General features: G+C 40.8%; 3 protein-coding genes across 9 annotated transcripts in view; 2 read left to right on the top strand and 1 right to left on the bottom strand.

Annotated features, from left to right (window-relative positions):
* Positions 1 to 9,300, top strand: part of LOC309690664 (uncharacterized protein) — a 24,539-nt gene extending 15,239 nt beyond the window's left edge. For all 5 annotated transcript variants that reach the window (XM_082507881.1, XM_082507882.1, XM_082507883.1 and 2 more), the window contains 3 exons: positions 1 to 423; positions 533 to 597; positions 4,651 to 9,300. The exon at positions 1 to 423 is cut by the window's left edge and continues 133 nt beyond it. In XM_082507881.1, coding sequence (XP_082364007.1) covers positions 1 to 423; positions 533 to 597; positions 4,651 to 7,920 — 3,758 coding nt within the window. In that variant the 3' untranslated portion in view covers positions 7,921 to 9,300. The remainder of the gene's footprint in view (positions 424 to 532; positions 598 to 4,650) is intronic.
* Positions 9,301 to 14,298: 4,998 nt separating this feature from the next.
* On the top strand, positions 14,299 to 33,755 carry srpx (sushi-repeat containing protein X-linked). The gene is made up of 10 exons (XM_082508267.1): positions 14,299 to 14,488; positions 21,624 to 21,680; positions 25,338 to 25,526; positions 26,474 to 26,650; positions 27,235 to 27,361; positions 27,452 to 27,573; positions 28,458 to 28,637; positions 30,638 to 30,771; positions 32,909 to 33,030; positions 33,121 to 33,755. The coding sequence occupies exons 1-10, from the start codon at positions 14,428 to 14,430 to the stop codon at positions 33,302 to 33,304; spliced, it is 1,353 nt and encodes a 450-aa protein (XP_082364393.1). The 5' UTR covers positions 14,299 to 14,427; the 3' UTR covers positions 33,305 to 33,755.
* Positions 33,756 to 38,252: 4,497 nt separating this feature from the next.
* sytl5 (synaptotagmin-like 5) lies at positions 38,253 to 58,791 on the bottom strand. 3 transcript variants are annotated; one of them, XM_082508199.1, is made up of 16 exons: positions 58,668 to 58,791; positions 58,362 to 58,577; positions 56,425 to 56,537; positions 56,203 to 56,299; positions 55,510 to 55,606; positions 55,284 to 55,377; positions 52,500 to 52,600; positions 51,795 to 51,884; positions 48,683 to 48,748; positions 47,248 to 47,426; positions 47,066 to 47,168; positions 46,778 to 46,939; positions 46,573 to 46,681; positions 42,792 to 42,930; positions 42,066 to 42,274; positions 38,253 to 41,435 (listed from the first exon to the last, which is right to left on the bottom strand). In XM_082508199.1, the coding sequence occupies exons 1-16, from the start codon at positions 58,784 to 58,786 to the stop codon at positions 41,293 to 41,295; spliced, it is 2,037 nt and encodes a 678-aa protein (XP_082364325.1). In that variant the 5' UTR covers positions 58,787 to 58,791; the 3' UTR covers positions 38,253 to 41,292. The 3 variants fall into 3 exon arrangements, with proteins under 3 accessions (XP_082364325.1, XP_082364326.1, XP_082364327.1); XM_082508200.1 differs by having other exon boundaries at positions 55,516 to 55,606; XM_082508201.1 differs by lacking the exon at positions 48,683 to 48,748.
* Positions 58,792 to 72,089: the final 13,298 nt, after the last annotated feature.

Genomic DNA, 72,089 nt, shown 5'->3' with positions numbered 1-72,089 from the left:
CTTCATCATCCCCTAAACCAAAATCAGAGGTGACAGGAAGCCCACTTCTCTCCCCCAGATCTCGATCCATATCCCCTCAGAGTCCACTGTTATCCTCTAAGGCATCAACCCCACATTCACAATCATCATTCACGCTTCAAAGTAAAGCATCCACGTCTGCTTCTTCTAAGTCTAAATGCAAAAAGGTGCCCTCTCCTTTGCTTTTACCAAAGTCTATAACAAAATTAAACCCCAGCAGTCCTGTAGCTACTAAAATGACTGCAAAGCCTAGACTAAACCGAGCAGCAGCCACTAAGAAGCCTCTAAGTAACAAATTCTCATCTCCTGTGCCACCTAAAGAGCCCTACACCCCGACTAGACCCCCCAGTAATGTTTTCATTAAAAATCTAAAGGAGGAAGAACATTCTGCCCCAACACAAACAGGTACTTGAATTCTATGGTTTCAACAAGTGGCAATAAATGTTATAGCCAGCTTTTAGCTGATGCTTGAGCGGGTTTAAGCTGTTTAATCTAATTTTGTCTGTTATTTCAGGAAATGTTAAGAGACAAATAATCACTGAAGAAGTGGAGGAGAAAGAAGTCTTTTCACCATATATGGTGAGAGAAGACATTTTTGATGGCTCATTATGCGATGGTTTCTCTTAGATAGAGCAGATAAATACAGTATAGTCCACAGAGTCTTAAATGTAGAGTGAGACGACTGTTATTTTCCTCTTCTGGCTTCTTCTCTCTGGTTTGGATTAAATGCACTGCAGGGCAGGAAGCAGCAACGTAGAACACTCTGACTTTTTCCAGGAAATGTGCATACATCAGCATACGTGCTGTGTATACTGTATGTGTGTGTGTTCTTGCAAGTGTGTGTGTGTGTGTGTGTGTGTGTGTGTGTGTGTGTGTGTAAAGAAATTTTCCACTTGGTAAAACAATGAAGAAAAATATAAAATTGAATATCTCTAATGAATCTTCATCAGCCAGTTTCAGATATTTGGACAGCTTCTGCTGATACACAAATTTGTTTGGGCTCCAGCCCCTAGATGCACAAACACACACACGGATACACACACACACACACATGCAGTGCTTTGGAAAAGTTCTCAGGAATCTTGCCACATCTCATCAGTGTTTCCACAACCAGTGATGAAGCAAGTTGAGAAAGAGTCTCCTACTTTGCTGTGTGCTATGGGTTACTGCAACATGTGGTGCCCCCCCCCCCCAGCAATCCTGTCCTCACTGCAGGGGTAAATTTGTGTATTTGTGTTTGCACAGTACTGTATGTGTGTCCTCACATGTGTGGGTTTTAAGTGTGAGAGAAATTTCAATTTTATTTATATCATGCTAAATCACAACAACAGTTGCCTCAAGGTGTTTTATATTGTAAGGTAAAGACCCTACAATAACACAGAGAAAACAGAGAAAACATATCATATGACCCCCTATGAGCAAGCTTTTTGGTGACAGTGGGAAGGAGAAACTCCCTTTTAACAGGAAGAAACCTCCAGCAGAGCCAGGCTCAGGGAGGGACTGGCATCTGCCACTACCGGTTGGAGGTGAGGGGAGAAAGATGGTACAAAGACGCGCAGTGGCAGAGTTCCAGAGATGACTAATAACTAATTGATTGATTGATTGGTAATTTATTTCAACATGTGAACAATATACAAGTACATTTAGAAAAGAAATAAGAGAGAAAAAAAATACTATACAAATTACATACAAAAAAACATTCTGATTAATTTACATGTTGAAAGGGAGTGGGAAGAAGTATACACTTATTTAATCCCACCCCTGTCCCATAAATTATCAGTGAATATTTAGTCAGCTTCCTTACTGATATAATTTGTAATAAAAATAGTGAACAGATTTCTGATATACTATATACTATAATATCACATCATGAATTTTTTGTTTGTTTGTTTTTAAATAGAGACATTCACTTAATTTAAATATTTTCCTTTTCTTTATAGATCGAGAAGATCATATTTTTATAACTCTTTTTGAACAGTTTTATGTTTGGACATTGCTTTAATTCCATATTCAGTTTGTTCCATAGTTTCACTCCATGAACAGAAACACAAAAGCCTTTTCTTGTAGTACGTACCTTCATTGTTTTGAAGTTACAAAAACCCCTTAAATTATAACTTCCTTCTTTCAAAAAAAACATACTCTGAATATTACCTGGCAGTTCTTTATTTTTTGCTTTGAATAGAATTTGTGCTGTTTGGAATTTCACTATATCGTCAATTTTCAATATTTCAGACTGCAAAAATAGTGAGTTTGTATGTTCCCTATAACCTGCATTGTGGATGATTCGAATTGCTTTCTTTTGAAGAGTAAAAAGTGAATGTAATGTGGTTTTATAGTTATTGCCCCAGACCTCTGCACAATAGCTTAAGTATGGTGAAACCAGTGAACAGTAGAGAATATGAAGTGATGTTCTGTCGAATACCTGTTTTGCCTTGTTTAGTACTGCAATGCTTCGTGATACTTTGGAATGAATATATCTTACGTGAGCTCTCCAGTTAAGTTTTTCATCTATTATTACCCCCAGAAATTTATTTTCACTGACTCTTTCAATATCAACACCATTTATTTGAATCTTTGCATTTGTATTTAAACTACTATTTCCAAATAACATCAGTTTAGATTTATTCAAATTTAATGATAATTTGTTTTTATCAAGCCAGAACTTCACTTTACTTATTTCATTAGTCATATCCTCCAATAAATTCTGCAGATCATCACCAGAGCAAAAAATGTTTGTATCGTCAGCAAAGAGAACCATTTTTAATACTTTGGACACTTTACAGATGTCGTTAATGTACAAGTTGAAGAATTTTGGACCCAAAACTGACCCTTGGGGTACACCACAAGCAATGTCCATACATAAGGAGCAACCACCATTTATTTTCACAAACTGCTTTCTGTCACTTAAATAACTCCGGACCCAATCTAAAACTACCCCTCTGACACCATAACGTTCCAGTTTTCTTATTAATATATCATATAATGATTGCAGAGAAGTGTATAAACGCATAGTGGGTGAGAAAGGTGGCTGAAAAAGAGAAACTCAATGCATCATGGGAATTCCCCAGCAGCCTAAACCTATTGCAGCATAACCAAGGGAGGATTCACGGTGACCTGATCCAGCCCTAAATATATGCTTTATCAAAGACGAAAGTTTTAAGCCTAATCTTAAAAGTAGAGATAGTGTCTGTCTCCCGAATTCAAACTGGAAGCTGGTTCCACAGAAGAGAGGCCTGAAAGCTGATGGCTCTGCTTCCCATTATACTTTTAAATACTTTAGGAACCATAAGTAAACCTGCAGTCTGGCAGTGCAGTACTGTGCTGGGGTGATGCAGTGCTATAAGGTCATTAAGATAAGATGGGGCCTTATTATTCAACACCTTGTATGCATGGAGAAAGATTTTAAATTCGATCCAGCATTTAACAGGCAGCCAGATGAAGAGAAGCCAGAATAGGAGAGATATGCTGTTGCTTTCTAGTCCCTGTCAGTACTCTTGCTGCACCATTTTAGATTAACCGAAGGCCTTTTAGGAAGTTTTTACAACATCCTGATTATAACGAATTACAGTAGTCCCGCCTAGAACTAGTTTTTCAGCGTCAGTCTGAGACAGTGTAAAAGTGTAAAGTGTGCGTGTTAGTCCCCATAGGGAAATAGTTCCTCTGCATTTAACCCATTCACCCAGTGAAGCAGTGGGCAGCCACCAGTGTAGCGCCCGGGGAGCAGTGTGTAGGGACGGTACCTTGCTCAGGGGTACCTCAGGGTAGCCGTTCAGTGGAGTCGAACCACCACTCTACCTACTGAGCTATCCCTGCCAGTATGTTTTCTAAAATAATCAGTAATCAAGAGAATAAAATATTGTATTATACATAGGTATTTAATGAAAACAATCAATTTTGGAGAGAAGGTTTATGAGGTGCTGAACTTGTTTTTAAACACCTCACAATGGCAGACTGGCTGCTGTGTGATTAAATAGCACCTCAGTGACACCCTGTGAAAGATTTTCTACTTCAATATGTAGAAAAGTTTCAGCTAAGACATCACAGACAGTGGATTTATGCTGGCATCAGGTAATCCACTGGGACTGTATCCGAGCTTGACTTTGTGGTGTTATGCTTGATTCTTGGTATTACAAATGAAATCTATATATGTGTAATTTAGCATGAATTGACATTGAAATCGTTGAGATTTAACAGAACTTTTACAGTCATTGGTGGTCAAAAGGCGGGTTCACTGTGACATCATAATTTTCAGCAGAAACACTTTTTTTCATTCACTTTTTGTCAGTGCCATAACTCGGGAAGAGAAGGGGAATATATTTCACCAAACTGCTGACACTAATTATTCGTGCACACCTACTAAAGTCTTCAGTGCAACTAATTATACGAGTCTGCCCTGACATTCTATTTACACTTTGAAAACCACTGAAATATACCTCTAGTAGTCTATAATAGTAGGGTGCAAGTACAGTAGGTAGGTAAGATGATATTTAAAGCATTAAAAACACATAAAACATTGAACAAATTACATATGCAGTTATACTGACGGCCGCTCCGCTTGTGCAGCTTTCCTTCTTTAATCTACTTTTCTTTTTCGTATTATATCTTTCTGAATCCTTATGTGATTTGTTACAGGGAAAGAAAAAGGGCAGAGCTTTTAGACATGCAGTAAAGGAAGAAGAACCATTTGCACAACAGATCCAGACTAACGAGAAGACCGACCGAAACTCCCCTAAGGTTTTGCCAACAGAGCTTATGAAGGGCCCCAGCACCTTGAAGACAGAAGTGTCTCCTCTGAAGAGCACAAAGAAAAATCACAAAGTGACTTCAAACAGCAAAGAGAACATCACCAAGGAGTCCAGCAACATCAAACCTTCAGAAAACAGGCAAGCTCAAAAGCAGCTCCCGCATTTTAAATCATCACAGCAAGATAAGAGGAAACCGTCAGAGCATAGCACAAAAACACAACAGACGCTGACAGATGCACAGGAGAGAGTGACTGAAGTGAAGCACAAGACGAGGAAAACTGAGGATTTGAGAGAAAGTAATGAACCGAATGAAGAGGATAACAGCTCTCTGAAGAAAGGCTTGACAAGGACCCCAAAAAAGGAGACAAAGAAATCATCATCTTTAGATCCGAAATCTCCTTCTATCAAGGTCAGTAAAGTGAATCAAGCAGCCAGTCTAGCATCCACAGAAAATGCCGTAAAGGAAAATGAAGCAACTCAGAGGGGAAGTGATGACGTCAAACCTGTTGAAGTGGCGAGTCGGGGGACACGGCGAGTCAAATCGACTCTAACAAAAGATCAGCACAAGGTTAAATCTGTACCAGGAGTGGATGCTAAATCGCCAGCAGCACAGGAAGAAAACACAACACCTTTTAAGGCTGAAACCAAGAAATCTGTCTCCAGAAAAACACCATTGCAAGTTAAGGGAAAATTGCAAGAGCTTAAACCAACACCAGTCAAGGATCAAAGTAAATGTGCAGAAAATCCCCTCATTGAAGGTGAAAGCAAAGAAAAGTGTGAGGAAAATGAGTTAAATTGTGCCAAAGACGCCACTCTGAAGATGAAAGGTGGAACTGTGGATGAGCAGAAATTGTCAAAAATAAAGGACAAAAAGACGGCAAAGGAATCCGGTGCTGAACAGAGGGCAAAAACAAAACGAAGAGGAGGAGGCAAGGAAGAGGAAATCAGAGTTAAAGGTGAGGGGGATGTTGACTCTGAGAATAAGATGAAGGCTAAACCAAAGAGTGAAGCTTCCAGCCTGCCGTCATCTCAGCAGGATACACCTACAGAAGTGAGAGGTAACCCAATTTCCCCTCAAAGCCCAGAGGTGGATTCTCCTAGAGCTGCAAAACCCCTGCGAGGCGCTAAGCCTGTTGTTATGGATTCCCGTGTTTCTGAAACAGATGAAGAGGACACTTGGGGCAAGAATGGGGGAAAAACAAATTGGGGAGAAATTCTCAGTAATTCAGCGTCACTTCTTCCAGTTGCTGGGATTGCAGGTGCAGCTATTGAGGTCCTTCGTGAGGCAGTGACAAGTGTGCAGTCTGACAGTGACAAAGCCACCTCGACACCCTCTAAAACGCTCAGTAAAGTCAGACAATTCACGAAGCAGAGTGCAGTTACGGAGCCGTCCTTGTGCTCCACATTGTCACATTTTTCTTCCTCGAATGAAACGGAGGATGGCCTGAAGACAGATGCTCAAGCTGGTGTTCCATCGGAATCTGTAAATGAATCCCAAGAAGTAGAAAATGATGACAGCAGTTGTGATCCATCAGAGGGGGAGGCAGTGAAAGGGGGCCTGTCTGAGCATATCAGGGGTGAACACATGGAAGATTCACAAAAAGAAGTGGAGGAGAAATCCGACAAGGCATCTGGAGAGGATGAGGATTCTGAGGATGGGGGAAAGAATGAAGATGAAGATGTCGAGAGTGGAAGTGACAGTGAAGATAAAAGGGAAGAATGTGAGAGTAGTAGTGACAAAGAAACAGGAGAGGAGAGCAATACGGGAGAGGGAGAGGAAGATAATGTATCTGAGGAAGAAGAGGGTGACGAGAAAACAAGCAGGAGTGATGAAGATGAAGGAAGTGATAAAACTAATGCTGCTGAAACTGAAGGAGAGGAAGAAAGCAGTAAGAAGACAAGTGATGGATTGAGTGACTCTGATGGGAGTGAAGGAGCTGAGGAGGAAGAGGAGGAAGGTGAAAATGAAGAGTCCAGTGATGAAGAGAGTAAAGAGGATAAAGAGAAGGAGAGTGAGGATGAAGAGAAGAAAAGCAGTGATGAATCAGAGAGCGATGAGAGCACGAACCGAGAGTCAGAGGGGGAGGAGGACGGAGAGGAAGGAGACACTGCAGAATCTGCCAAAACTGAAGAAGAAGAAAATGATGAAGATGAAGAGGGCGAAACTGAGGAACAAAATGATGCCTCCACAGAAAATGAGGATGAGGAGAAGGACTCGGTTGAAGATGAAGAGGCAGATAAGAGTGAAGGAGAGCAAGACAGTGATAAGGGAGAGGAAGAAGAAGATAGCGAGGCTGATGAAGAGGAACTCCAAGATGAAAAAAGTGATGAAGAAGAAGAGGAAGAAGGAGGTGAGGAAAGGGAAGAAAGTGAGTCCGTAGGTGATGGGGAAGCTGAGACAGAAGATGGAGAGGATGAGGAGGAAGAGTCTGCAGAAGAGGAAGAGGAAGAAGAGGAGGAGGATACAGGGGACGAAGACATAGAAGCTGAGGAAGAAGAGGAAGAGAAGGAGGAGGATACAGGGGACGAAGAAACAGAAGCTGAGGAAGAGAAGGAGGATACAGGGGATGAAGAAGAAGAAGCTGAGGAAGAGAATGAAAGTGAGGAAGAGGAGAAATCAAAAGGAAAAAATAAAAGCATGGAGCCTGCTAAAAAAAATCTGTTAGAGAGTGATGAAGGGGAGGAGGGGGAGGAGGGGGAAGGTGAGGAGGAAGGGGAAGAAGAGGAAGAACAGCAAAAACAGACAAGGCTAAGAGGAAAAAGGAAAGACATGAAAGGTAATGATGAGGAAACTGATGATGAAGATGAGGATAGTGAGGAAGAGGGTGATGAAGAAGAAAGGGATGAAGAGAATAAGGAAAAGGGAAATGAGAACCAGGAGGAGGAGGAGGCAGAAGAAGAGGGAATTGAGGAAGAGGAAGAAGGAGATGAAAATGAAGAAGAGGAGGAGGAGAATGAGGAAGAGGAGGACCAAGCAAAATTAGCAAAGAAAAAAAAAGAGAAGCGACAGAAACCGCCACCAGACAGAAGCAGCAAACAGAAAGAAGCACCCAAACCAGCACCGAGGACCAGGCAGAGAGCTGCAGGGGGGGCGAAAGCTGAGGACTCTCAGCAGTTCTGGAACGATGTCCTGCCTCAATACCTAGACCTTCAGTGACCACGCCCACGGTGAAGCCACACCCACAGAAATCTCAGCTAAACACGAGCTTCGTCTGAGTTATTCTTTATGCTCTGAAAACACATAACAAGTGTGTCTAAGCACTTTTCAAAAACCCTTACACTGTCCAAGGCAGTCAAGCCATTTATACTGCAATCTAAGTTTTGTCAAGAACTATTTTCATGTGCGTATTGATATCCATGTGGTGCTCTGTGTAGAACAACACTAAAGTGGTGTATTTGGCACTACCTTTGTCAGGATCCTGGGTCTCCTGAACCAGCGTTTTTAGTTCTTTGTGATTTTTGTATTTTGTACTCGTGTGATTTATTCTATGGTTTCTAGTTTTGATCCCCTGCCCTTCATGTTTCTCTGTGCCCCCTCTGTTCCGTGTAAGTCTCTGTGTTTCTTAGTTGCTGTCTCCACCGTGTCAAGTTCGCGTCTCCGTGTTATACTTCCTGTTTTACTTTGAAGGTCTGTGTCTTATGTGAATGTGTTCTGCTTTGCTTCCTTGTCTCATCAGTTCTGATTTCTCCCAGCTGTGCTCTCCTTCTGTGTCTCATTCCCCTCGTTACTTCCCAGTGTATTTAAACCCTGTGTTTCTCTGCGTCAGTGTCGTGTTGTCCCTCAAGCTGTATGTTTCCGCATGTTCCTCTCTGTAAGTTGTAGTTCATATTTTCCCCAGTTTAGTTTTGTATGACTTCCCCTGCCAGCAAATAAAGCTGAGTTCTTTGTGTTTAAACCTTGTGCCTGAGCGCCTGCATTTTGGGTCTGGCTCCTGCCTTCCACACAGCGCTTCTTGACAACCTTAGCTTAAACCTTAGCTTGAGGGCACTGAAGCCAAAATGTGAACACATAGACCTGACATGACTTAACTGTTTTGCGAATTTGCTTATTTTGCACATGAGTGACATTGATATTTATAAAGAAAACACTGAGAATGACATATCTTAATAATAATAATAATAATGATGATATGGAGGTACGACACAGTAGGTTCCAAAGAAGCTCAAAAGCTGCAGCTGTTGAAACAAATGAACGTTTAAGATAACATGATTATGTTCAATGGACACATATATTTCCAGGTTTCAGTGTATCTAATTACGCTGCTATACTCACGAGTCACTTGGATGGATGTATAGCTAACAAACTGTGAGATGCCATCATATCAATGTGGATCAAAATCTCTGAGGAATGCCATGAAGACAGTCATTAGCAAATGTACCTAAAAGTAAGTGGTGATGGTATGTTCCTATTGTCTTAACCCTAATCAGAGTGTTTATGTATTTATTATAGAGCCTTGAATTGAATACTGTATAATTTTCTAATGTATATCTAGGCTCCAGTCTTCCACCTGTTCTGATGAATGTATATAAAATACTGAAAACAGCTTTTTTATGAGTCAGTTATTTCAGAATATTTCATATTTGTCAAAACATATTACGTTTGCAGCAAAAAGTGTACAATGAAGTACTGAAACATGTCACACAGAAATAGGAGAAAACTTGTGTTGATCACAGTGTAGTTAATAGAAAAAGATAATAGATAATAGAGAAAGCATTTTGATGTGTGAGTGTTGTTTTTAAGACAAAAACATCATTCAGTTGGGCTTAAGTTAAATATGCACACATATTTCTGTTTTAAGGCTCTTCAGACATGCTCCATTACATCAACCAGCTGTGTCTGTTATCTGATGCTGAACAGAGTTTTTACAGTGGGGTTTTCAGAGCACCTTCATTAGAAACTGCTGCCTGCTGCAGAGTAAAATGAGTAATTTGTGGCCACTCAGCTTAGAATAATAAGACAAATGTTATTGTTAAGATAGGACAGCATTTGAGTGACAATAATTAATTTTTTAATGCACATGTTTTTCTTCTTTGGGAAAAACATTCTGCAAAAATTACCCACAAGTCTGCTTACAGTGCTTACAAGGAGTTTCAGATGTTAGAAAAGGTATGCTTGGAGGAGTAAAGGTGAGGCTTTCAAACCTAAGAACAGCTGTCAAGCATGGTGGCAGGTGATAGTAGCATACTCTGGGCTGTTAAAACTGCTTTTTACTTTTTCCTCGGGAGTGCAGGTCTGCCTCAGGGCAGAGTCAAAGACCTCAATTCTTCTCCTCACACTTGGACAGCATCCCCACATTAAGTGGGCGTGTGCAGCACACGTTGCCAGATTGTCTTCACCTCCATGCCCCGATCAGTAATAATCTGTTCTCTCTCTGTTCCCTCCTGCTGTCAGCTGAACCCCGTTAATTGGTCTCCAGTCTCCTGCCTTTTGTCAGTGGAGCAAGTCCAAATGTTTTCTCAAAACCCGTAATCAAACCCTACAAACCGAACCCCTAAAGCACCCTGGGGGTTAAACTTGCAGCTCAAAGAAATCATCAAAAGCCCAAATTTTATCAGGATGCATAAAAATTATGTAGAAATCTTTCTTATTTATTTGTAATAATTCACTGATTCAAATTTTACATTCAGCATATGGCTCAAGTTCAGTTATTCTTTGCTACCTTGATGTTGACTAAATTCCTGCAACACTACTTTGTGTTTACACTAGGCACAATTCTTGTCTTGAGCTGGATCAGAAAGCAGCTCTTGCCTGTAAACAACAGTTAAACTCATCGGACTAAATCCAGAGACAGTCCTAAGACAAAATTACTGGTGGTAACCAGCACAACAAAGTGTTAAACGAATCAACCAAAGCCAAGACGGTCACCTGAACCCACATATAATTACTGCTCTGGAGATCCTCTCACAGTCGTTTCATTGCACGCCCCTCTTTCCTGTTCCCTGTCGAGACAAGGAGAGTTTTGACACCTTCATGTGTGGACTCGCTCTGCTGCACTACACACTACACAGGGTTTCTATCCAAACCTCATGCTTGTCTTAGACAGAAAATTAAACACCAATTAGTCCTGCAGGAGCTCTGTACTCTCTCAGCTTTTCTGCAGTGCGTGCATGTACACGTGTTATGAAACAGAGCAATCATTAGCTCTAGAAGACTGTCAAGTAAACGTCAAGTCAGATCTTGCAAAAAACATACTACAGAAACAGCTTCTGTTTCAGCTATAGGAGACAAAACACTAAAGACAGATCATGATGGTTACTATAGAACATCTCATCAGAGTATTGTTGCTAGGAAACAACTTGGATTCAGCTCGACTTCTTATAAAATGTTCATCATTAGGAAACTGAAACAGGGAGCAAACTTGTGCCCAAGTTTCCATGTTGCACTGTTTCTGCAGCTCTCCAGTGGTGATGAAAGAGCAGAGCAGCTCAGCATAAAGGTTAATATAATTTAAACCCTATCAGGTAAACAGAGCTGGTTCACAGCTGACATTTTGACTTGTGAATCACAAACACAATGAACGGCTAACATTACTAAGTGCTGAGCTGTGTTGCTGTAAGCAGCCATTGTTTATGTGATATTATTTTCAGCTGTTAAGACAGAATGGATGTGACTTATTAAGGGGACGAGAAAGAAACAAGAGCTCTCTGCGGGGGAATATTTCAGCTTCCAAAAGGGAACAGAGCAGAGAAAACGGCCACAACAATACACATCAATACTCGTTTCCAATCATAAATGATTTCATTAACACTCAACTTTACAAATATACAGAAGTTCAGACAAAATTTGTAACGGTTTACTAACTACAACCTTTTAATGTTTATTTTACTTTACCTTTACTTTTACTGAATTATTTTATATTCTGGTGAAACATGCAATGCTTTGAACATAAACTTAAAGCAAACAAACAAAGATCAAAAGTCCTGCCTTCGCTAAACTAAGAGTACCAAATATTATACTATTCTACATGCAAACAAGATCATAAATAAAAGTGTCAGCAGTGCGGTATGTGCATGCGTAATTTTATATCTGTCACATTTAGGTTCGTTAAGTGTTTGGATGATGCACATTGTTCTTAATAGTTGAATAAAGTCTAGAATCCACTGAGATGTTCTGCTTGACCTTCCTTGCTTTTCTGCTTGGCCTTGAGAAACTCCTGGGTTGCCTTTGCAGCCATGCGATAACACTGCCTCCACTGTGTTTGACAGATGCTTTGGATGATGAGCAGTCTCTCTCCTCCTCCATACTTGTCTCTGCTCATCATTCTGCTACAAGTTCATCAGAACTGTGCAAGCGCCTTTAAATGCTTGCTGCCAAAGTCTAATCTAGCCCCATATTCATTAGCGTAACCAGCTGTCTGCACCTTGTTGTAAGATCTTCTGTATTTACATTCATGAACTCTTGATTGTAGACTTTTAAAATGATGTGTTTGCAGAGTCATAAGTACAAAAGCTTTGTGGCTCCAGTTATATCTAATTTTATAAAATACTATTCAGTGGTTCACTCTGTAAGTTAATCATAAATATTTTCTACTTGCAGTTTTAGATCAGTGATAGAAAAGGCATTTGGAGGCTTAATAGCACCTAATAATTCAATTCAGTTTTACTTATATTGGACTAAATTACAACAACATTTCCCTGAAGGTGCTTTATATAGTAAGATAAATCCTACAATATTAGAAAGAACCCCTAACAATCACACGACTCAAGCACATAGCAACAGTGGGAAGGAAAAATTCCTTTTTAACAGGAAGAAACCTCATAATGAACCAAGCTCAGGGAGGGGCAGCCATCTGCTGCGATTGGTTGGTGGTAAGAGGAGGGGAAAGAAAAGAGAGCAGAAGGAGACAGGACAAAAAATAAAGTGCCATATCTCTGATTTTTTTTTTTTTAATTCTTGGACTCTAAGGTTGCTCTGTGATTCACAGCTCAAAATTATAATTTTATGTCTAATACTACTACCATCCACTGTCTTAAAGAAGCTATTTTAGCTTATTTCCCTCTCTCTTTAAGGCAAGTTGCTTCTGATTGGTTACCCCTTGCAAACAGCAGGTAGGTGGGGATTGTGTGCTCACAGTCAGGCGTGTATGCTTGAGATGACCATATTAGGGATATCCGCTCTCACTGACGTCACACAGAGTTAAAAGTGAAAAACAAAACAAAACAAAACGCGTTTGGCCAGTCTGAAGCCTGAACTCTTGGCTCACAGAGATTACTGACCTCATTATTTTGAAGTTTGGACATGTTTGTAAAATAAAATTAAATATACCCAAGTGTGCATAAAAGCCCCCTTCCATTTCTCACATTAAATGTGATAGATTAAAGAACTCACACTCTAATAAAAGCTTGTTTGATGATATGTGTGAAAAACACTGCTGCGAGGCTACTTTTATCTTCATTTTAAATCAACTTGCTAAAAAAAGGCAAGAAAGGCTCTGAGTTTTCTGAAGATTTATGATTTTTTCTGGAAAAACTTTAAAAAGATTCACTGGAATTACAAACTGGTTGTACAACTGGCTGATACTTGTCACTTTTGAAAAGTGTCCATCTGATTTTAAACTAGGCTGAAATCTAAAATCTGTTAAAGATGTTGAAACTCTGTACAAAGTGCTATTGCAACACACTCTGAAACTCTCTCCCACTGAGCCGAGTTCTGTGGTCTCTTTTAAAAAGGAGCTGAAAATGTTGCTTGCAGGTAACTTTTTTGGACTCCATGTTTTTAGTATTTTGTTATGAAGCACTTTGTGATATTTGTCTTGAGATGTGCTGCATAGCACATAGCACAAAACTGTACTCATTTACTTACTTTTCTGAGATGCAGCGAAGCTGTAAAAGTGTGAAATGTGCAGGGGTGACATTAAATCTTATTTCACCAATAAAGTGGTGGGGTGGGATACTGCAAATTTATGCTTTCTTTTTTGTAGAGACCTGGGTTGCAGATGAGCTATAAAACTATTTAAAAAATAAATAAGTAAAATAATATATATTAATTCATAGTGAACTTAGAGGATCAAAATCAAGTATCGTGCTAGTGTTGATCCAATACCATCGGTATTTGGACCAATCCTCACACCTTACAAGGGGCACCAAAACGTGGAGAGGCAAACATGATGACAGAACATTTGCAGGTAAACCAAAATATTGTGACTTTGAGACTTCAGTCTCAAAATAAAACCTATCCACCACTTTATAACTTTATTTTGCTCCTCAAGCCATCAGCTAAATATGAGCAACACACAATGAAATGTGCATGTGTTGTATCCATGTTGGTGTAGGGAAAATGCTCCAATCAAATGTCGTTAAGGGGCCAAATAAACTTAGCTATCTATACAACTGATAGTTTTTCGTGTATTTTAAAGATAGATAAAATAAATATATGCACAGTAGTCACTTGAGTAAAATACACAAAGTATATCAGTAAATAAACAAGTTAAAGGAATAAAAATAAAATGGGCTGATTTGATGCACTTGGGTCACAGTTTAGCCTTGAGCCTGGCACTGTCCTCCCTGTCTGGCTCCCTCATGCCGGTGGTCGGGCCAGGCTGTGTGGAGAGAATCCTCCCTTGTTTCTGGAGCAAGAGGCGGGCCTTTAGAAAGAAGGAATGCACTGAAGCTTTCCTGCAGGCTCCCCTTCACATGTTGAGGAACGTCCGTCCCGCGTCCCGACATGGACATGTGGCCGCTGCTGCTCCTGTTTGTCCAGCTCTGCTTCTGCTCCGGGTATGAAGGTAAACAGCAACTTACAGCCTCTCATTCATCTTCCGGACGTTTTTAACCGTGCTGAAAAGAAGAAATATCAAATGGTAGAGCAGCTTATCTTGAGAGAGAGTCCACATGGACAGACTCTGGCGGTGCCAGTGGCTTGGTGGAAGGGTAAGTGTAGTTAAATTATGCGCTTGGGGCTTAGAGATGACTGTAAGTTGAACTGAGTTTGAGGTTTCTCGTCCTCCCTGCTGCTGGTGTTTGGTGAACCGCGGCTGTGTTTACGTGGAGGGGGTGGAGAGCGGGGGGAGTGCAGTGTGCATGTGGGGGACGTTTCTGTGCGCACAGCTCGGTCGGTGGCACTAATCACAGGCCCGCAGCTGATCTGCGCTCAAAGTTTAATTTTCGCTTCTTCATGCCTCCACCTCTTAATCTTTGATACCGCGCTAAGAGGCTGAAAAGACCTCAATAACTAAGAGCTTTGAATAAAAATAAACAAAGGGCCTTCACATATTTTGGCTTTGGGTGTTTGGAGTTATTTACACTACTTAACACGAAAGAGTTTCTGTTCTAATATAGTTCCAAAGAGTTTACTGCCCCTGTTAACTTTTCTATCACTGTTCCTTCATGGAAAATAACTGCTTTTCTTTGGATGAATGAAACAAGACGTTGTCCAACACAGCAGTCACTCCATAATGCAACTAATCACCGTTGATGTGCAAGATCCAGAAACATAAAGCCTGTAGCCTCCAGCGAGAAGCTGAATGACTTCAAAGCATACGTCCGGATGAAGTGTTGTGTGTGCGTGCGTGTGTGTGTGTGTCCCAGCTTGTGCAGCCAGTTGCAGTGGCTGTGTGCCTGTAGATGGTTTGAGAGTGGCTCACCGCTGCTGTATGATCATACAGGCTGAAACATGAACACAAGCTGTGGAGCAGATTCATACTGACACACTAAAAACTGCTCATTGAGCCGACAGTCAGGACTTTGGTCTGTTCTTGTGTATGCGCCAGTATCTATTATGAGGAGTTTATTTTACTGGGCTCTGTTTGTGTTTTTTTCTTTTGGTTAGTAAGCCTTTTATTAGTTAGGCATGGCCAGGGTTGTTTGGCAGTGCACCAGAGTCAAATCTAGAGATGTGCAGTTGCTTTTGCTCCTTTCGGGCTCTTTTTTTTGTGTGTGTGTGTGTGTGTGTGGGGGGGGGGGGCTTACTTGTACGGCCATGTAGTCACTCAATCACAGCCAGATCACATTTTCCATGAGGGTATGTTTTACTGATGTGGGTCATACACCTCATGAAGGGAGTAGTTTGAGGAAATGCCAGCAAGTACCATCATCGAGGAAGTCTGCTTGAAAGCAACCTGCATAATTACAAAGCAATGCACAAGGACCAGACCAAGAACTCTCTAGTAATTCCTCAGTCAGTGCTAGAGCTTTTTAGAATTTTCTTAAATTTACCATCCAGGATCCACAATATTTGAGTTGAGGGTGGATCTGGTTCACGTTCTTCATTGCAATACAGGGATATTGACCTTGGTGAAGGATGCACTTTCCAAATGCCTTTCTGGTTAATGGGTAGCTAGTTTTAGACTGAAGTGTTATTAGAGGCGTTTGCATGTGGCTCAAAGAGAAAGCAGCAGGAGGATTTACAAAATGTTCAATGAAGTCTTCATTATTCACTTGTGGCCATGATGTACTAAAACCATATTTGTAAGGATTAATAGAGTGAACTCAATAAGTTCAATCTATAAGTTAATAAGCAGTGTGAGACGGGCCCTTGGCTACCTCCAGTCGCTAAGGTGAAGTGTGCCTGAGTGGTTCTTGGATGTGAAATTGGTTGCAAAGAGGATGCTGCAACAAAAACCTCTTTTTGATTGCTTTCGTTGCTAGCAGATCGCAGTGGTCAGTATAGTTTGCCCTGAAGATGCCGTCTTGTCTGCAAACTCTCACGAACTTTTCATGAGGTCATCTCAGGAACACAGTTCTCCCACTAAACTGATATCCAAGCCTGGTGGTTATTAGAGTCCGAGCAATACTGGCTGGACTGATATATGAGCCAGTATTAGCTGTTTGTCGGTATAATGGTATCAGCATTTATAACAACCAATAACCTAAAATCAAGAGTAAAGAAGTGACGAGAGAAACACATGTTTGAGAAATTTTAGAGAAATCTGTTTCGTGTGTCTAAATATCACTCTGTTATATTTTTAAATCACCGGATATCGATGTATGGGTCTATCGCTCTGCTGTTTATGAGGGACAACAGCTTGTCTGAGAAGGTGGATGAAATGAAGGGCTGCAACAATGGTCACTTTAAGATAAATGCAGATTATTTTGGACTGTGAATCCTGAAGATACATGATGCATACATCCATTTGAATGGCATGTGTCTGTGTGGTGCTGATCAAATGTTTCTCTAAAAATTGTTGCCTTCCTCTGAAAATGTTGAGTGAACTGAAACACTAAAACAGGAGAAACTGCAGTGTTCCCCACATCCCCCCTTAGTGTTCACTATCCTTCCTGGGGTCCATCCGACCCATTGTTGATGCAGAAATATTGATTGTCTCTGCTTTACGAATGGACAAACAGATGCTAAATAAAGACCCGGTGTGGAATGATTGGTTTCTAGCAGTGAACCTGGTGAACACTAACTGAATGAGTCAAACACCTCAGCTGCCAACAGCTTGTAGTTATTTTGTATCTCTCAGGTGATGAAGTGCTTCATCCTGCTTGGCTAGTACCTACAGAGGTTTTACTGGATATAAGTATTTGCTTTTACACGAGACACACAAACCAGATGCATCAAGGCGTCATCAGTTGAGAGCACTTAGGCGAGTTTACTTTCCTTAATAGGTTTTCACTCGCTGTGGTGGGTTGTAGGGTGTAACACTGTACCTCTATGTAAGGTAATGGAGATGAAACCCGGAGCAGTTTGCTCCTCAGGGTCAGAAACTGCTGATGTAATGAGAAAAGCAAAGCAGACGTGAGTGTAAGTGAGACACAAGTCATTAGTGCAGAAAAAAGGGAATTATGTAAGTTTGTAATCGTGGCGTTTTGAATTGAGTTCTACAGAAATGACAGCGCATTTTATTTATTATTCTTCCCCTCTGGTAGCCTGCAGCCACGATTCCACATTTACCGGAAAAGAGCTTCTTCCACATAATGACGGTTTGTATTACAGGCCTGCAGAGAACAGCTAATTGGAGAATCAGGCTCTGTAATTTAAAGCATATTCACTCCCAGAGGTTTCTCAGGAAGGCAAGCTCCTGCCGTTCCTGCACTGTTAACACTGACAACTCCTTTGAAGTAAGAGAGATGGACAGGAAGATGATGCTGGCTGCCGATCCCCTCCTCATCGCGTTGACAGATTCGTTAAATATAAATGAAGGAAAGTCTCAGATCGCTCAATCCCTGTTTTGAAATCCTTTGAATGTGGAGCTCTCTCATCAACAAGCACAAACCAGACCCAGTCCATTTATTCCAGCTGCGTAGCTGCTGTGATCCAATCAAATCTGTCCCACCTATGGGTGAGAAAGGTATCAGCAGCTGTTGAGAGCTGCAGATGGAGACATCAGTGATGGGAGAGTTCACGCTGCTCTGAGCATCCTTGTGTGCCCTCCGTCCTTCATGGCTGCTTGTTTGTCTAAAGATAAAAAAAGATGTCTACTCCAAAAGTAAACAATATAAGAAAAAGTTATTTGTTCTTTGAAGATGAATATCTGAGCTCCAATGCTTTTGTTTAGTTGCTTTTGTTTATTACAGAGCCAAGACCCAAATTGGTTTCTGCAACGTGTAAACAAAGTGGATGAATAAGTTACATGTGTGCTAAGCATTTTTAGAGAGTGGGAAGGGTTAACTATTTGTTCCCTGCAGGCCAGTGTGGCACAACAGCGTTTCATCTTATTTAATTATACAGAGATTAATAATTGAGTTTGGGGAGAGGCTATTGATCGGCTCGACTAAGATTTATGGCTGTTGTATCTCTCCTGGTGGTGAGATTATCATTCATCATGGATTTTGTATCTGATCCCATTTTAAAGAAAATTATTATTCTTTTAGCCAATATAGCTGAAAGATGCAGCTTTTGGTGAGGTGTCCTTAGACTGAGGCTGTTCCTAAACCAAGGTCGCTCCTGATGGCAGGTGACCACCTTGGTGTGTGAGTGTTTCTGAATGGGTGAATGAGAAACACCATAACACACTCTTGGGTAACACCAAGCTACAAAAGTGTTACATAAAGCGTTTTTTTATACTGAGAGGAGCATTTCTGTTTGTTTTATTGATCTTTATTACACATGTTGGCTGTTTTAGTTGTGAATGATAAGGAGTTATAAGTTACACAGTGAGGCAAATGTTTTTTTTTTTACCTTAAGCTTATGAAAAGTAGTGATGTGCATGACTTGTCATGGTCTCATTGTTTTTATGATTTGTTAGTTGTTTTTGGATTATTGTGAAGCTTTTAACTTATTTCCATCCTCTTAGTTATTTAGGTTATTTTATCCATTTGTTTTAAGTTTCCCAGCCTTTCCTGGTATTTCCTGTAAAAGTTCAGATACACATTTGTCTTTAGCTTTTCTTTCACTTGTGTCCTTATTGGTTTCACCTGTGTCTCATTACCCTCCTGTGTCCAGAGACGGGATGACTGTGAAACTGCATGCTCACTTGCTAACACCTTGCCAATCACATATCATTAGCCAATGAACATACCCAAGATTATCCTCATTTCTAAAATATAGAATGACCAAGATTTAGAAAGGAGACTTTATTTTTTAATTCAGTATGAACCAAAATTAGCAACTGGGTCCATAAACTCAGCAGAAAAGTTCACACAGTTCAATAGGACAGGGAGCATTTTTGCAGCCACAAGCACTGCCCCCTGGTGGCCACATAAAGAATGCAAATTTAAGGCACTTCGTGGCTTCACTTTTCCGACTATGAAGCTACATCTATCTTTTATATTGTCTGTGGTTTTAGTAAGGCAAACTGTGTTATTACAACAACTTCAGTGATCATGTCAGACACACTGACCCATTCTGATAACATGCAGCCAGTGAAAAATGAGTGGCTGTAAAACAGTGATCACATTTTTATAGAATACGATAGAATGCACTTTATTTATGTCACAAGCTTTGAAACTCTCACACTGCAGTTACCAAAAAACACAATTTAGAACAAAATGGATTAAATGAAGTAAAACTCAGGAAGATAAAGGGTGACTGAATAAATTAGCTCACTAATGTTAAAACTGCAGAAGGAATGGGAACTCAATTTTTTAAAAAAGGTGTTAAAGATGAGTAAGATTATTGTATTAAAGCCTGTTTATGTGTGTTAGGAAACCCAAAGGGAATCACTCAGCTCTGCATGGATCAGAGTTTGGCATAAACAACACAAACGCGTGGATGGATCCACTAAACGTGGCTCAGTGGATTAAGGCCAAACATCTTAACTTTGGTCTTAACAGTCCAGCTGACACTGTTCCAGAAGTCTTTTTCTTTGTGCAGCTTTACAAAACTAAGCTGTGCTGCCATGTTCTTTTTAGAGAAGAGGCTTTCTCCTGGCACCCCTTAGGCAGCTACTTTTCTAGTAACTGGTGAAAAAACAACCTGTTTTAATAAATAAGTCTGTGAATAATTGCTTTTTCCCCAATATTTAATTAGCAGATTTCTTGTTATGCAAAGTGCAAGCAATTTCTCACTGTAACTGCTCCATCTTGGTACATTACTCCACAGTAAAAGTGAAAAAGGATCCAGTGATGATTTTTATTTCTTTTTGTAAACACAGCTCTAGCAACGGTGTCAAATGCACTGCTTTTCCTACCTTTTGATTCACAGCAATTACATTTTAACTGATAGTCGTAAAAACACGTTTTTTGCATGTCTTGCAAACTGAACTAGTAATCTAGTAAACAGCGAGGTTCTAATCAGTTAGATAACGTTAACAAATGCACAAGTCCTTCAAATTCTCTATAAATGAACGTATCTTTAAGTCTACCCATAAAAAGCACAAAAATAGGGTTATGAGTGCCAGTTGCATCACAGTGTAAATGATCACATCCTGTTTGTTTGCAGTTGCTGCAAATTCCTTCAGAGCTGATAACTTTGACGGTGTATGTGGTTCTAACTAGTGTTCACTATAATGCTGAAACACACACACAGAGACACACAGACACACCTGTAATTGGTTTTCCATAACTTTCTTTCCTCCCTCCCTCGCCCCATTAAGAAGCAGACACTTAAGTTTTCCCATTAGACAGCTAAATCTGACTCACTCAGTATGTGGGTTTGCTCTGTGCAGTCGATGCTGTGTGATCTGAATGCTGAAACCTCAAAGCTTGTTGTGTGTGTGCATGTGTGTAACTGTGTGCTATATGACTTGCAGCATTTTCGCCCAGACAGCATTTGTTAGACTGACAGAAAAACCACGCTGAGGAAGAAGGAGTGGTAGCTACTGGTGATTTTTATCTTGGGCTCATTGACTGACATGTGGCCGATATACGGTGCTGAAGGAGGTCTGAACACTCCTCCTTTGTGGACCCTGAACAGAGAACACATTCACGCCGGGCTTCATAACGTCTCTGAGCCAGTTTTATTCCTGCTTCTTTAACCCCATCCTTACTCATTTCCTCTCAGCTTTATTAGCTCCAGGCCTGCTCTATCTTCCCTATCCCTTCATCCTCTTTCCTAGATGAATCCCCCTGGCTCCTCACAGATTGGCTGTGAGTGCCTCTCAATGATGTGTCACATTTCAGCTTTTTTTTTCATGTTTTCTCAGTAATGTGTCACTGCTAAAGATGACACAATATCGATGGCTATGGTGGGTATATGTTTAGGAGCTGTTTTGTAGCAAAACGTTTCAAATGAGGATCACAGAGTGTATCCCTGTGTTAAAAAGATTCGTTTTTCCAAGCCAACTGGAAAACAGAGATCTTTTGGGACTTACTTATTCTTCTTGCATGTGTTCTGTCCAGTGGATTCTGATTACTCCCACCCGTGGTATCTGGATTAGATGAAGTTGAGCAATACTTTTAGGCTGTTCTTGGTGCTGTTTTGCAGGGCGGATAAAAGCCCTGCAGGTCAGCTCAGGACAAAGCTTTCAAACATTGCCCAACATAAACGTAGCTCTTCATTGTATTAGTTGCTTTTTTCTTGCTTTCTTTTACCCCCAGGGTCAGGACGGTACGCCTACGGAGACGACGAGGACTGGTATTCTCATACCTATAGAGGTAACGACACTTGGTTTGTCACTGCCACAGCATGCACGCAGACATACAGGATCAGTTTAAACTTAACTCGCATTTGAATTCAAGACGTTTTTACATTAGAAGTAGACAATTAATGCACTATAGTTAAGAAAGTACACTCACCAGCCACTTTGTTAGATACACCTATTCAGCTGTGCAATAATGCAATCATATGGGTGGAACTCAGTGAATCTAAACATGGTAAACATGACCCCCTGAAGTTCAAACTGAGCATCTGAATGGGGAAGAAAAGGGATTTAAGTGACTCTAAATGTAGCGTGGTTGTTGGGTATTGTTGAAGATTTCAGAAACTGATGATCTACTGGGCTTTTCTCTAGACAACCATCTCTAGGGTTTACAGAGAGTGATCGAAAAAAGAGAAAATATTCAGTTTCCTGGGCAAAAATGGAAACCACTCATTATAAATAAGGCATGCATAAGAGCAGCTGGGCTACAGCAGCAGAAGATGCCATTCCTCTCAGAAAACAGGAAGCGGATTGAAAAAATGTTGCCTGGTCTGATGAGTCTCAATTTCTGTTGTAACATTCAGATGGTGTAAGCCACACGGAAGCATGGATCCATCCTGTAATGTATCAGTGGTTCATGCTACTGTTGGTGGCGTAACTACTACTCAAATGGCCTCCACAAACCAAAAGAGCAGCTTTGGGATGTGGTAGAATGGGAGATTCTCATCATGCATGTGTGAGGCTATCATGTCAATATGGATCAAAATCTCTGAGGAATGTCTCCAGCACCTTGTTGAATCTCTGCCATGAAGAATTAAAGTAATTCTGAAGGCCGAATACACAGCAATGTGTACCTAATGAAGTGGTCAGATAGTGTATACACCCAAGTTTAAATTGAGGCAAGAATTTCACAGGATAAAATTTTCGATAAAATACTAAAAAATTGTTTAGCTTGAACAAAAATAGCTGAACTCATTTCAGTTCCTCCATTAATTCAACACCAGCTCATTCAGCCAGTTTTGTAAACTGACACTGTTACGTCAAAGTAGCTTCCCATTTTAAATCTAGGGTCAGTTAGACACGGAACATTATCATCCCGGCCAAACCGCACTCTCCCCTCGTGTAAAAGCTCAGATATAATATTTTCTCTTACTCGTTGGCTGTGGAAGTTTTGCCAACACACACACCAGCACAGAGAGAAGGAGCAAGGGTGGTTTGCTGTGTAATGAAAACTCATTTTGACTCCACCTGGAAGTAAGCCTGAGCTTGTGTGTATTCTCCTCTGTGTGTTTGTGGTGGTCTGCAGGCTCAATGTTCAACTAGAGCCAGCAGGAAATAAACTGCAGATTTTGATTTTCCTGTATTGGAATAAGAACCTTGTGGCCCCTTAAATTTGGCAACATTCAAGAAATTTTACACAAGCATCACAGAGATGGGCAGCTATCCACTCTGTGAGGAAGCGAGTTGAAATGTGCAATTTCAAGCAAAGATCTCAAAGGAATAGTTTGATTTTTTTTTTTTTTAAAGAAATACTTTCTTTCTTACTTTAAGTTTGTTGAGAAGATTAGAAGATTGATTCAGTCTCTTTAATAAACGAATCTATCAGAAGTGAACACTGAATTCAGTCTGCAGAGTTTAGCTTATGCGGAGTCACTGAAAGTGCAGCACTGTGCAAAAAGTCTTGTAGTAGTAATTCCTCAATTCCTTATACTTTGCTAGAAAAATGGAAAATGGATGTAATGAATGATTGAAACATATGTAAACATACATGGAAAATATATGAGGCAAAAACTGAGTTTGTACAATTCAAACAAGTTTAAAAATCGATATTTGGTACGACCACCTTTATTCTTCAGCACAGCCTGAAATCACTTAGATATACTTTCTTCTTGAAGGACATTCAAAGCTCTTATTTGGATGTTGGCTGCCTTTTGTTCTGTTTTCAGTCTAGATAATCCCACACTGCCATTGAGGTCCAGTCATGTATTGGGGAGGCCAATACATGACTGATAAATAAGACAGACACGATCTCCAACACGACTGCCAAAATGCTGCTCCGAAATGTTGAGAGCGCGAGCAACACATTGCGAGCGAGCGCAAGTGCAAAAACTGAGCGACAGGGGCTGCTATTGTGTGCGTGTGTATGGATAATAGCAAACACTGAAATACATTTTTTGCACGCAGCAATGAATTTTGTTCACTCAAATTTAGCTTTTCTTTGCTCAATAATAAATTTCTCCTCAAAATGCAACACTTGTACCTGCAATTTATTTTTACGTGCGCTCAGAATAGTGGCACAAAAATAACGCCATAGTTTTACAGATGTAGACATTCACTGCTGTACCTCTCTCCTGACCTCCTCTGTACATTTTGATGATGATTCAACTTTGGCCCAAAGGACCAGTCACGACTCACTTACCTGATGTTTTTCCCACAGGTTTTTGCTGTATTTTCTCCTAGTTCTTCAGGACATGACTTTCAGATACAGTTCATCTGCTGTAGATTGTTTTGCCACTTCCTTATTTTTTCCTTCACACCATGTGCACTGGGTCCTTACTGTCTTTAAGGACACACTGCACACAGTGCCTAGAAATATGCCAAGTTTTCAGCTAATAGCTCTTTGCGAGTCACGTTCTTGGGACAAAATTACTATTTTATGCCTGTCAAGATGTGCTATCTTTGGCATTTCTTGTCAATTCAACCAAAGAAATGGAAACAAATTATGTGTTTTTATGACAGGCTGCTATTAACAAAGTGCCTAAAGAAACAAAAAAATGGTTTTGCTAAGTTGTCTGTTATGTGTAGACACAGCACCGGTTCATTCCTTGCTTTTGGTGCCCTTTGTATGTTTGAATAATTTATAGGTCAGTCTTAAGTGGCTTAACAAAACAAACAAACAAACAAACAAACAAACAAACAAACAAAAAACATACATCTGAAATGGTCAGGTATAAGGACTGGACTGAAAATGAGTGAAAAAGCAGCCAGTGTTCAAAGACAAATTGCTCAAGACTGCTTTTGAAACATAATACAAAGAAATAATAGTTGGCTCAAGACTTTTGCACAGTACTGTAGCTCCATATGAAAACCTGAAATAGACTTCTTAACTGTCTTCTCTAAGATCTCCAAGAAAGTCAAACTCTTCCTTTAATTAAGGCACTATTTTTCGAGACTTTAACTTTCCCTGGTCATCCTTATCAGCATCAGGAACAGTCCTAATCAGGGAAAGATGATAATGGATCCAGGGTACCATAAACTTTGATTCCTAAATCAGTTAAGGATAAGGATAAAAAAGAGCTGCATTCTTAATAAAGACTGTATTTGGTGTGGTGCCTTTCACGCTCTGAAACCACGCGCACACACAAAAACTTAAGTGCTCTCTACACACATTATTATCAGTCTTTTACTCGAGTGAGACTATCTCCTTTGCCTCATGAGACTGTTGGATAATGGAAGTCACTGAAAAGGTAATAAGAAATCCACTGTATCTGCCTGTACTCAGGGTGATGGGTGGGTTTTTGTTCTTTCACTCTGGCAGTGGAAGTCTCTCTCTAAGCTTCTATGATCACAGGTAAGTGCTTGTTACTGAGCGTCTGTCACTCAAGGCCACACCATAAAGACATGAGATAAAACGATGAAGAAAAGGTCAGTGCCTCGTTCTGCTGTTTTTTAGGAACCCCGTGGTGCGCACCCATTAAAATTAAACATGGTGACGTGAGCTGTCGCACACCCAGAGGAGAGCACTACAGGAACGTGATGGGGACACGGTGTAAAATCCGCTGCAAGCAGGGATATGAAGCTCAGAGCTCAGAGGTGGTGTGCATGGCGAGCAAACACTGGTCCTCTAACTACGCCTGCCGAGGTGAGAAAGTCCACTTGAACATGCGCACACATTGTGTTTCTCACTGTTTAAATGCATGCATGTATTCAACACACGCATTATAGCCATGCTTATCAAAATGGATGAAGGGAGGTGGGATATCATCAAACTGGGAACCCAGAGATGCCGCTGTTTGGAGCCAGAACCTTCCACAGAGCTGCCAATCAGCAGAAAAACTGCAGAAACCAAAGCTGTCTATAAGCCTTCAAATCTTATTAACAGAGCCGTCATCCAAAATGACCACAGGCACGCTTTGTGGACGGCCCAAATTTAGCAAATGAGACCGTACTGACTGTTCTAGAGAGATTTTGTTTCTGAGTGCAGCCAGATAGCTTGTAGCTGCACATTAAAGCATCACGTCAAAGTGATTCCTGCGTGATTAGAGCTCATTCCTGATTCTAGAAGTAGAAATTTTATATGCTTTGAACCACATATCACAGTCTTCTTTAGGGGATGTAGTTTGTTGGATTTTTTTTTTATACTTTTGTGTGCCACTTGTCTCCTTAGGAATTTGCATATGCATGCAAACGTCAGCAACTCGGTTCAGTTTAATTTATACTGGTCCAATTCACAAGTTCAGTGTACTCAACGCTGTAAGGTAAAGATGCTACAATGTGAGTGACAGTTAGGAGAAAAAACTCCCTTTTTTAACAGGAAGACATTAACCAGGAGAACCAGACTCAAAAGAAGTTTGTGGATCAAAAACCTGCAGCAGAAGCAAAGTTTCAAACCAAACATTAACTGTGGAAAGAGCGTCTACATCCTGAGTCTGATCTGGGAGCTCGTTCCATAGGAGAGGAGTCTGGCAGCTGAAGGCTTTGCCACCTCCTGAGACATGAGTGTGTGTGTGTATAAGTATTTAAATGCATCTGTTGCAATGAAACCCTCATGCAAGCACCACAATGACAATGAGCTCACCCTGCTTTCAGAGATCCGTTGTCCTAAGCTGGATATGCCCATTAATGGTGGCTACAAGTGCTCAGACGGCTCTTACTTCAACTCTCGCTGTGAGTTCTTCTGCTCACCCGGATTCACTCTGAAGGGCCAGAAGACGGCAACGTGCCGCTACAACGCGGTGTGGAGTGCAGGAGTGCCCAGCTGTGTTGGTAAGACTGTTTGCATTGTTGTTGTTGTTGTTGTTGTTCTTTTGTGTACAGTTTGATCTCCCACAGAGGACTGAAGCCTCTAAGCTGCTAACAAGTAATTAGCTGCCAGAGGCACACCGTCAGCTCCAGCTCTCACTTATACATCTCTATTACTATTTGTCCTGATACAGTGTTTGGCGAAGTTAGAACTCTGTGTGTTATACTCAGAGACACATACGCAGACTTTGACCGTCACCAGTGTGTAATGTGTTTCATTTCTTTGCGCCAATCTGAACTAAAAATGGCTTTCAGCTTTGTGACCTGTACATAGTGTCATAGTGTCACAGAACTAAAGCCAGTGACAGTGTCATCACCTGAATCTGTGAGGACACTTTCCTCACAAGATTCATCTTTGTCTCTGCAGTCATCCTACTTTTTGTATTGCTTTAAAAGATTTTTTAGATGGCTTTCATGTACTTCAAGCATGTCTTTCATCTAGGCTAGATTTGGTTTAGGAGGATGCACCGTATAACTTTATGTTGCAAGAGTTACAGTGATGACAAGATTTGACAAGTTTTTTTGTTTGTTTTTTTAATTTCCTGTAGATATTGATCCTCCAAAAATCAAGTGTCCAAATGTGAAGGATAAGTGGGCAGAACCTGGAAAGCTGACAGCGAGGGTGACTTGGGACACACCAGAGGGTGTTGACACTGCAGACGGCATCCTCACAGAGTCAGTTGCTTTTCTGCTTCCTTGTTAAGCCCCCAAGAGCAAGTTGAAAGATTAAAACTGAGAATGTGTTTTTTGTTTCCCCCCCCCCAGTGTTATCCTTAAAGGAAAGCCCTCAAAATCCAACTTCCCAGAGGGGCTCCATAAAATGTCTTACACTGTGTTTGATCGGGCTGGGAACAAAGGGTCCTGCCGCTTCACTGTCAGAGTGCGAGGTGAGCCTCTAAAAGCAGAGGATAAGATTTTGATCGTTTGTCTGGAACAGGGTTTTTGGTCACACACTTTTTCAGGGGGTTATCTCCAAGAAGTCTCCAAAGATTATAGAAATATATATTTAATTGGTAGACTAACATTATGCAATGCAATATTTGCTAGGATGCGTGTTAAACGTGTTAGATCAAGACAGAACAGATGTACGGTACATACAGAATATGTGTGCAAAAGTCTTGCAGTATAATGCAAAAAGTGCAGTGATTTATTGCAAAAATAAACATGTGCAAAAATATATGGAAATACAGTATATATCCACCTACATACATCCATCTCTCTGGTTCTGTTTCAGATCTTTGCTTGAATTTTAATGCCCATAATGTCTATCTGCTGTAGATAGCATTTTTTAGGACTGCTTATTCTTCTTGTCTAGTTTCCTCAGATTTTTTTTTCATGTCTAGATATGCCAGAGGTTCTGCTAAAAACCTTGGTGGTGATAAAATAGCCATATCAAAGTGGCTAAAGATACAATTTATTATGAGGGGACTAAACACTGGTTCATTCCTTGAGTAAGGTACCTTATTTATGCTTGAATGATTCGTTTTTCTGAAAATGTAATCTCCAAAGATCCCTTTTTAAAAAAATGACAAGACTGGCTGCTTGGAAGCAAAATAGAAACTAGGGGCAGCTCAAGACCTTTGCACAGTACTGTGGCAGTTACCTGAATGCAACTCCAGCTTTTATTTTCCCCTTTAGCACAACGGTTTATGCATAAGCCAAGTCTGAACATATGATACAGACTAATATGGCAAATATCTATTAGGCAAGAGTTAATCAGGCTTGTAAAAAGCTAATTCTCCAGAATCTTACCGTCTCTTTTTGTGAACAGTGCGTCGCTGCAGCCCTCTCTTTCCTCCGGACAACGGTTACATGAAGTGTGACAGTGACAAAGACAACTACGGAGCCACCTGTGAATTCACCTGCACCGGCGGCTCCGAGCTACGGGGCAGCGCTGCCAGAGTGTGTCAGTATGGACTCACCTGGTCGGGCTCAGACACAACCTGTGCACGTAAGTACTGCATCCTGTTCAAGCCATACAAGCTGTTCTCGTACAGACATGACAATCTTCATTTAATAATTGTATTAGTTTAAGTCATTCAGAAATGGAAGGATAAACATAGACATAGACCTTTCTTACTCGTTTTACCATCACTGTGTCATGTGCTTAGCCTGTATTTATAAGTAGACATTGTGTACTTCAGGATTTATTAAAAAGACAAAATCTGTAGTAACAACCAACACACATGCAAGTAGTTTTCATCTCACTGCTCACATCTTCTCCAGTGGGTTTCTGTTTTATGTCTCTTTATGTTTTTGTGAGTATAAACGCTTCACTTCCAACCATTTGAATCATATGCAGTGGTTTTCATTAGGTGGTTTTTTTTTCTACTCAGTTTGTCTGTTTTTCATATGGTTTGGCTGTCAAAATGTTTTTGTGTCTTGCCGTCATTTTGGCTGCTTTGTCTGGCAGTTTTTTTCCCCCATCTGGCTGAAATGCAGCGAATCTCTACTTCATTAAAGAGAAGGTTCAATATACAGTGACTTTAAAGACAAAGACAAACTTCTGATAGATCAGTTTTTTTGTCGATATGATACAACTTAAAATAATAAAATACAATTTAAATTGGCAATTAAAAAAAATATATACCACTAGCTTTTATCTAGCTTCCCTAAAAGCCTCATTTTCACTGTTTAGTTTTGCTTTTTGGGATGAAATCTCCAGAGGAAAAAGCTTGCTCGTGCAACAAGTCAGTAAGAGAGACACTTTGTTGTCCTGTAACCTGCTGGGAGTTTTTACAAGTAGCTGAAATTGCTGATGATTAAATTAATTGTAGAAATATTGCAGTATGAGAGGGAATCCTGAAGTCTGAAAAGGTGAATGATCACAGAAACTGAAACCATGAGCCTTGGACATTACTCAATAGAGAGCTCAAGGACTTTAGAGAATTTAGTTTGCATTCATTTACAAAATCTGCTTACTTATTAGCCCAATATGACGTTTTAAAATCGAAATTCTGTCCTGTTAAATATTATATGGCCTGATATTTATGTAAGTGGGTTTCTTCACCATTGAATGTAATCAAAACAGAGGTGGAGGTCATTTTTTGACTACAGAAACTCAGAGGGATCCTGCTTAATGCAGAGATATTGGAGTGCATTTTCTTTTTTCATATAGTTCCTGTAACCTTTTCTGGTTTTATATGAGAATCCAAAATGAGGACAATATGGCGCCTCTTACCGATCGATTGGACAGATCAATACTGGACGGTCCTCCATTAAATGTTCAAGAAGACAGAAAAAGTGCAACAGTTAAATAACAAAAGTCATGTGTTCGACTCGGTTCTGTCACATTTCCAATGAAACTCATAAGTTGGACCTACAGAGACAGACTGGAACGCAGAATAAATATAAAAAGTGCTTTTATTGTTTACCAAACGTAAAAAGTGATGCGCATTGTGGCACGAGAATCAATACAGAAATAAAATCCAATCGCAAAGAGACTAAAAGAAAGCAGTGAGCCAGCTGGAGAAATCAAGAGCGACTAAAAAACATGAGGGTGATGGGACAACAACAGGGTTAGGACTGTGGGTCAGAGGACACAGACTAAATGCTCACACCAGGGAGAGGGATAAGGCAGGGATGGACTCAGTCAAGACAATAATGAAGGCAGGGAAAGGAACAAAGGCGAGACAGCCACAGGAGGAACTGACTTTCAGAAACAAACACACAGACAAACGATGAAAAGCAGAAAGAGGAAACATAGGAGGCACAGAAAACGAGGAAAACCCTCCAGAAACACAAAGGACCGTTAAAAGGTAAGGATTATAATCGAAAACAAGGGTCAAAGACCGTGAGCCATTAATTTGATTTTATCACCTGAGCAGCCAAAAACAATCAATGATGAAACATCTCACAGAAATAATGTGTTGTAATAGCACCCTTTTCTTTGTAGCGTGTGTGTCACGCCTTGTCTCATCACTTTAAATTGTCCGTTCAATGTCGTCACAGCCATGAACATCAACGTGGGAGTGCGTACGGCTGCTGCGCTGCTGGACCAGTTCTATGAGAAGCGAAGGCTCCTCGTTATCTCCGCGCCAACGGCTGCCAATCATAATTACCGCTTCCAGATGACTAACTTGCAGGTGAGGCACGACTCTCAGTTAATAAGCTGAATGTGAGTCGACTGAGATGGAGGGGTGGAAGTCAACGCCGGAGCGTCTTGCGTCCTCTGTGATGATGCACACAAAGACAGCCTCAGTGTGTTTGTGGGGGTTTTTTTCGCCCGATTTGCCACCTAAGTGGGTAAAAGTGGTGACATAAATAAATAGGAGAGAGGGTGTTGTGGTGATGAACACGAAATGTCACGGCAGTGAATAAATGATAGTGACACTGGCTCTGATAAGGCTATTCTGGGGTGGATGCTTTCCCACATCATCAGACAGCATTAAGTCAGAGCTGTTTTTAAATGCCTGACCTTTCAAAGTGACTCGGATATCAGCTGAAAGATAAACCGGTGTCAGTTTGTGAACAAGATGACTGATCGGTCCTGCAGTCTGTCGACTGGTTATCAGGAATTTCTACAGTTAGTTTGAAAGTGAAGGAAAAAACAGTTCATTTTCACCTTATTTGGGAAAATGGTGATAATTTTACACAATTACACAACTGACCCATCAGTATGGTTATTTATTCACTGCAAACACTTTAAAAATCATCTTGCTGCAGTAGCAGACAAAGGAACTGTCAGAAAGTTTGGGCTGTGTGGAGTAGGCAGATCTAACTTGAAATGAGTTTTTATGCAAACTGTGGAGAGATTTTCCCCTCAGGGCTCAGTGAAGTCTGTCCAAATCTATCTGTGTTGTGTGCCACAACTTCACAGCTTAAAAAGCAAAAGGAGTGTCAGTGTAGCTGTAAATTAGCGTAAATGTACTAAACTGTATGCTTTCATAATAACATAGCAGATTAGCCATGATGTCAGGCGTCTCTTGGAAATGAGAATTTTAATCTCAATTAGATTTTTTACCTGGATAAATAAAGGGCTAATAATTAGCTCAGATAGTTTCACATTTTAATAGCAAGATAAGCACATGTGTAGACACTGTTCTAATACTTACCTTAGTATATTAATACTAAATAAGTAGCAAACTGCAGTGCTGTACAAGTTCTCTATCACCTGAACATCATTCGAAACACTGACAAAAATCCCCCTGTACATTCACAGATGTATAACCCACGTACGCAGGGATCCTGTAGCATTCGTGCGTTTATATAAATGGATGAGTCGAAATATCAATATTACAATAAATTGTTTATTAATATGCTTGCAACAGTTATTCAGTTAGGTTTTACTTACAAAGTGCGAATTCACAGCAGCAGTCACCTCATGGAGTATTATATTGGAAGGTAAGGACTCTACAATATTACTTAATCAAAACCAGAAAAAATGAGCCGTCTGAGAAAAGAGCAAAGAGAAGTAAGGACAAATAGGAATGCAGAAAAAGTGCTTTCAGATTTTAATCCACCATGTAGTTAGGGGTACCATCTGGAAAGAGTCTGATTGCCAATAGCTTCATTTTTCAGCATGGCAGTGAACCCTGCTAATGCAATAAAATCATACCTGGATAGAAAAAAAAACACACAATAGAACATTATCAGACATGGATTGGCCTCCCCAGAGCCCGGATCTCAAGATTACGGAAGCAGTGTGGGATCATCTTGACAGAAAACGGAACAAGAGGCACAAAACATCCAAAGAAAAGCTTTGGGAGTCCTTCAAGAAGCCCGGACATTTAAATAAATTGTTGGACCTAAGAGGTGGCTCAAGACTTTTGCACAGCACTGTAGGCACATTGTTTTTTTTCAGTTATTGGAAAATGTCTCATTTAAAATCTATTTTTGTTAACTTTAACCTGCTGAGCAACGTCAACAGCCTGCCGGATTGTTTGAATTCCTGTTCATGCAATAAGGACAGGAGTGGGGTTTCCACTGGATTAAAATTTCCCCCTCTCTTCATGAACAAAAATCCAGTGTGTATACTTGTTGGACACACGATGTCTCCCAGTTCTGCTTTCTCTAGTGTGCTGCGGATTTGAGATTCCAGATCAAGCTCTTAACTTGAAACAGAGCCAAGATTGGCTCCAAATTAGTCACAGTCTAAAACAGTGTAGTCATACGTACATGTGGAAAACACATGCACAGAGACAGCATTGTTTTCGAGTGGCGCTGAACGTAATCAAAAACATAAAACTGATGGATCTGTGTGTCTGTGTCCTGTGAGAACAGCAAGCTCAGTGTGGCCTGGACTTGAGACATGTGACAGTAATCGAGCTGGTCGGGACTTACCCGGCACAAGTCGGCCGGATTCGACACAACCTGCTTTCTCCAGGACTGGCCCTGCAGCTCAGGTACTAACATGCAAACACACCCACCTCTGTTAACTTCAGCATGTGTGACTTTTGCTCGCTCCTGCTCATTGAACTGAATGCATTTCTTAGGTTACTGCTCCAGATTCCTCAAAGGTCTTTCCAAATGGTGCTGGTAGACAAGCAGGGCACAGACAAACAACGCTACCCGTTTCCAATCACAGCGGCTGAATTATTCACCACCATCGACACTTTCCCCCTCCGCAAAGACGAGATGCTGGTACAGCAGGAGGCGGGCCAGACCTGCCAGTCATAAAACGCCGAGTACACTTCCATGGACTGTCAGCCATCTTTGAGCTTTCCCTCCTTCGTCACAGCAGAAAAGACTCGGATCTCCCGTTTCCATCCACATGTCACACGTTCCTACCTGAACCAAATCTGCCCTGTATCCTGTGTGCGCGAGCATGTCTGTTTGTTTGTGTGTGTGTGTCAAAAGTTTGGATGTCAGTCATGGTGCTAATCACACAGTGCATTACAGTCATACTGATTCCTGTGTCTTGTCTGTATTTTATTTGTTCTATTATTATTTTCAAAGCAGAATAATTGTCTTACTACTTTGTAAAAAAAAAAAAGTCTTTTTACTGTATGAACTGGAAGACCTTTCACCTAATATTTATGTCGCACCTTTCCCAATAAGGATGTACTCTGTACATGCAGTGCATCTGTGTCTGAATTTGCAAACACTGATTAAATATGTCTAGTGCGAAGGATGTGCTCCTGTGTGCGTCAGTGTGAGGAAGCAGTCTGCAAAAGTGCCCGAGGACAAGTAAAGAGAGAAAGTTAAGAGGGCAAATGATTCACAGGAGAACTCGATAAGTCAGTACTAAATATTTTCCTAAAATACAAATTGTCCTTGAAGCAAAAAAACTTCCTTCCACAACTTAAAAAACCCCCACTGAATGCAGTGATTTGCAAAACATTTAAACCTTATGTTTAATTGAGTAATCTGAGGAAAACCTTGAATATTTAATGTATTCTTGTTTTGAATTTTATGCCTTAACAATCCTCAGCTTCGTTTTGTGTTCAGTATCACTTACTAGGTTGTTCCAAAAAAGGATGTGCAGCAGACAAATTCTGGTTCCAGGACTGTTTTTGCAACACTGCATTTTAAATATGGGAAAAATTTTTTTTTATAAGAGCCAATAAGGGCATGCTATGATGTTTAGCTCTTTGTTTGACATCTGGTTAATAGTCCTACAGCTCAATGGTCCACTGGTTTTCTTTGGGAAAAGGAAAGATGTGGAAGCATGCAGAGAATCACACATCCTAGTCTGGCATATTTATGACCTTTGAAAGTCTTCAGTTAGATGATTCCTGAACTTGACATTTAAATTTTCATGAATATGCCTCATAGCTTATGAAAAAACAAAACAAAATATTCAGATTATTAGTATATTTATTTCAGTTTGAGTGAAATACAATTTAAACAGTATGAATACTTTGCATCTTCAGTACAATCAGCCACAATCATGTTGTTGACTCCACAGTTACCCAGATGTTTTTTTTTCATCATCCATCAAAACATAAACAGAATACTGGAAGGGAAAAGGTGCACAAGCAACAGGGATGACGGCAGTTTTGAGAAGATCATCAAGAAAAGTTTATTCAAGAACTGACTGAGGATGATGTCATTGTATCAAGAGCCACGACACACAAACACATCTTTAGGAAAGAAGCTACAAATGTCTCATTCCTAATATTAAGTCAGTCCTGAACCACAGACATCAGAAAGCGTCTTACCTGGACTGTTCCTCAGTGATCCAAAGTCCTCTTTTCAGATGAAATCACATTTTGCTTTTCTTTTTAGAAATCAAATTTTAGAAATTAAATTCTGGTGGAAGAGTGGAGACACAGCGAATCCAAGGTGTTAACGAGTCCCGTGGGATGTTTCTGCAATATAATGATTGTGGTTTCCCCGACATCTCCTGGTGTTGGCTAGCCTGAACATTAAAAATTTAAACTATGGGGATATTTTTCCTTTTTTTTTGCTTTTATTATTTATTTTATATTATTTTCACTTGCTACACATGGGACAGACATGACTGGGGGAAAGAAAAGAGAAAAAAGAAAGAGGGAAAGAAAAACAGTGATAAAGGGCAAAAAACAAAACAAACAGACAAAAAAATACATATCAATCACCTGGATCACCGGTTGAGAAAGAATAAAGAGAAAACAAGCAAAAAAAAGAGCAATATAATAAACATCATCTATGTGAATATAACAGTAAATACTAAATATTGAATATTACAGGGAGTGGAGAATTATTAGGCAAGTTGTATTTTTGAGGAATAATGTTATTATTGAACAACAACCATGTTCTCAATGAACCCAAAAAACTCATTAATATCAAAGCTGAATGTTTTTGGAAGTAGTTTTTAGTTTGTTTTTAGTTTTAGCTATTTTAGGGGGATATCTGTGTGTGCAGGTGACTATTACTGTGCATAATTATTAGGCAACTTAACAAAAAACAAATATATACCCATTTCAATTATTTATTTTTACCAGTGAAACCAATATAACATCTCCACATTCACAAATATACATTTCTGACATTCAAAAACAAAACAAAAACAAATCAGCGACCAATATAGCCACCTTTCTTTGCAAGGACACTCAAAAGCCTGCCATCCATGGATTCTGTCAGTGTTTTGATCTGTTCACCATCAACATTGCGTGCAGCAGCAACCACAGCCTCCCAGACACTGTTCAGAGAGGTGTACTGTTTTCCCTCCTTGTAAATCTCACATTTGATGATGGACCACAGGTTCTCAATGGGGTTCAGATCAGGTGAACAAGGAGGCCATGTCATTAGTTTTTCTTCTTTTATACCCTTTCTTGCCAGCCACGCTGTGGAGTACTTGGACGCGTGTGATGGAGCATTGTCCTGCATGAAAATCATGTTTTTCTTGAAGGATGCAGACTTCTTCCTGTACCACTGCTTGAAGAAGGTGTCTTCCAGAAACTGGCAGTAGGACTGGGAGTTGAGCTTGACTCCATCCTCAACCCGAAAAGGCCCCACAAGCTCATCTTTGATGATACCAGCCCAAACCAGTACTCCACCTCCACCTTGCTGGCGTCTGAGTCGGACTGGAGCTCTCTGCCCTTTACCAATCCAGCCACGGGCCCATCCATCTGGCCCATCAAGACTCACTCTCATTTCATCAGTCCATAAAACCTTAGAAAAACCAGTCTTGAGATATTTCTTGGCCCAGTCTTGACGTTTCAGCTTGTGTGTCTTGTTCAGTGGTGGTCGTCTTTCAGCCTTTCTTACCTTGGCCATGTCTCTGAGTATTGCACACCTTGTGCTTTTGGGCACTCCAGTGATGTTGCAGCTCTGAAATATGGCCAAACTGGTGGCAAGTGGCATCTTGGCAGCTGCACGCTTGACTTTTCTCAGTTCATGGGCAGTTATTTTGCGCCTTGGTTTTTCCACACGCTTCTTGCGACCCTGTTGACTATTTTGAATGAAACGCTTGATTGTTCGATGATCATGCTTCAGAAGCTTTGCAATTTTGAGACTGCTGCATCCCTCTGCAAGATATCTCACTATTTTTGAATTTTCTGAGCCTGTCAAGTCCTTCTTTTGACCCATTTTGCCAAAGGAAAGGACGTTGCCTAATAATTATGCACACCTGATATAGGGTGTTGATGTCATTAGACCACACCCCTTCTCATTACAGAGATGCACATCACTTAATATGCTTAATTGGTAGTAGGCTTTCGAGCCTATACAGCTTGGAGTAAGACAACATGCATGAAGAGGATGATGTGGACAAAATACTCATTTGCCTAATAATTCTGCACTCCCTGTATTGTGCGGCACGTAGGATCGACACTGCACAGTGTGCTTTGAGGTAGGAGCTAAAAAGGGTGTAGCTTGTGTCTGTGAGCACCTGTGTGTACACCTGTGAGCGCGCTTGTATTTAAAAGGTTCCTTCATGTAATGATCTCCTAGAGGGTGTGGGGAGCCATAGCCCCGTCCTCCTGGGCATGAAGCAGGTATGGAGGAGATCCAGGCTCCAGACATCCAGAGGCCCTCAGAGCACACGAGACCAAGGAAGACCAACGGAGGGGCAACCGTTCTACTATCCCGGAAAGAGCTGAGGAGAGCCCCAAATGAGGGGTCACTCACCAGTCACGAAGCAGAAGCCAGGGGGGGTTGCAGTGACGTGCTCGTGAGCTCCGCCGGCAGCCAGCTGTGCCAGAGTGACCAAGCCCCAGGCTGAGGGCACCCCACCCCCGAAGAGGTCTGAGCGAGCCCCAGGCTCCAGGCTCCGACAAGCAGCCACAAGGAGTGAGCCGGTGCGTACCTGGACGCCCATCCCCGGACACAAAGAACCGCCCGATGTCTGCGGGCGTCGGCCACTGGCAGGGGGAGTGGTGAGGGGAGATAGGCCTCCATACCTTGGAGGGCCTGAGATGTCCCCAGAGAGGTGGCGTCTGATACCCAACCTGACATAAAGACACAAACAAACAGGCACACACAGATACAAACATCCATTCCCACCCTCATGCTCTCATATGCAATTACTCAGCAATCACCCAACGTGGAGACAGACATAAATAGACACTGTACACACAATCACACTCCCCAAGCGTACTCTAAGCCCCGGGTCTAGGTACCCTTGCCCCTGGAGGGGGAAACTGCATCCAGACCCAGCTATGGGGATATTTTTCCACTTTCTAGGTGACCTTAAGGCCACAGAATTAAACCTGTTACGATGTTGAGCTCTTTATTGGATATGTTGTTTGATAGCTGCACGTACAGAAGCATTCTGAAAACAAGTGTTTATAAAGTGTTTATAAAGTCCAGTGTGAAGTTTCCAGGTCATCTGCTGGTGTTGGTTGAACGTGATAAAACAAAGTGGATGAAAATCGATGCAGCCATCAAAAAGGAGATTGGAAAGCACTTCATGTTTCCAGCTGTACGTAGATGCTGATTTCCCTTTCAAACAGGTCTTATCATCCCACAGTGCCTAAACTGCCACCAAATGGTTTGCTGACCATATTGTCATTGCACTTGATTGACCAAACTCACCTGAACCAGATCTCAGGAAACACGTAAGCAGTGCCACAAGCCGAGTGCCTTCATGGCACACTGCACTGATGCAGGAATCTGCGGTAAAATGAGTCAAACAATGACTGAACGTATAAATGAACACGTTTTTAAGACTGAGCCAAAGTAAAATCAAGACTAAAATGGGTACAGTGTATGGAAAGAGTGTTTAATTCAAAATATTCTCGTAACACATTTGGGATGAAATAGGCTTTCAAACAGTGAATCTGATGCATGGAAACCAGACAACAGAGAGTACATGCTGTACATCAAGAGTTTTCTCAGTAATTGGGTATTGCACGACTTGTCATGTATGCTGGACAGTTAACACATGTATTATTACTATAACTGGGTGTCAAACTGGGAGCTGAGAGCGGACGTTTTCAGAGGACAAGCAGACAAAATTGGCATTCCACATAAAGAATTGCTCTACGGAGTTTATCTTGAGATGAGTTTTTGTTAACTGTGCGTTTCAACGCATGACGGTGGACCACAGAGCTCCGGGCGACAGGGGCAAGGTCACCGACTCATTACTGAGATGGAGGCGCTCGCCTCAGTGCTGACTCACTCTTAGCAAACAGCCTCCTTCTCAGGGGTTGCTGGGAACGCACTTCAAATAACTGTTTTCTAGGAGTAAAGTGACAATGTCAGTGCTTTATATAATCTTTTCTTTTTCTCTAATACCATGCATTTTCTATTATCACACTGATACAGTGTTAAGCAATTTACATCAAAGCTAGTCTAAGCTGGGTAATCTGTAATTATTTAGTCAATCAAAACAAAAAAAAACAAAACAAAGCAACTTTCTTTTTCCCCCTCAAAGAATAGGACTACGTCAGGTTTGGACTACAAAACAGCAGAAAGGTGTCAGGGGTTGGGGTAGAAGACAAGCATTGTGCGCATCACACAGGTCATGAAAGAATGCAAACTACTGGCTAGTGACATTTTCCAAATCATGTTACATCTGCTGTTTTGTTCGTGCGACAATGTAGGGTCAAGTGAATAAGGCCCGAGTCACACAGCCATAGAGACTGATGGCACTTACCAGTTGACAGCAAAAATCCTTGACCTGTTTAAGAACATGTATTTGTGTTTGTTGCCTTGGTTGCTAACAGACTGTTCAGGTTGTAGTTATTGTCAGAGACGCGCCAGCTACTCACTGAGTGGTAGCGCCATTGTGAAAAGTGCGATAATAACCACAACAGTTGCACCTTTGACTTTTACTTTGAAGGTGAAGGTTCTGGGTTTTCCATTTGCCTTGCATTTTCTAAAGTTTATTTAGCACTTCGCTAGTTGTTAATGAGTGTTTCTAGGCAAGAAGGCATCTTTCACACAAATTACAGCCAAACTTGACACCCTGCTAACAGCCAAGGCAATTGCAAGGTTTTTGGTGCAGCAGCCTCTTTGAGACTTTACCCAGCAACATCCAGCAACCACTTGCAAACCAGTTGGGGAATACAGATTTTACTCATGATCGGTGGTTGCATGACATTCAATATGACGGACAACTCAAGCAATGTGCACAAATTACCTCTATTACTGGTCAAATAATTTCAGTCTATAACGGCGTAATCTCAAAGGCCATAGTGTCGTCTGAACCTAGCATAAAGCTGCATACACACAGGGAGCGATTTGCTTGACCCATCGTTTTGGTAAACGACGCATAAATTCCAGGGTAAGGGTTAGGGTTATATGTGGTTACTAGTTAACCCTCTAATTTACTTAGTACTTGCTTAAGCCACTTGCCTTGAAGTTGAGGAAAGCTTGTCTCAGTACCCATCAACTTTGTGGCAGTGTTTTCCCCCTCCTCCACCCATGGTAGCTTAAAGTTGCCAAATGTCATTGACTTGCTGTAGCATTTTACTGCAAACCGCTTCCCGTGCAGATGCACTTTAAAAGGACAACAGCCATGCAAGCAGCAAACCTAAACGCTACAGTTAGCATACCGATAGTGTGATGTTTAGCTTTACTGTGTTAGCATGCTAACATTTGCAAATTAGCACTTTGTTCTGACCAGATGGGGGCACTAAACAAATGTTCAGATTGCAAGAGTTATTAAAAGAGAATTCTAAGAGGGTTATGAATGCCATAACATTTTGTTCACACAATTTATAGGTTGAAGATATTGTATTCAAAATTCAAATGCGACCCTTGAGCGGCTGATTGAGAAAGTTGGGTTCACTAGGATGCGCCAACCAGGAACTATTCATGATTCACCAGCACAGCAGTTTTGAACACTGATATAACCACTTTACAGGATAAGTGAAACCTTCCTCCAGCAGGCAAAGCCCAAGGGAATATTAGGGAATCATTATCATCCTGAGGGTACATCCTATGGGGACAATGAACGTACAGGATTCACAACATCCTTCTATTGCTATACTATCCATGGAAAAATTACCCAGCTACACCCAGCTTCTCAAAAGTGACTTTTTTCCTGCTCTTCTATTTCAATGTCAACTAAGTAAATTTCATTCTATTTCTCATTTTATTAAATTATATGTATGCATATGTAATTTAAATCTCTCCAAGTGTTCTGTTGCTAATCTTTTCTTTAATCTAAAAGAAAGCCTATGAAGAAGTAAATTCAAGTGAAAGTACTTCTTGAGTACTTGAGCAGCACAGTAGTAAGAGTGAGTCACTTTCTACACCTGTACGCAGCTGTTTGAGGGGATGAACTCAACATCCCATGTGCTTCAAAACAGGATTCAGCTTTGCTGTTTATAAGGGGAGTGTTCACATTTATTTATAACTGATCGGTGCCTCGTCTAATGCCTTGTGAATGGTCTCCAGCAGCTACATGCAGAAATGACTCACAGAGACACAGGCGGACATATTGGGAGTCACCCTGTGCTTATTCAGAAGGTACAGTATGTTAAATACAGCACTTGGTTTTCCATAAACAGCAGTGTTTGGTCAAGACTAGATGCTTTTGAGGGCTGAGGGGCACATGTGAATGAATTTGTAAGGCATGACTGGCTCCTGTGGATGGGAGAAGGGATCTGAAGAGAAAAGAAGCAGGGAGAGGCATGGGCTTTGTTCCTATTCTGAGTCCTGACCCCTTCACTGCCTTCTTTTTTTACCCCTTGACCGCTCCGCTTTTCTAGCTCCTCCTCACACCTTCAGACGACTTCTTTCCCTTCTCCCTTCCAGTCTCAGTCTTTTCTCTAGCTGTGCTTCGTTTGGGTTCATGTATTGTGCTTGCACATGCTGGATCGCAGCATCAGAGTGCACTCATGAGGGACTTCAGGATTTTCAATCATTCGTTGCCACAGCCGCTTTTCCTCCCCATACGAGTCCATCCAGTCGACCTCCTTCCCATAGCTTTCCCCTGATGGGAGCAGAGAGAAACACACACATTTGTTTTACTTTGTTAGAACTAGACAGCCCACAGTTAATAGGATTTCCATATGCTTTATGATTTTTGCTTAATGTGCAAACCGTGCATGTGCTTGAAGAGAACTACTAGAGTAAGGTTTGCATGAGGCAGTTTTCTTTTCCTCATACACCAATAATACCTGTCCTTATTTTTGTACAGACATATGGATGTTTACATTTAATTCGAGCAGAGTTTAAAATAGTGATGTCAGTATATGTCGAAATAATGCCTGTGACTCTAATCTCGGACATAGTCCGAAAAACAAAAAAGTATATTTATAAGTGTGGGAAATCTAAAATGTAGGCTGAAGTGGGAAAATGTCTGTTACACTGTGGATGTGACAGGACTGTAGCAAAATTATGAATAAATATAAATACGTCTGACTTTGGCTCACAGGAAAATTTTAATTAATGTGATAAATAAAAGCATCCATTCAAGCAGATATACAACATATGAGTTGTTTAAAAAATAATAAAACATTTTCTGCAACATTTTGACTGTAACAGAAAAAATACATGGAAATTCCTTCTCTCATAACACTGGCTAACCAGATTATTTTGTTTTCCTGCCACACAGTCTTACCTGTGCCAGCTCCCAGCCTCACCCCTCCCAGGAAGACGTTGCTGGACACAGTTTCTTTGTCCCACACAGTCAGCTCCAGGCAGACGTTGTTGAGGTCTCCCGGCTGCAGGCCGCAGTAGGTGAAGGTGTGGTTCCACTGTGGGTTCACGGTGTGTCGCTCCACCACGGTCTTGTGCTTGGTTGACTTGTTGCTATCAGGGAGGAGGTATCTAAGAAAAAGGATAGAAGTTACTTAGCATATACTCAAGCTGTGTTTTTTAAGAAATCACAATTTAGTCCACTATCATTCATTTTCCATACTGCATCAATATACTGGTAGGGGAAAATGGTATAAATAAATAAATAAATAAAATTCGGTCACTGAAAAGAAATCAGAGGACGACAAAAAAAAAGACATGAGATGCTCCAAGAGATGCAAGACTGACCCAAAGAGATGAAACAGCTTCAGAAGTAGTAAAAAAGTTACTACAGAGGCAGAAAAATTAGTCCTGTTGTCTCAAACTGTGTCCATGTAACTTCATGATTTGGATTTACAACTAGTGCCAGATTTTAAACTGAAGAATAACACACTGTAAATGCCAAAATAGATTACATTTTCTGAAATGAGACGTCAAATATCATTTAGATCATTTACATTTGTAAGTTATATGTGTGCTTCATAAAAGCTGTGCCTACTCTGACGTAAAACCTCATTACCTCATTCAAATTCATAAACCAGTGTCTCACCCTTTCACAAAAGGATCCGAGTAGCCTCCAGACTTGACAGCAGTGAGATTTTTGGCTCCTTTGACCAGCAGCTCAACCATGCCCCCTTCAGGCAGAGTTAAAGGGCTCGTCTTTTTGCCCTTCAGAAAACTCTTTTTCACTGCGTTGGTAGGAAAAGCAGACAAATGAATCCATGTGCAAGCGAAAGTTTATAATGTATATGTAACATTAGATACAAAATTAAATAAAATCAGTCATAACAGTAAGAAAGAGATATCAATGACCTGTGCACACTGACTTACACAAAAAAAATCAATAAATAAATTGCACCTTTTTGCAGAATCAATAAAGGCATTAAGTTCAATAATATCTATCCCTACTAGCTACAAAGTAGTGACTCATGCTTGTAAAGCATATGGCCCTTCATGTTTTATTTATTCAGGAATTTCAGGATACAAATTTAATTCATGCAAACCACAGCAATGAAAACCATGCAGCCACATGTCACACATGACCACGTCAGTTACCATAGTTACATGCTTTATTATTATAAATATAAGCCAGCAAAGAGCAAAAGTTTCACAAAGGAAGTGTTTCGTATCTCTTCTGAGATGTGGTCAGTGAAAGATGATGGAAGCCTCAATTTAAACCCACCTTTAAAATGAAGACCTATGTTAACCAGTTTTTATGTTACTTAGTGTGATGAAATCCACACAAGCATCATCTGTTGCAGACAGCATAGTGGATATTTTTGGTGTAAGAACACAAACGTAGTTTTTCCATTTCTGTTCAATATTTTGGACATTTGCATTTTTCGCATTTTAAATAACTACTGCATGCTCATGATGCAGTATTGTTTGGTTTGTAATTTTTGTCAGGTGTTAGGTGGTTGCTAGGCAATGCAATCTCAACACAAAATAGCTTGCATAATTAAAGTTTTGCATTTGAAATCAATTAGATGTTGTGAAATTAAAATGATACAATGCTTTTATAAGACATTACAGGAGCATAAATTACAAATGGGCCTCTTTATCTGTTGGTAGGTGGCTGCTAGGCAACATAATGACACTCCACGATATAGATGAGTACCTTCAGGAGCCTAAGATGTACCTGGTTGCAAGCAAACAGATGTTGTGTACTGTAGTGATAAAATCTGGTGGTCAGGTGGTCATCTTATCAGGATTTTCACAAGAAAAGAACACACTAATCCCCCCCAAAAAGTCTCAGCTATAGCAGCTATTGTGCACATTGGACTTCAGCCCCTAGTTTAGAGCTGTGATTTAGCCCACTGCATTCCTTCCTTCTCAGATTTACCAGACCTGATCCATACATGCATCTGGTTAAGACAAGTATTAGTTTTGGAGAGTGTGTGTGTGCGTGTGTGTGTGGGGGCGTGTGTCTGTACTAGAGATGGACCGATCCGATATTACGTATCGGTATCGGTCCGATACTGACCTAAATTACTGGATCGGATATCGGAGAAAAATAAAAAATGTAATCCGATCCATTAAATATCACGAAAGCACCTCACAAAACTTGCAACACACCGTAACTCACCTCAGAACGTTAGCAGTCGGAGCAGTATGCGTCACGTGATAGAGCGGCTGTGGCATGCGGGACCTGTCGGTGGTCTGGATAGCATTTGGAGCTTTGCTAGCAACCTGGCATTTCATCTCCGACAAAGTTATCCCCGAGAGAAGTAAAGCACGTGTGTAAGTCCATCTCTGAATGTTTGTAAAGCATTCCCACATTAAGCTTAACGAGCGACTGCCTCTCGCTCTCCGGCTGCTACTTCAATCGTGAAACTGCTTAAATGATCAGCTGATCGGCTTTTCTGTCGCGAGTCCGTGTCTCTAGTTTGTTTTTGGTCCACTTTGCACCAGAAAGAGGAAACCAGCGGCTGAACAACAGCAGCACGTTTAAGCTTGATCAGCTGTTGTTACAATTTATTTAATCTTACTTTCTACACCAGGATCTTTTTCTACGTAGCTGACAGCTGGTAACTGTGCAGGGGCGGATCTAGCAAAGTTTAGCCAGGGGGGCCGATAGGGCATTAACTGGGAAAAGGGGGCACAAAGACATACTTTTCTTTCTTATTCTCATTTAAAATGTCTAGCTTTTAATAAATAATTATCTGACACCCAAAGTTTTAATTTGATGTAAAATGAATAGAAGTCAATTACTGTATATAGTGACTATTAAGTCTAATATATATACCCTAGTAAGCTATAGTACTTTTTACTTTGGGAAGGTACCATCTGTGCAGTCTGCAATTTTGTTGAAGAAAGATGTTGAATCTATTTAATATTTCTTGAAAAAGAATTGATTTCTGTGCATTTTTTTTTCACACTGCATCAAATTAAGGTTGATTACGTCGATTAAGCATCATGAGGTGGAGCGTGAGGGGTGGTTCCCTATTTTTTATTTATTTATTTTTGTTGTTGCTGGGAGTTGGAACCCTATTAGTTAGGTTGCTTAATATTTACGCTAAGTACTCTTTAAAATACCAGAATAGGGAGGATGGTGTAGGTCTAAGTTTATTAGATTGATCAGTATTGCTGAACTATGAAATATTTTTTTTGTATACAGGTATAACAGAATAGCTTTAGTGTAGTTGTTGTTTTAAACTTGAGTATGAACTTGCAGACTTGCAAAATGCAGCAAGATATTTTAAAAAACAGTTTTGTTGATTAAAAAACACTATATCGGATTCATATCGGTATCGGCAGATATCCAAATTTATGATATCGGTATCGGTATCGGACATAAAAAAGTGGTATCGTGCCATCTCTAGTCTGTACACGTCTGTATGATTAAAAAGGGTCATATAGAAAAAAAAATATCAAAGAATTTCCTTCAGCCCTGACCCCTGTGACAATCCTCTGCTTGCACCAACCTTAACAACACCACTTGCTCTACAAAACCATGCAGTGCTTTATAGATGTCTAGGAATATTTTTCACTAGTCACAAACAGGAGGTCAGTTTCTGTTTTCTAATCATTTGGGCAGCAGTCGAGCAGTCGCGCTGCAGTAATTGGGGATAAAAACCAGGGAACGTCTGAAAGTAGCGAAAAACAATGTTTTCAGGTCAGACGGGGATAAGAAGGATTTTATTTAGATCCAAGAGGGTTGGGCAAATATATATTTATTCTCATTAGCAAATCAACAACTCACTGGTAGGTCACTCATTATCACAAACTCATGTTGTGCAGTCAAACATTATTCAGACCCTCAGAACTTCAAAGTTTTAAATATAACAAACATGTTTTTGATTTTGTGGTTTAAAATGTCACTAATAAGGAGCAAAGAAGAAGAAGAAGAATAACTCTGTTGATCCCCGAGGGAAATTCAAATGTCTGACAGCTCATCTGCGGTTTGTATGAGAACTGAAACCCTGATGGCTGTGGGTGCGAATGATTTTCTATATCTTGCTGTTTTACAACAGAGAGAGCAGAGTCTTCCAGTACTGATGGTTTTTGGTTTCATAAAGGTGTTGTAAAGGAGGAGATCAAAGTTATTTAGGATGGCTTTTAACGTCTTTCGTGTGCATCTTTCCACCACCTCCCCCAGCATGTCCAGTCTGGCTCCGATTACAGAGCTAGCTTTCTTCACTAGTTTGTCCAGTCTCCTTGCATCCTTGTTTCTGATGCTGCGTTCTCAGCAGACTGCTGCATAGAACAGCACACTTGCCAACACAGACTGACAGAACATCTGCAGCAATGTACTCCAGATGTCAAGAAATCTTATTATATACAGTATATCATACTGTAAAGTTTAATGGTGATGATAGCCATGAACATACCTTGTACTTGGTCCGCAGTCGGTGTGACGTTCTTTCCTTCAGGGATGTACTTCAACACAACAGTTAGTTCTCCTTTATACTGGAGCATTGCGTCTATACTGCCCTCCACCTACACACACACACACACACACACACTAATAAACCAGATGCTCATATTTATACGAGGTAGCTGAAAAACACTATATGTGCTGATTCAGGCTGCCACCTTGGGCTGCAGTGTGTACCACTCCTCTATGTGGCAATCGAATTTCCAGGCGTCAAAGGCCAGCTCCACTTCTCCCAGGAAGCTGTTGCGTCCAAACCGGTCGTGGTGCCATATGGACACCTGCAGGGTTCGTGTCTCCAGCTGCGAGTGGCTGATCACATACTGAGAGAGAGGAAGTTCAAAAAAAAAAAAAAAATCCCACAAGAGAAGATCAACTGAATGTCGTTTTATGATGTAACGTATTAATTCATTGCTCTCTAGCTCTCATTGAGTTTTCCTCTCACACACCCGCAGAGTCTCGTTGAAAACAGGGTTAATGGTGTTGGCCTTGATGCTCGTCTTCCTCTTGCTCTGTCGGGACTTATCTGGCAACAGGTAAGTCTTCACATACCTGCCACAAGAACACACAGCAGGTTATAACGGAGTCCTCTTACGCCATTGTGTGTGTGTGTGCGTGCGTGCTCTCTTACGCATCTGTGCGCTGCCTCCTCTCATCTCCTACTGCCAGGTTGTGACATTCTTTCACAAGGACACTGAGAGCGCCGGTCTTGTAGCTGTAGCTGACATTGAGCAGGATCTCGCCGCTCACCTTTGCGTTGCCATAGTCACCGGTCTCGCTGTACATGCTCATCGTGCTGTTTATACTGCTCTACGAGGCCAAGGTGAGAGATAAAGGCGTAGATATGAGACGGCGACGATAAAGGAGGGGAGAAGGGAGACAGGGGAGCATGTGACGCAAGAGAAGTGATGAAATACAGTGGAAACAAAACACGATGAACAAAAGAGGAGGAAAATCTGCACAATGTTCAGACTGAGGCTCACGTCAATCATTGCTGTCACTGGAAGTTTGAGGGAAGTGCAAAACGTGAAGCTTTCAGGGGGTATAAATGAGAAAAAGCATTTATATTCTGTCTGGAAATGTCAAGACATATGTAAGGATGCGTGACATGTAGCAGCGTGTAGACTTTGTAGAATTTGTCACTTGGCCAATCTTTTAGAAGTTTAACCGGCATTTGTTGCCATTTTTGGAAATTTCAGAGACTGAACATTAAAGATGTCGAGTCCACAGTCACATCAGACCTGTGAATGCAGCAAACTGTGTCAACTGAGAGTGTAGAGAGATGTGACTTTGCTTGAAGAACACTTGTTGCTGTTGGTCGTCAGCTTAAATAGTCAGATCCACAGGGTTATAACTGTCATAGAAATTAGGTCTGCTCCATCAAATAAAAGCCACATTAGCAAACATGTAATATAATAAAAGTGAACTTTTTTTTTTTAAAGTTAAAAAGCGGTAAAATTCTGACTTGGGTGGCTGCTCCTCCTGAATTTTCACTGTTTGCCCATCAAATTAAACAGTAACATTTTTATGCCACATTCACCATCACAATTTCCCCCCTCACACTGAACTCTTGCCAAACCTATTTCTCTGAGGAAAAAAAATATTTGCAATCACAGCAGGTAATTATGTCTGGAACATGTCTTTAAAAGCATGACTGCTGTAGCTCCAGACAGGATAAAACTGGCATAATCCACTGATAATAATATTGCTATCCAGGGAGCAAAAGACTCCAGAAGCCAGAATTGAGCCACGTTGGCTCTCTCACCCCACCTCTACTGTAAAGTCTTACTCATTTATTTCCTGCAGGAAGTCAGCATGACAAATGGCTTTGTTAAATGCAAGGGGCACCAAATTAAAGCACCAACAGAAAAAAGGAAAAGTACGAGCAAAACCATGCAGTGAGCATGCAGTTACACTCAGAATATCATCTTATGGTATATTCATGAAAATTCTCTATATATTATTGAAACCTGCATGTAATATTTAGGTTCTGGTGCTTTGCTACGGCACCTTTACTGTGTGAATGTGCAATAAAAGCATGCACAACTACCAAAGGAGAGGCTTACAGTCTCAGCATCTGAGTCGGGGACATTGAGGTACCCCCACCTTCTTTCTGATCCAGGAGTGGAAGACTATTTATAAAAGAGGCAGAAACATATATGAAGAAAGATAGAAGAGGAAAGAGTGAGTACTGAGCTCTCTGATGTGTTAGAAATCACAGATTTACCAACTCGTCCAGCTGTGAAATCTGAAAATATGCAACGGATAGACAGCTGCTACGAGAAAGAAATGGGACATAACCCTTTAAACTATTAACCATCTTTTTAAAAATCGTTGCAGATTTAAATATTTAACTTTTCAATAACTGCTCATTAGCACTGCTCATATTAGTTTGGCTTCGTTTTAGTTGGATGTGCAGCAGACAAATCTGTAGAAGCTGTGTGATGCTATCATGTCAGCATGGACCATACTCTCTGAGGATGTTTCCAGCACCTTGTTGAATCAAAGCAGCTCTGAAGTCAAAAGACTAGCACAGTGTACCTAATAAAGTGGCAGATGAGTGAATATCAACCATTAGAGTGAAAATAATGACAATACAAAAAACCCCTGTATTTCAGTTCTAATGAGTGCAATAACAGTATTTTACTCTAATGTCCCTCAGCACTGATCAGCGGGTATCTGTGTCATACACATGTACGCACTTGGCTAGCTTTTTAGTTTGCTACAGTCATGAAAAAAACCACTACTATTTCCTTAAAAGTCTAATAAACGTATAGTTTAGTTGATATTTATGATATTTATACACATCGCCTTTACCCCCTACCTCACCAGAAAATAAAAAGGTTTCGTTAAAACCGAAAAAAAGGAAAAAAAACATGTCATAGATCATGGGAACCATTAAATGCCTCTAATAGTAGCTCATTGTGCCTTCATTATCCACAAAAGCCCTCTGTGCAGTGAATCACAGCAGTGGGCAGAGTATATTAGAGCTCGAGTCAGTGACAGCGAACTATCTGCATCACATCTCATCACCACCTTCTACTTCCATTCATACTGCCAACAGCAGCTCAGTGACTGCTACTGTAACAGAAAGATCGACTGTCAAACAGGCTGGCCATATCATCCATTTACCTACCCAGCTCTCAAACTAAACACGCTCACAAAGGAGACGAGCAGAGCGCAGTGAGTCATGAATAAGATTGTTATCTCGACATTTTAATAACTGCTTTTCTGCCAAAGTAGTTTAGAGCTGGCTGTGACTGATTCCCCTGAAGAAGTTAATATGCATATCTGAATCAAGTAAATGTATGAGCAATTAAGTAAAAAAAACACTATCGCTTTGATATTAAATGAAACTTAACTCTGTATTTGTATTCTGGGGCTTGACTACAGCAGATCTGCATGATCTGGAGAAAAGAGATGCTTCTTTGTCTCAGTCTGCCTGTTAGCAGCCAGTCGGTCCGGCCTCTGTCTGAAAAACGTAACATTAGCTCCAGGCCTCAGCCCTCTCTAAGAGCCCACTCTCTCTTCTTCAGTTCAAAGGCTTTTGGTTGAAAACAGGTGGACGAAAAACAGATTCAGACCAAAGTTATTTTAAACTAAAAACTAAAACTGGATGTGAAAAAACATTTCGGTTAACTGAAAAAACAAAACAAAACAAAACAAAAAGTTTAAATTGGGAAAATGAAAATATAATTTAAAGGTAATATTCTTTGTTTGTAGATTCGTTAGAGTGGCAAAAACTTTATTACAATTTAAATGGTAAATGGTAAATGGCCTGTATTTGTATAGCGCTTTCTAGTCCCTAAGGATCCCAAAGCGCTTTACACAACCTGTCATCCACCCATTCACACACACATTCACACACTGGTGATGGCAAGCTACATTGTAGCCACAGCCACCCTGGGGCGCACTGACAGAGGCGCCCCAGGGTGCATCATGATGACGCTCTGATGCACGTGATTGTTGAGACTCTGGATGTCTATGAGACTGACAGTCAACTGCTTTTAAATAGTTGTTTTTATTGTAATACCTGAAGTGATTTTCCTAAATTGTACTCGTGACATTTTATTTCAAAAGACTAAAACCAATAAAAACTGAACTAAAACGAAACATCTTCAAACAATAAAAACGAAACTGAAAGAAAAACTAAAAGGTAAAGAGAAATTTGAAAACGAATTAAAGAAAACAAAATATAATAACTCCGTTTTATCAGACTACACAGTAGTAGTCTGATAAAACGGTTGCTGGGCTACATCAGGTAATTATGATGTCATATTCTTGCTGACAGATGACAGACGACGTATAGGCTGGTGTCATCCCACACCTGTGAGATAGGTGCTATGGATCAACTGCAGTGTAAATAGACAGAGTGAGATATGGCTGTCTTGTTTTCAATAAAGCTTGAAAAAAAGAAAAACAGCTGCAGCTCGTATCTAGAGGACAGCAGAGGCTGCGCGTCTTTTAGTTTCCCTTTCCGCTTTTGGTGATTATAGTGTATCTTGTTTGGGCTTGAAATGGACAACGTGACGGACATGACGAGTGAGAAAATGCAAAAAATCTGACACCTTAGTCTCTTTATTGGAACTTTGATAAACTACACATGATTAAACAATCAGTCATCATGCCTCAGAACTCACAGGGGAGCCATTTTTATGCTAATGTCGTGTTATGAGCGCCGTTCCACTTCCACAAAACGATCATCTCGAAATGCTTCTGCAGGACTGCAGATTGAGATCATTCCTCAGAGTTCATTAGAGGCCTCACATTACTTCCATTGTTAGTTTGAAATATAGATGGGTGCAGCTTCAAATCTTAGCTTTTCATATAAACACACATCTCCACTTTTCAGTATTTACATATGGATGACATATTTCCCGCAAAGCGCACATCATTAACCTACATAAACACACTTGCACGCCTCAAAGCAGTGACCCTTCCCTCCATACGACTACTTAGTTTACGGAAACAGGGTTAAGCTTTCCTATTACAGGAGGTGTTCGTGACACAGCTGAGTCTGTGTTTGCACAGTCAACACTAGAACGCACACATCTGAGTCACACATCTGGCGGTGAGCGCACGGTATGTGTGCATACGGAGCATAATCGTGTACCTGTTTGACCACATGGGAACTCCTATTACTATTTGATTTTGTGAGTGATCTAGCACGGGTGTTACCGTTGACACGGCGTTGCTGAGGCGTCTGCTTGTAATCTTGCTGTGGGCTGACATCAGGGCATCGATGTCCTCGTCGTCGTCAGAAAACTCCTGTGGATGACAGCGGATTCAGTCAGAAGGGAGATGACACCGGAGATGACACGCGAGAAGCCGGCCAGAGCGTCTTTGTGCTCTGTGCAGTTTTCCATGCGGCAGCTGTGTGGGTGGATGCAGGCAGCTTCCATAAATTTAATCAGACAAGACCGGACAGAGAGCGGTAATTAAATTTTCACGAGCAAAACCACACTGTGGTTGTTTTTACAATGAACAGTGCATGAATGGATGAGTAGGTAAAGAAAAAAAAAACATTTGAGAGTTTTTCTGTTTGCTGCTCGCTGAAAAACAAACAAAGCAGCCCGACACTGACCATCACATCCTCCACCTGCTTTTGGCCTACATCTGTTTAGATGCCTGTCATGCTCTTTGAAGTGAGCTCTGAAGTGAAATTAACATTCAGTCCCACATCTGACGCATCGTGTCGAGTTCATCGGCCCACGGATCCCGAGCTTACTGTAGTGTGTAACCACATCATGTATAAATGCGCAACAGAGGGAAAAAAAAAATCTAGGTGCGGCAATTTCCCACTCAGAGATTTATGAGTTTGTTTGAAAAATCAAATGTGTGATGAGTGTGAAGGAGGAGTGGGGGTGGGATGATGGCGCTTACCGTTTCGTTGAGGCCGGGGACTGAGCGGCTTTTGACAGAGAGGGCACTGTCACTGGGTTCAGAGCCGGGAGATAACAGGTCACACTCTGATCGACTGTGATCTGATGAAGGAAGAGAGGGAAGAAGGCAAGAGAAATAAGGAAAACTGTTCTGAAGGTGCAGTGCTGTAACGTAAACACTGAGAAATATAGGCAGACAGCAGCGGACTTCTGGTCAGATTTGGAAACTTATTAACTTCCTATTTGCTCAATCGTGCCGTCTGCAGCAGATAAATCTTCTTGTTATGATGTAGGATTTCTTTTCCAACTATTTGTTGCTTTAAATTCAATTCAGTTTTATTTATCTAGCGCCAAATCACAACAGCAGTCGCCTCAAGGTGCTTATAATAACAAATACAGAGGAAAACCCAACAATCATGTGATCCCCTGTGAGCAAGCACTTTGGCGACAGTGGGAAGGAAAAACTCCCTTTTAACAGGAAGAAACCTCCAGCAGAACCAGGCTCAGGGAGGGGCGGGGCCATCTGCTGCGACCGGTTGGAGTGAAATCATGTTCCTAAAATAGGTCTAAAAAACACAGTTTATTGAAAAAAATTTTTCAGAAAGATGCAAGAGACAGAGGTCCATTTAGGATCCTTGTCTTGTTGTAGAAGGCTGCTTATTTCAGTTTCACTTCTTAGCTGCATGCTATTTCAAATCAAATCAAATCAAATCACTTTTTATTGTCACATCACATGTGCAGGCACACTGGCACAGCACATGCGAGTGAAATTCTTGTGTGCGAGCCCCACAAGCAACAGAGATGTGCAAACACAACAACACAAACGAGCAAAATACAAGAATGGCCAACCTGAAACTAATAAATATATGTACAATATATAATAGTGTATGCATTTCTGGATGTGTATACTAAATATTTTCCTACGTGTGTGTGTGTGTGTGTGTGTGTATACACATTTTTACAAATTAAATAGTAAAAAAAATAAAATAATAATAATAATAATAATAAAATATATAAAATATACAGAGTTGAATATGTGCAAAACAAGTGGCATTTATATACAGTGTGGAGTGCATAATGTTGAAGTTCCAGTAGTGAAGCTGAGGTGTCTATGAAGTGTTCAGCAGTCTGATGGCCTGATGGAAAAAGCTGTCTCTCAGTCTGCTGGTACGGGACCGGATGCTGCAGAACCTCCTTCCTGATGGAAGCAGTCTGAACAGTTTATGGCTGGGGTGACTGGAGTCCTTGATGATCCTCCCCGCTTTCCTCAGGCAGCGCTTCCTGTAGATGTCTTGGAGGGAGGGAAGCTCACCTCCAATTATCCGTTCAGAGCACCGCACTACTCGCTGGAGAGCTTTGCAGTTGTAGGCGGTGCTGTTGCCATACCAGGTGGTGATGCATCCAGTGAGGATGCTCTCAATGGCACAGTGATATTTGCTTTCAGAGTTAAGTGACATTTGTGGAAATCCAATCTTCCTGATCCATCAGCTAAAGCAAGGCGCTTTTACTTCTCCCCTTTTCTCTCTGAACATTTGAAACCTTGGATTGCGGCCAAACAGCTCCATCTGAACTCCATGCCACTTGCTCCCAAAGAACTTATCCCATAAAATCGTCTTGCAGATTTGTTAGACCTCAGAAGGTTGATTCCGTTCATCGTGCGCAGCGTTTTCAGCAGGAGAAACGTTTTACCACTCGTCCAGATGAGCACCGTCAACTTTCTGGGATTCTCTTAGTCATTTCCATCTGACTTTTCTAATTAGATTGCAGGTAAAGCTTCCTTCCAATATCTCTGCTGTGTAGACCCTGTTTGTGCTTCAGCACTTTACCATAATCCCCGCGTCAGCTAAACCTTCCTGCAGGTACTCTGCAGTCATATGAGGGGGTTATGCAGAGCCTCTCTAATTAGAAAGTGCGCATTCCCTCCGCTCACTCAATGTTTTCTTCTTTTCTCCAGATCTTGTTTTGACTTCCAAAAATATCTCCTGAAATGTTTCTAAATTAAATTCTGGAGAGTAGAAACTGAAAGCTGAGGGGTCTTTTTTCATATCTCACATCAAGTTTTTATATTTTCAGTCAGTTTCCTGGAGGAGCCCGTCGGCTGTTGAGTGCCAGCACAAAAAAAACTTTAAGAGCTCATTTCTGCGTCCTTCCTCTCTCTTTTTATGCTGGAAAAACTGCCAGGCCTGGGAACTGAGAGTGAAGCCTTTTCCAAACTGCACCCTTTTGCCTTTCTCACTGTTTAGAGCTGTGGCCTTAAATGAGCCTCAGGCAGCTTAAAAAAGTCTCAGAAAGAAAAATAAGCTGTGAATAGTTCTTATATAATCAGGCACAGAAAAATACTAAGACCAAAACAACTATTTTTTTACTGCTTTGGTCTGACAACTGGCTTTGAGTAGAGATTCAGCTTTGTTTGAACTAAAACCCTCATCAGAACCATTTTAAAAAACCTTGATAAAGTTACAGAGCCAGCAGATAGGAGCATAGGCAAGTGCTCTGAAAGAGATGAAGAGGTTCGGCACTTTGGAGTGTAGAAGTTAATAGTCTAATTCGTGCAGATGTGACATTTTCTCCAAAAGGAAGGAATAATTTTATCTTTTGTGAGCTACAGTCTGAGTTGAAGTGGAGACGAGTGCTTTTGCATCAACCCTCAAAGGTGATGTTCTTGAAAGTGTGACTTGTTTCGATAGCTTGTGAATTATCAAAATGCTTGTGTGAGAGCTATGAAGCTGTGAGACGGTGGCAGGATTCACATCACCTCGTTGTGCAGGGACAAAAATTAAAATACCTGATGAAACTGAGGGCCTGGATACAGAAATGCTCGGGCCAGAAGGTTTCTTCTCAGGTGCGCCCTCAGGGTCGTCACTCTCTGCTCCTTCAGGCTGCATTAAAAAACAAACAAACAAACAAACAAACAAAACCACGCAAACCTTTAAAATACGCTTTCCACCCCAAATGTAAAAACTTTCCAACTTTCCCCAGTGCGCTGCTGTTTGTGTGCATCGATTGCTGACCCTGACCCTCCGATTAGCATCAAGATGGGACGATCTGTCCAGAGACCGGGGACGTAGGTTTTTGGATGCCATGGACTCCATACCCTCTGCACCACCCCTGAAAAAACACAGAGGTCAGCTGAATAACAGCATCTAATCCAGAGTTTAACACTGAAGGCAGTTCCAGAAATGGCAACTGCTTCAGCTTTGCTTCTTAAGCGCTTTGGATGCTGAAAATATTTCAGATTAACTTTGTTTTACTTATTGCTTGTATTCTTAAGCAAAAACAGAAAATAAAGATGTAATGGAGTAGAACCAACTTTTAGCCAACTTGGAGGTGCTGGTCTGTTAGCTTGGACAAAACTAGTTATTTCATCAAGTGATAAAATAACTGCGACTCCATGAAATGCTGAAAGTAAATCTCTATCGTCTATTGTTTATCATTTGCTCTGCTTTCTGTCTGTATGCCTCTCAGTGCTGCCTTCACATACATACACACATACATATATACATATACATACATATGATCTTTTCTAATGCTTTCACACTGAGGTGCACACTCAACACATTGAACATTTACTCTCTGATGATTTTATCCTGTCTATGTGCTGCATGTCCTGCATGCATTAAACATTCATGTTGTTTAATTCATTAAGGTCAGTATGTGTTTGTATGAAGCTAAACAGCTGTTAAAGCTCTGTGTTATCTGCTTACCCTTTTCTCCTGGCACCATTGAGTACAGTTAATCTGTTGGATACTGCAGGCTCAGGTTTCTCCTGCTTTGAAGGGGCGGCCTTTTTTACTTCTGGGCCTTCGGGAACAAACGCATCAGCCAGTGAGTATTGAAATCAGCACATTTGCTTCTCTGTTGCACCGTTAACATGTCTTTTCAACTGTAATCATTCTGGTTTGAAGAACACAAGCAGTCGGACTCACTCAGCGGGGTGCTCAGGATCGTCTGTTTGACAACCTCACTGCTCAACTGCCCCCGCTCAAAGCGCTTAGACCTCTCCTCCAGGAACCACTCTCCGCTCGACACCTTAAGCTCCCTGTCGTACAAAGACATTAAAGGGGAATCAACACCTCAAGACAGCACATGTAGTAAAAGTAAAATCAGAGGAAACAAGAAGGAATGAAAGTGCTCTATTCACCCATGTCGCACATTATTTCTAAGTCTCTGAATTCTCAATTTAATCATCAATAGCGACTCAAAGAACTCCGGGTAAATGAAGCAGGCAAAAATGAGAAAAACATTTGAATTTTAGCTTTGGTAATACTTTGCACATAGAAAAATATATTTCTCTGAAAGTGTTGCTGTTGCAATATTACATCTCTGCAATACTGGCCAGCGATTGCATCTCAGTCTCATTAACTAACACTAAACACGAGTTGTAAATCATAGCTCGACACTTTTATGTCACGCTTTTTGCATTTTCAATCACCATTGAGAACAGATCCAGCACAAAGCATAAAAACTATTGAATACAGTGGTGGGCATTTACTTCTCTCTCTCCCTTTTACCCTCCTAACTTTTGAAATTAATCCGGCACCCGTAGGCAAAATCCATTTTTCCTTCCTCCTGGTTCGGATTGTGATCTTCTGCATGTAAACCTTTTCGCTACACGTGTGGGCGTGAGCTGAGAAAAGTTTTACTTCTTGCAGACATGATCTTCTGGCCTCAGCATAATTATTCAGACTAAGCAGTGGAAAACCTGCGTCTTTATTTCTCAGAAACATTTTTTTAAATGTGAATGTTTAGTTAGCTCGGAGCCACCACGCACAGGTAGTTGGAAGCTTGGAGCTTAAAGCTAAAGCAGATTAAAGCAGGTTTTAATGTCAGGATACAATCAAAAGTGGCATTAAAAAGCCTTTGGACAATTACGCCCACCAGGAGCACCCAAAGGTTCAAAGAAACGAGGTTTGAAGATATCCTAACACACTCGGTCACACTATTTATCTGACACCGAAGCTAATTCAGTTCAGCGTTAAAAATAACACCTTTATTCATGAGGGTTATAATGTTGAGTTATTGCTGAAACTGTTTTAGAGCGTAGCCTATTTAAAAGCACAGTTATTAAGCTGCTGTGACACTAATGAACTGCACAGGGAGGTGTTTCTGTTATTTAGCCCTCCATCAGCAGGCGGGGAGAATTACTGGAAACCTTCGAGTGCTCATTAGACTACATTTGTTTCTAATACTAGTGCGTCGAGACGCTTTGTCACACAGAAACTGGGGATATTTGCATTAAATGCACCTTTCAAATGTTGTACGTACGGTACCAGTTTAAAAATCCCTGATTCAAAATATCACTACACAGGAGCCAAGGCTGGTGACGGCTCACGGTTGCTGGCTTTTTTCACTGTCCAGGTGTGCGACAGTCAGGGACAGTGGCTTGTCAGAGCAGAGATGGGAAGATTTATGGTTCCAAACAGAGCTCACAGCACCTGATCAATCACACTACAGTAAAACAACCAGCTGAAAAACGAGGCTTTACAGCTAAAAACAAACAAATAAAACAAAAACCCTGCAAATTTTAGAGGCCAGAAAAACTCTAAATGTGGCAATAGTGCAGGGTAAGTTCAAGAGAAACTAAGGACAATCCTGATTAGAAAGAAAAGGTAAGTGTCAGAGAAAGATGTTGCATAATGTTGTATCTGTTTAGTCCTCACATGTTAGCTCATTTAACTTTTGAACATGATAGATCTACACAGACCAGCAGTGCTTTTTTCTCTTTTAAGCCCTGTAGATCACAGCAGTGAAACCCCAGGGCACCCTCACAGATGAATGGAGGCAGATGTGGTGCAATTAATCATCTTTAGTACAAAGAAAAGCTTGAACGCTGCTCTGGTCCCCCTTCAGATGTCACACTTACGTGAGCTTGTCACAGAAGGTACATCTCCACTCGCGTGTTCTGGGGTTCACAATACGGCAGCTGCTGCAGATTCGAGACTGGCACTCCTCACAGAGATCGCCCCGGTCGAAGATCAGGCCCAGAGTCTTGAGGCAGCGAGTGCACTGTCGGGCTCCCAAATCATGTGGCCGGATGAAACCCTTTTGTTTGACCTCCAGCAGCTCATTCTTCAGCCTCCTGCGGGACAGAAACACAAGAATGTCACAGGACACTAAGAAAAGTAAACGTGATGACGGTGAGTTTAAATGGTGACGTGGAAGTCCTCACCGAATCCTCTTCTCCTCTCTTTTCCTCAGCTTCTCGTCTTTCTGCAGCACCTTCAGGATCATTTCTCGTTCATGTTCCAGCAGAAAGGAGAGGTTCAGATCCTTCCCAGATTGCTCCATTGATCCCACGGTCACCAGTTATCCAGTTATGTCAGCCAGGGGAATACGTTGCATGGAGGGCGTCAGCAAGAACTACATCATCCTGCGGTGTTCATCTTGTTCTTTTAGTGCTGGAAAGGTATGAATTCAAAGCTCCCAGGGTCTCTCCAGAACTTCTTCTTTTATTTGATTTTATTTTGGGGGGAGGGAAAGCTGGAACTCCCTGGAGACCTAGACAAGGTCAAGCAGACACAAAGAAAAGTCACTAACATACATCTGGCAATAATAACTTTATAAATCATCACGGCTTCGAGGTAAAAAATCCTGTTTGATCCTGGTTAATATACCTGTCTTCAGGCCAGTTTGAAAAGCATTAATTAAAATAAGACAATGATTTTCTGTATTACAAGTGGAAGCACAAGTAATTGGTAGACATTTGACGGCTCCACAGCAGCTTAACAACCTCCCAATTAGGAGCTGAGCCTGACATTCAGAGCGCTGCTGCTGAGCTTACATTAGCAAAGCTCTATCTTTCCGTGAAATTCCCGACAAGACTTGTACTAATTATCTGCACACCTGCAAACCAAACCACCTAGCTTCATGGCAATGGCTTTTATATAACCTGACACAGCCACAGAGATGGCAGTATTGCTCAGTCTGCTAAGAAATGCAGATATCTATAACGCAGATGGGAACAATCATACACACAGGATTATATACACTATAGTACATACAGGTGTTATAAGTGTTATTTTGTGAAATAAGCTTTCAAATCTTTGTTGTACTGTAAAGTCATTTCTCAGGATATCATTTAATCTAATCTTACAGAAACAAAAATAGACTCTGTGAGTAGTTTTCTGATAAGGTTGATTGGTTTGAGTCAACAGTGCCTTTGATAAATTTGTCTACTGAACACAAAGGAGCTCACATGGTGATGTTTCTGAGGTGCTGCTGCAGCCTTGCATGTCCACGAGAGCACCATGTATGATGTGATTATTCTTGGTGGAAATCTGAGTGCACAGAGGTGCTGAGATCAGGTGCTCCAACCTGTACTTGTGCTATTCTTGCAGCAGCACCCACCCTGCGGCTGTTTCACCAGAACAATAGCTGCCCTCCCTGCTGACAGAGCAGTGCAGGTCTCTCTGGATCAGGAGCATATCCAGACACTTTGTCAGCCACCATTTAGTCCCGATATGTGTCCTGCGCAACATACCTGGGACACGTTCATCAATTATCAATGCACTCACTCAGGACTGGAGAGAGATTTCTCAACAACAGATCTGGACCCTTGTGCAGTCCATGTGCAGATGGGTGACTTTCTTGTCCATACATAAATTGTAATGTTGGTACTGTTAAATATTTTAAACATAAACTTCCACATTTATGTTTTTTACTGACATGTTTCAACAGTTATTGAATATATTGCTTTAATTAGCACAACTTTATTTTAACCTCTAGCACCGTCACGAGGCAGCTTGCTTTTGTACCGGCAGTAATAAGCACTTTTTTGTATCACAGGTGAATCAAGACATAAGGGCTTCCATGAAAAGGTCGCAGCAGTCAGTGTGGGTCATCAGCCACAAAACCACCATTTGTTAAGGCATTAAGAAAAAAGAAGAAGAAACAAAACCATCCTAAAGGCTGGAAGCTAACTACCCAGTGATGGAGCACTGGGATTATCGTCTTCGTGAAATGTAAACCAAATTACTCTTCAAATGACACTAATTAAATGCAGCAGCACAGACAATATCAGCACCGAACATAAGGGAACATCACCAGAGGACACAACCAGCCACAGCACTAAAAACAGAGTCAGAATTGCTAAACTATAATCAGTTTTACAAAAGACTGAAATACCCAATACTGAAAGCCAAACATTAACCAAAACAATCTGTCTGCAAACCAACTCTGCAGTGTTATAAACTTGCTAAAAGGCAGGACCGATCATTTGCAGTGAACTGTATTTAAAATCAATACAGTTCACTGCATTCTTCTGCAGCGGCTAACGGTTATTCATCTCCGCAGCTCTTAAACCTACAATAAAAGTTCTAGCAGAGCCACTATATTAATAAATAAAAACACCTAAGGCACTCAAAAAGTACAACAACAACTTTAAAAATATAAATAAAAGAAGGTTGATGCTACAAAGCTACAGGAATATGAAACAATTTCAGTCTGTGTGATCAACCTGCCCTCTCCTCTCCTGCTGCCCGTGATTACCCTCTCACATGATTGGCCCTCTGTGCTACAATCCCATCAGTAAATATTACCATGGTAACATCCTACCAAAACCAGACCAAATCAAAAAGCTGAAATGACCAAACATCATCTCTTTCATGGTTTGCATTTGCACACGCTGATACTATTATTTCGTTTAAAACATTTGTGTTTGTTGGTGCAGCCTCAAAGAGCAGCAGGTTGGAGTTTAGCAGTGTCTTGCTCCAACACTTTTATATAATTTAGCTCTTTTATCTAGTCTCCCTCGTATGTTGTTTTGATCTGTGCTTTGAAGTTTTTGAATTTTTAATCAGAAAAACAACCGGGGAAAAAAAAGCTGAAGACTTACAGACAGACAGGAAGATGATGAGGAGGAGCTAGGAAACAAACCACTAACCCTACAACTAATAGCTGCACCATCTGAGCTAAAGCAGTCCTGATTATGATAAGAGGTCCACAAGGAAAAGTGTAAATGAGTGAAAATGCCAATCCTTCCTGTGCTAAGGAAACCCTGAGTGGCTTTGATTTCTTCTGATGTGTCTGAAAGTATCTGAACACACAGAGAATATTCTCCGTCTCGCTGCAGTGCCTGATCAAATAAACTGCTAAGAATATTGTGCACAATAAAAGCAACCACAAAGATGACATACTAATGTATATGGGGTGGAATGAGGACAAAATTCTGCCTGTGCTTGCGTGAATTAAGTCGGGAAACCAAATTTGACGGCTTGGAGAGATCCGCCCAGGCCCACACCAGTCTCCTTCAGTCCTTACTCATTACTGTCTCTTTCATCCTCGTCCTTTCTTCTCTTCCCTCTTCCTTTCACTTTACATGAATTAGCACTAATGAACCGGCAGACTTCATCACAGCTTCATTTGCAGCCAAAGGCACATCTTGACATCAGCAATTATGGCATTTTAAGCTGAACTCCAGCTGCATTGTAACCTGTGAAGAGATACTGCTTCACCTTTTAGACGTCAGCTGGGGATTTGATAAAGAGAATAATAAAAGATACCTTAGAATTTAAATGATTCAAGCAGTTGAATTCAGATTTGCCTTTTATCAGCTATTAACTTAATGTGTGATTTCACTTGGAACAAGAAAAACTGCTCATATATGGGCTGGCAAATATTTTAGGATGATATGAACCTGTCAGTGATACTGATAACAATATCAGTGCAGACATTAGAGCAGCAGTTTTATAGTGAATATGATGAAGAAAAATATGTTTAGGACAGCTTGACACATAGTGTCTATGCTACAACTCTGCTGTTTGGAGCAAATGCAGCTAAGCAGCTAGTGATGAAAAGTCAAAGTTGGCTCAGATATATCAAGAATGTATGGAAGCTTGTTTCTGTCACTGGGAAAATAAATAATTAAATAAAAATGGTAAATAGTAAAAAGCTTTACTATCCATAAGTCAAAATTTCAACTTACTAATGTAAAAATCGCAGTAAATAATTAGATATTGGGAGAATACTTTAAAATTCTGACGTGTTTTGAGTTACTGATTTTACAATTTTGAGATAAACCCCCACTTTTTCGTTTTTCAGTGGTGGAAACAAGCTTCCATATGAGATCTTTTACTTGCCAAAAATGGGTATCTGTCCCAGAAATCCTGGATTGGGTTGAGCCTCTGCAGCCATACTTCTAGCTTGTGCTTAAAGCCAAGGAAGAACAAGCATTAGCATGCTTATTGTTTAATTTGGGGATGTTAGCATGCTAATGTAGTACATCTGAAGATGGCAGGAATAACATAGGTCTTTCATTGTATCTGGTCCTAAAGCAGAGACGTGACCTTGTGATACGGCTCAATGAGACGAGAAAGGACGAATAACAGCTGCCGAGATATTCATCCTCAAGTTGAAGCTGAAGAAAACGCCTGAGAATCAAGAAGCGTTGTGAGTGAGATTCAGTGGGCTTCTTCTTAAAGCTCAGAACAACATCCAGACTAAATTCTCTTTTAAAACCTTCTGATCTGCAAAAGGTTATTCATGCTTTTTTACATCTAGAAATGTCTGATGTGAATGCACTGTATATTGGAGTCAGTCATTCATTTCCTACATATACAATTAGTCCAATAACTGATTACCAAAAAGGACAATACAGCAGCCTTGCACTGGTTCCCTGGGTATGACAGAATCCAGTGTAAACTGGTACAGTTTGAATTTAAAGCCTTTAAATGTTTTTCACGTGCATGTGGTAGATAACCTCTAGCCATAAACTCCCTCAAGATCGTCGCTTCCCAATCACTCGACCATCCTGAGGTCTAAGCTTTTTAAGAACTTTTTTAAATGTACTTTTATTTTTAACTTTACACACTTTGATTTAAAATCTGCTGTATAATTACATGTTTCTACTTCCTTATCTATTCAATACATGTTGGATTATTTACTTATTATTATTTACATTTATATTTAAAATAATAAAAAAATATTCTTATACATGTACTAGTTTTATTTTGTATCACATTTGCTATATTCAGCATTTCAGCCTCAACAACTCACAAGAATTCATGATACACTTGGCATTACAGGGTTGACAAAATATATGTTAGCTTGTAGCTTCTGGTGGCATGAAAGTGGAAAATCTGGAAACTAGCAGAAGACGTTTTATCTCTGCATCAGCTAATTCACACTTCATGTGATCCTCTAACTGACTGATCTAATGAAAATTACAAGGATTTCTACTTCTGCATGGATAGAAGCAAGAACAGAAAATAAGATGCAGTTACAAGGGGATTATTACGGGCCATTAAAAAATGAAAAAAGAAAAAAAAAACTCATAAAGGTCATAATCATCATTGTTGCCAAGGGATCTTGCTTGCTTTTAATCAACACAATAATTTTGCAAATACTGAAAATTTCTGTTATGATTGTGGTAGTGTTTGGGTTTAGTTTTGTGCATCAGATAAAAAAAAATACGGAGCAGAACAACACAGCCTATGTCACATGACCCTTCTGACGTACAGTCCACTCACGAACAATAGTTGGTCAACAAGATAAATAAAGCAAAACTAATATTTATCTAAGCTCCTGTCATGTTATAGTCACAGGCACTGCACTGTGTGTCCGCTTGTGTGTGCTACTGTAGGGCTGGTATCCTGATGCAGCCCTCCCTGAGTACACACAACACACATTCCCGCTACCGCTCTGCCCTGAGTAAACACGAGTGAGGAGGCAGTGAAACTCTGGGATCCGAGTGGAAGAAACACACTGGCTGCTTAGCTCTGCGCTAATAAACGTTGCTTCGAGGAAAGTACGGTGACTCACTGTTTCGATCACTCGCTGCACAGCGGTGGTTTTCATATTTTGCACTGTTCACAATCCAAGCATGTAATGGATTGTTTGTCACCGACTCTGTGCTCTATCAAGGACATCTGGCCACAAAGCCACACTGCGGTCTTCCTTGTGTTTTGCAACTCTGTGGCATTTCACCAGCTGTCAGTCTGGTCTTTTCTGCAGGTGGTCGAGCTTACAAATAGCAGAATCAATCTGCCAATTAAAGGTCGCAGGTGGGCTCCACTTGGCAGAAGAGCAAAATAGATATGAGTGAGAAATGAACATGCAACAAACATGAACTGAGCATTCAGCGGCCGGATGGAATAATTCAAAGTCCAAGGCCACAGGACGCTGGTAGAAAAGCGTCGGTATTTTAATTTCAGCTCTTTTCTCTCAGAAAGGAAACCTTCCAAGGGGAAAAACAGGATGAGTCAGACACAGTATGTCTGTCAGCCTCTGAACGATGGGCTTGTTGATATTGTTGATGTGTTATATTTTCCTTACTGTCACAGATTCCCCTCTAAAGACCAAAACCAACACTGAGTGATCCTCGGTACCCGTGCTACGCTTTTATCCAGTCCTTTAATACATTCATATGTAACAGAGCCTAAAGACAATTAAAAACACATCAATGAGCTGCATTGCTGCACTGTTTCTTCACTGTGAGGAGTACAGGCACTGTAGCTCAACTTGATTCAGCGTCACATCCTGCTGCTGTGTGGCTTTTAAATAAATGATTCTAAATGCCTCTGAACTTTCTTTTCCTCCCCCCCCACACTGAGATCCAGTCATCTTGGGTCCGGAGAGAAAACGGGGATGAAATATGAAATATCAGTCACCATCTCCCTCGTGTCTTTCATGTTTTGTTTGTAATGGTTGCTGTACCCTCTGCTCACATTGTTTTGCTGCTCTGATTAAAATAAACATCTGTTCTCCCCAGTTGTTTAGCACTTTAAGATTTGCAGAAAAAATAAATAAAAACTGAACTAAATTCAAGTAGTCTCGAGCTCCAATATGCTGCTGAATGAAACTCTATACACACACCGTGACTGGTTTAACTGGAAGACTTCATGACTATTATTTTGTTATTTGAGCATTACTGCATGTTGCAAACAACACAATATTTCACCGGGTACACCCACATCAGTGCTTACTCATAAAGCAGTTAGTGAGGGAGGCATTCAACTCTGCACACTCAGGAAATGATGGGAAAAAATACATATGCGATTATTTAATACTGACTGCTAATGTGGTTGAAATCGTTATTGCAGTTTATAAACAACAGAATAAATCTATACGCAAAATCATCAAATTATAATCAAACTGATGTGGCAGAAATAAGCCAAACATTAGTCATATCCAATAATCTTGCAGTCAGGTTAGAGATGCTCATTATTTTCTACATTTAATTACAGTAATGATCTTCTTTAACAAACACTTTTTACTTCACTCATAAAAAAACAAAACAAAACGGAAACACCTGAGAAAAAAAAGCCAGTCTGGAAAGGGTTACAAGCCATTTCTAAGGCTTTGGGACTAAACTGAACCACAATGACAGCCATTTTCCACAAATGGAGAAAATTTGGAAAAGTGGTAATGCTTCACAGGAGCTGCCGGCCTAAAGAAATTACTTTAAGAGCACATGGACGACTCATCCAGGAAGTCAAAAAAACGAACCCAGAAAAACATTAAAAAACCACTTACATGTTTCAGTTAAGGTCAGAGTTCATGATTCAACAATAAGAAAGAGACTGGGCAAAAATGGCCCAGTCTCCCATGAGTTCAAGAAGAAAACCGCCGTTGGTTTGCTGGCTAATCTAATTAGCCAATAACATGAAGGCAGCTCAATGAATTTGGGCCTGTAGGCATGATCAAGACAACCTGCTGAAGTTAAAACTGAGCATCAGAATGAAGAAAAAGAACCTTTGACCATGATGTGGTTGTTAGTGCCAGACAGGCTGGTCTGAGCACCACATGTTGAAACTTGAAACAGATGGGCTACAATAACAGAAGACCACACCAGGCGCTGCTCCTGTCACCTAAGAACAGGAATCTGAGGCCGCAACTCACACAGGCTCACTAGCATTGGAAAACTGGTCTGATAACTCTTGATTCCTGCTGTGACATTCAAATGGTAGGATCAGAATTTGATCTGCCAGTCATAAAAGGAAATAGGAAGCCACAGTTGGGGGATGCTAGGACTATATGGAACAGATAGGAAAGAGAGGAAAACTCTGTTACCTTTGTCCCTGAATGTAATAAAGGCTCATAACTGTCACAACTTAGAAGTAGGTTTGCAGGAGACCCTCCTCATCCTTAGCTGTAAGAGTAAGACAACAAGAAGCCAACAGCTAAGTGGAGATTCCCCAAGGGATACCCGAGTGGGGATCTTAGTTTGCTGTGACTTGGGGGTGGGAGGAGATGACTTTATGACCAGCAGGAAGTCACATATACAGACACACACTGTTAAAACACACACACCCACACACACATTCACACACACACAACACACAGAGGTACGCGCACACGCAGGCACTCACTTGCTCGCACATACATACACAAACACAGTGTTTTAGGTTTACAACACACCGTGTGGGTTTTACGATGGGGGGTGTGGGGGGTCGCTTGTATAAAACTCGTTGTACCAGACAAAGAAGTTGAGATCTGCAGAGGAATTCTCTCCACTTCTGGAAGGTGCATGAGTGACTGAAGATAAAGGTTTTGTGAAATAACTACTAAGTTCCGGTGTCGTCTCTGGAGAACTGAGGAATAAAAAGAACTGGGGTGAAACTGAAAACGCAACAATAGCCATGTCTCAAACCTCAAATCACCTCAAACTGGTTTCTTGAGCATGACGATGAAATCCAAAATCCCTGAGGAATGTTTCGTGCAACCTGTTGCATCTGTGCTATGACGAACTCTGCAGTTCTGAAAGCAAAAAAGGGGATTCAACCTGGTATTAGAAAGGTGTACCTAATATAATGTCAGGTGGGTGTACATAAAAGCAATCACTGCCACAAATTGAGCCAAATGCTAGCTTTCCAATTTTCTTTACATGGTCATGTGCTACAGACAGTTAACCTTACAACTAGGGTTCAGTGCATCCCAAAGACCAGGAGCAGCCCTCTGTAATATTTTATGTGTGCCCCCCCACCCTGGAGTCTGGGGGGGCACAAATGCTACAGTGGAGAAGACTTTTGATACCACTCATGACTGGAATATGTTATTATTAACCATAGCAGGCCACTGTAAAAAGTCAATTAAATTTTATAGAGGAAAATCGCCAAAATTGAACAATACCTATGAATGACTGGCCACATTCAGAATAGAGATATGCAATAATAAACATTGGTCCTCGTGATTTAGGTTCTCACTTGAAATAGTAAGTTATTAAATGTAGAATATAATCGACAGGGACATTTGATAGGATGTGGTACTGAAAAAGAACAAGAGCAAAGTAAATAAAGAAAATATTGTGTTTAGTTTGGATAAATTCAAATTAAAATGTACCATTACACTCAGAGGATCAATATGAAATAAAACATATGCAAAATTTGTAGGAAGTACATGACTGATAACTGTTCTGTCCTGAGCGTTTGTTTCTAGAGCACCCACTTGACCACACCAACAGTTTCTCGCCACCGAGGAGGGGTACTTGCAAAAAGAATAAAATAAAAATCTGAGTTTAACAAAACATTTTAAATGTAAATATCAAGCTTACCTTTCTTTTTCCATGAAATGTGCTTGTGGGCACGCCAGCCATTTTGAAAAGGTGGGCAAAACAATTGGCAAGGCCACACCCCCACACATGTGATATAATTTTAAAGGTAATGTTGCCCTCTCTAAGAAACATCAGGAATTAGAGGAGTGGCAAGTAGAGTATGCGAGCTACAAGCAAAAACTAAAATGTGTACTACAGTGTGCAAAAATGAAATACTGGGTCATCAGGGGGTCATGAGGGACATTTATAAAACTAAAAGTCCCACTAACCTTAAAGTGCACTTGAAAAGCCCACACAAGAAGGTTAACCTAGCTTACCTAGAAGACCTCATCAGGGGGAGCACACTCCCCCTCCTTGAAGAGCTCACCCACTCAACCCGCATCCCCAGAAAACAGCTAACCCCAGATAAGGCAGCGTGATGTATCCCGAGACAACAGGACTGGGACATCTAAATAAAGCTGTGAAACAATCGCCTTCAAAAGGTTATCAATTCACTTGAACCAAAATTAGGACCACTCGGTGCGGCAAGAGTTAATAGTTATTAGTCTCAACACCCAAGGATAACCAGAAGAGCATGACTGATATGATGGAACTGGGATTTTGTTACACTTAATTTTTGCAAAACACAAATAAAACTAAATTGAAACTAAGGATTTTCAGAAAATAAAAACTAAACTAAACTAGCAAAGAATTGGTAAAAACTAATTACAACTGGAAAAAATTGAAAATCTGGAGTCGAAACTAAATAAAAATAACAACTAATGGAAATGGCGAAAAGTTTAAAACCCTGGTGCAGAGATTGGCAAATCTGACCAGGAAATGTTATAAAATGGATTGTCAGGATAGTCAGCGTTAAAGCCACTTTTGACAGTCCATACTAGGATGGCATTGGACATCTTCGGGGCGGAAGAGGGTTGGTGTGACCAAGGTGTGGTTTGGCTTGTTGTATGTACATTTCAAAATGTTACAGCTCTGGATGGACCAGTTACCAGGGCATGGAAGGATGACAGACTTTATTACATGAGGAGAAGGGACATTTTCGGGATCGAAGATCCTCAGGGATGACAAGGCTGGAGCAACGGTACTCGAGAGAAGAATTTCTGATACTTTCTGAGATATGATGTCACCAACCTTCTCTTTTAAGTGTCTAGCTCCGGTGAATTGACACATGGGAGTGTGTCAAAAAAGGGGGAAGTGGAAGTTGAGTTTGAACATCAAACAATGGTGATATGAAAATTTCTATGAGTTTATTTTTGTGTTTAATAATTTAGCTATGGTAAAACTTAAGCTTATAATGTGTTAGACTTAGAAAGGGTTCACTAATTTTTGATTTCTTTTACACACACATAGATTATGATTAGAATAAGTCCTGAACATAATATTTTAAACCAAATTTGAATCATTAGAAGAACAATGGATAACAATATTAGATTATCAAGGCTAGGGAGAGAGGTGTTTTGGTTTTCTGTCTCTTGCAGAGAAAGGAACAGACACCAGACGGGGACCCGGAGATGTGAGGACCCTTCACAGCAGGGACAGATGTAGGGACTGCCGAGACAGCAACTGGGGTCAAGTGTCATGATGTTTGGGCTCCTGGAGAAGATGGATCCCACAAACACAGCAATAACCATGAAGGGGTTGGCGAAAACCAGGAACACCAGACCAACGAGGTTCAAGAGGCTCTTGGCAAAAAGGGGGACACGCCGGTGACCCCAAAATACACAGATCTTTGTTTGAAATCGGGGCAGAATAATCCCCAGAACTGTGCAATGACTAAAGGGTGGTCTAACTCCGGAGGTCGAAGAAAGAAGCTGAGAATCACCCAACTGGAAGACACTGGTAGCTGCAGCAATAAAAATAAAGGTTAAAAGCTCCTTAGACAGAGGTTCTAGTCTAAGTACATTTGAAAGGTATAAGGGGACATTAAAATGGGAGTGGAAAACTGGAGCACCAAAATAAAGCTGTGGGAGAATTGGGGAGTGATGGGAGTGTCATCTGTAACTGCTGTTATGGTTGTAAATCTAACTTTGCTTGCATCTGAACTGCGTGAACACAGAGGTCATCCCACATATGGTCCACCCGTTAAAGGGGGACAGAGGGCCTCAGGATCAAGAAAACCTGGACCTTGCGACCCTGGAGTGCATGTTGTAAGTGATCTCTTTCAGAGATCAAAAGGGGGAATTATTAGATTATTCTGTTATTATATGTTACCTTATATATGTAATCAAAGTAGTTGAATTAGAATACTGCTGTAGATCACATTATACCCTTTAATATAGAGTGTGTGAGCTGTATGTAGTTTAGTTCTCATTATACTTTTGAGTTAACAGAACATATTCACATATTAGTTCATTAGATAAATGTGCATCACTCTGTATCCTTGATCTGCTGGGAATGTGTTACACTGTTTTCTTGACATGCTTAATTGTTGAATCATGAAGAGAAGGTTGTAAGCAGGAGACTCTGTGTCTAAAGACAGGGGAGATAGATAGACCACATTCCACACCCCCACCTTACAGAAAGCAGAGAAACAACTGCCGAGGTCATAACTTAGGCGCTGTAACAGAGAAAAAATGTGATGTTTTGGCTTTTACGACTAGCTGGGGGCCACTAGAGACTATAAAAAGCTGAGCAACCCGTCACCATTTTGAGACATGTGCCTGACCCTCTGGTAGCATCTCTCCCGTCCGGACGTTGTAATGCTCTGACTGTTGAATTGTATGGAAATAAATGATTGTTGATTGAGCATTTATACACCGAGTATTGTCCCTCCTTCAGCCCAAAGATTCAAAGAATTGGGAGAATTCAACACAAGGAAAGAAGGCACTGATGTACAGTTCATTCATCTCTGTTACTTGTGAAATAATGATGCAGCAGCTCAGAATGACTCCAAGGGAGCATTTTGCTTCAGCTTAACTGTTATGTTCCATCCATCATAGCCGATTAAACTCCCCAACATTAACAAACACAGCTGGCGTTGTCACTAAGGATTTTAAAAAAACAATAAACCAGTGGATTTTCTTTAAAACAGCAAACAAATAAAATACGGAAATAACAAAATAAAACACTGCCGTCCTTTCATCAGACAGCACATAGAGTCTGACTTCTATGGAGAGAAGGTGTGAAACGAAAACAGTAGCGCAGCAGAGTCCTTAATGTCAGCACCACAGAAATAGCATTAGCTACTGTATATTTTTAATTATAGCTCTCAATGCCAGATATGCGTTAGATGATATAAGGTTTTGCTGCAATTCGATAAATCATATTGGATTATAAACCTTGAAAGCCTTGCACAAAGCATTTCTGTGAGAGAGTTCTAGCGGGATGAGTGAGGTTGTGAGAACATTATATAGTGTGTTTATGTAGAAAATGTGGGTCACGCTGACTTCTTCAAACTGAAAATTCACCGGCTTCGACTCCAGCGTTAGACATGTTATTGCAGCAAGAAGCAGCTTAGATCTTTGACTCGAGAGATCAGTTTTTCCTTAAAGAGTTATCCCTTCACCTTTAATCAGCAGATTCTTCATCTCCTGGGAGGCACAGGTTTTTCTAGATAACGTCCCCAGGCACAGCAATATATATCGCCCAAAGAAGTGTTTACAAGAACTGAGAGTCTGTATCACCTAATAAAGTTTAAAGATTTCCAGCTCTATGTATCAGACAGCTTCATTTATAACAGTCAGTCAGTCGGGGAAGTTCTCCCCAGGATAAAAACTGGCAGATTGTACTGTGGCTCAACTCTTTTGTTTTAATGTATAGCTTCTGAATCCTCCTGCGGCGATTCACAGGATGCTGAATCATTAATGCAGTCGGACTCGGTAGTGATGATGAATAACAGAGATCATCCCTGATGACCATTAAACAGCGGGTCGCTTGACACAGCCGCAGACAACCTTCTGCCGGATTCAGACAAACAACACGGGGTCTTTATGTGGAGCAAACACAAACACACAAGGGCAGACTTCCTCTAAGTGTAGGAAGCATCAATTATTCACCATCCAAGGTCAATAATAACACACTTCACAGCTGCTTACGCCTTGCCACTGCAAACACCAGAGAATATGACAGAGCAAATTCCTGTTTTCTTTGGATAGCAAGTGCCTC

Source organism: Aulonocara stuartgranti (genome assembly GCF_965226115.1).
Source record: "Aulonocara stuartgranti genome assembly, chromosome: 16".
NCBI lineage: Eukaryota > Metazoa > Chordata > Actinopteri > Cichliformes > Cichlidae > Aulonocara > Aulonocara stuartgranti.
Note: the sequence above shows the minus strand (reverse complement) of the source record. Positions and strands in the feature narration are given on the sequence as shown.

Coding starts and splice junctions, on each gene's coding strand:
- srpx (XM_082508267.1), top strand. CDS start 14,428: ATGGACATGTGGCCGCTGCTGCTCCTGTTTGTCCAGCTCTGCTTCTGC. Junction 26,651..27,234: donor AGGAGTGCCCAGCTGTGTTG/GTAAGACTGTTT, acceptor AATTTCCTGTAG/ATATTGATCCTCCAAAAATC. Junction 28,638..30,637: donor CTCAGACACAACCTGTGCAC/GTAAGTACTGCA, acceptor ATGTCGTCACAG/CCATGAACATCAACGTGGGA.
- sytl5 (XM_082508199.1), bottom strand. CDS start 58,786: ATGGAGCAATCTGGGAAGGATCTGAACCTCTCCTTTCTGCTGGAACAT. Junction 56,300..56,424: donor GATCCTGAGCACCCCGCTGA/GTGAGTCCGACT, acceptor TTGTTCCCGAAG/GCCCAGAAGTAAAAAAGGCC. Junction 46,682..46,777: donor GGTACACACTGCAGCCCAAG/GTGGCAGCCTGA, acceptor GTGTGTGTGTAG/GTGGAGGGCAGTATAGACGC.